Here is a 72,089-nt window from a genome sequence, read left to right as displayed (position 1 = left end):
ATGAAATTGACCATTATATTATGACTGTAATAACTAAAATATTGTAGCATTATTATAAAGCCAGATCTTCAATGAGTGAGAATAAAAAGTATAAAAAAACAAATAAGAGTTTACTATGTGGTAGATGAATTGTTTTGACTAACAATGTGCAGAATAAAACAAGATACATCATTTAACTTATATTCCATAATAACATTAATTTTAAGTATTTTGCATATTTTATTGTAAAGATGAGAGAAACCCACCAAAAAGAAAGCTGAAAAAGTCATTTAAATTAGCAAATAGTGTCAGAAAGAAAAAAAAAAAAGAAAAAAAGAGAAAAGAAAAACACCAGTGTTAAAAAGTATGGAAAGCAAACAGTGTCAGAAAACTGTACCTGGAACAAGTAAAAATGCCAGTGGGCACTTTTATAAATAAAAGACTCCTAAAAATAATATCTGGAGAGGTCAACCTGCGGATACATAAAAACAGAAGGAAGGCATTTATAGGTCATTACTTTCATGAAAATTCATCTCAGGTCTCTGCTTCTGTTGGCCTGATACCAGCTACCCCTAGAACAGCCAGCCTAGACATAAGCCTCTTCCCCCTCTCATACCACATCAAAGGAGAACTGAGAAAATCACTTTGATCCTTTGTTTTCCGGAAGTAAATGAGACTCATACAAAATTCATCTGTAAACCATAATGTGTTTTTCTCAAGAACACTGGTGATAAAAATCTCTGAACTTTTTGGATAACTAAAAGTATTTTTTAAAGTTGCTTTTAAAGGGTTTATTTAATCGTGTGTGTGTGTGTGTGTGTGTGTGTGTGTGTGTGTGTGTGTGTATCTATATAAGTTTATGTGTACAGATGCCTGTGGTATTGGTGTTACGGGCATGGAGAGGGTGTCACATTCACTGGTACTGGAATTATAAGTGGTTGTGAGTTACTACATAAGGGCTGGGAAATAGATCTTGTTCTGCAACAAATGTTCTTAACTATATTCCTGTTTTCACACTGTGTGTGTGTCTATGTGTCTGCGTGTATTTGTGTATATCTGTGTGTGTCTGTACATGTGTATGTTTCTGTATGTGTGTGTGTGTGTGTGTGTGTCTGTGACTGAGTTTAACTATGATTGTTTGCATGAATTTGGTAGGAGACTACTTACTAGATCAAAAGCAGCTTAGCTGTGAACACTGAACAAAACGATACCTTCTTTCCCAGCAACCATAACTGTCAGTAGTTACTTGGAGATGTGTGGTGTCATCATCCTTTCCCTCATGTATTATGAAATGATGACTGGGTCAACCTTGTGCTTATCCTGTGCAGGTCATCATAGCTTCTCTAAGTTTGCGAGTGTAATCATTGTGCCATGGCCAAAAGCTGGCTTTCATGAGAACTCATTCCATCACTCTTGTAAGATTCTTCCAGAGTCCCCATCTATGTGTCACTGACCATGACAAAAGATGAAATCCTCACTATGCTATAGATATACTGTGCCTAAAGGACAGGCTCTGTTGAAAAACTTTGAAGGGAGAGTGCCTGATTACCTTTTTACCTCTTAGAGAAGCGTGTTAACATACTATAGTATGTTAGTTCATGTGTAATTGCCCACAGTGAAGCTGACTTTGAAGTTGAGTGTCTAGTCATGAACTTCGTCTTAATTTTATGAGGGATTTAACTTTCTCATCTCGGAGCCCATCTATTTGGCAAGATTAACCTGCCAGGAAACTTCCAAGATCTCCCTCCTCTACCTCCCAGGACTGGTATTACAAAGACTTGCCTCCAGCTTTGTGCCTCTGTGCTATTGATTTCAACACAGGCTCACATGCTTACAGAGCAGACACTTTGCCAACTGAGACATCTCTCTGGCTCCTCACTACTCCTGATTTTGACCTTGTTCAACATTCCCTATTTTCTATGGAGAGTACTCATCACTATGAGAATCAGTCATCAATGCATACATGTCCTCTCAACACAAAGTATGATACTGAAGGTACATCACTCAAATAGGATGACTCCCAAATACAGGGAAATATAGTCTTCAGAGGAGGATGGATAGTTGGAAAATGGGTGGGGATACAGGATAGACAATGTTTGGTAGAGGTAAACAAAACATGCAATAGTGTGTGTATGTGTGTGAGTGTGTGTATGTGTGTGTTTCACTGATCACATATGGACTAGAGGACAACTTACAGGACTCTGCTCTCTCCTTCTACTATGTGGGTCCTTGGGATCAAGGCCAAGTTCTCAGGCTTGGTGTCAAAACACGTTTACCCAGTGGACCATCTTGCTGGCCCTTCTTTATGCTTTAGTCTTATTTCCGATTCAAATCCTTGTTCCAATGGGTGGGGAATAAATCTAGGCACTTATAATACTCACCTTTTACACACATAGACATACACACAAGTTAATAAATAGATAGATGTATGTTTTAAAAGTGATTGGATTATCTACCTGGAACTGTAGAAAGAGGTGGCAGAACCGAGCTTAAGCTTCTCGCTGAACCATTTCCATCACAAGGATAGTGCCTAAGCTTTACACACTTGAGTGGACATGAAATTGAGCTTAGCATCATTTATACTTTTATTCAGTGTGTTCTCATAAAAACATAACAGCCTACTGTCATTTTTGACAAGTGTTTAGCATAAACAATATTTCAGTGTAATGGGAATAAGAGTAGGAACTAAATATGTCACCGAGGAAAGATTCCCTATGGAAAAATTTTAAAACTATTCAGTAGGAAGATGTTAGCCATAACTGATCAAAGAAGAAACATGTTGGGACTAGACTAGAAAAGGAAGTACAAAGCTCATATTGCTAATGAGAAATGAATTCACCCAAGTGAATACGTTTAATAAATATGGGGAAAAAAATCTAGGAACAATATTGGAAATATTGTCAAGAGAGAAATCTTTAGTCATATAGTAAAGAAACTGTGGTTGTATTTGGGTATAATATTTTTAACCTGAAAAGTGATGAACTTTAAGTAAGAATTTTCAGTATTTTTTAGGCCACAGGCAATAAGCAAAATCAATTGCAACAGCATTTTGAAATAATTTCATAAAAATATTGCATTGGAAATTGCATTGAATGATGAAATTTCATAGGTATCTTTTATCTAAGCATGTAAGCCACACCACAGTGTGTGTCTTTTCTGCACATTTGAGGGTTTGCTTGACACTAACTTTTTGTGGCATATTTCCTTGATGTGACACTGCTTGGTATATTAAAAGTTAATTAAACAAATTGAAGATGAGAACATGGATAGAGTCTGGTTTTATTTTTATATTATTAACGTCTTCTAGCATTTGAAGTAAAGTGAGATTGGAGGATTAAAATTGGAAAAGAAAACCCCATGAGGCAAAGAATTTTAATAAGCCTTCATTCAAGTCTATGGCACTTGGAGAATGGAAAATTTAAAATTTTGGGGCTGGGGCAAATATTAGCATGTTACGGGAAGTTTCTTAGTCTTTAACCAAGGACACCACAGTAAAATTGACGCTCCTAGGATTCTGTTTAGGTGAATGGCTGACTAGTTAAGGGCAGATACTGAGTTTCTTTTGATGGGAGAGATACAAGAATATTTCCCAGTTGTGTCATTTAGATCATGTCCTACTTCACCTAACTTTCTTACACACGTTAACCTCAGTTGCTAAGAAGAATTCTTACACATGACTCTGCTAGATGCCAGTCACACGGCCTAATTTATGTCTATGGTAAATTTCATAGCTAGAGGTATAGAAGATGATGTTAATGTGTTTAAAGATGCTACTATCTAATTATGAAAGAATGAATTTTATCTTGGCTATGATTCCAAATTGTCAAAATATCAGTTTAAAAGAAAAAAAATTATATTTTCATATTTGAATATTTAAGAATGTAAAAACCCAGTTCTATGCAGAGCAATTTAGGTTTTTATATCAATAAGCTTGTATTTGTCATAATCGCTACTTATATCCTCATTACCCAAGAGTAAAACTCAGTTATTGGTTGGTTAAAGATATTTTTATTCCTTAAATAAATAATATGTATGAAAGAGTAAGCAGCATGCAGTAGTCACACCCACGTGTGCCTTATTCCCTACTGAACTGAGTAGATAATTCACAATGGGTTTGCATGATCTTTTCAATTAGCTTTAATACATATATGATCGTCATCATTTTAGTTTATGGTAAGCTATTAAGTTAAACAAAAGTGTTGACATACACCATCCATTTGGTATGTTGTACATTTATCTTCTAAAATAAGTGAATCAAACGTATAGACTTGGACAATAGGCATTAAATATACGGTGCTGTGGCGGCGGCATCATTCCCTACGCTTGCCCATCACGGCAATTCGCACTGTCACTATGCCCTTTCCACCGCTGCTGAGGGAACTAGAGAGCAGATACTGACACCATCAAACAATAAATGTGATATATACAGATAATTATATCAAATAAGAATCACAGATAAAAGGGCATAACCACATAGTGCCTTTAAGCATCTGACATTGAGCCTATGACAGTTATCCTTCCTTTGGTGCCACAGTCATGGCCATAGGAATCAACCCTGCTAGTGATGCTCAGAGATATCACATTTAGGCATAAGTAAAGTGTCTGTGATAACAGGCACTCAAGCCTCCACGCTACATATTTACTAGAGCACACTGTTTTTAATTACTCCCATGAGTTCTGCCAGCACCCCCTCTGTGGCCAGCCCACCTGTGGTTGACAGCCTTCGGTGAGACTCTAGGGAGAGCGTAAAGCTCACCCCTCAAGGGCTTAGTGAGTGGACTTAGAATTTAATGAAATTCCATCCACGACACTAAAATATGATGAGGCAAAGTGTATTGACAATGGTCCAAAGGCAATCTTGTAAATACAAAAGCAGTACATTATATTATTGTTTAAAGGCTTTTATCATTGATGCGCACGAATAGCAAGCTGAATAGCAAATCACAGAGTCATATTTCAGTATGTTTCAAAACCGACAAGCTGGCCAAGAAATCGGTCATTTGGTGCAACAGATTTTTTTTTTTCCCAGAGAGGTTTGAGAGCAGTGCAGATACAGTTCTCTAGTGTCTTTTCTTCTTTTTATACTTGCGGCACTTTTGGCTACCTTCACTTCCTCTCTTGTCTTCAGAGCTACTGTCGCTGTCACTGTCGGGCCTTTGCCTCTTTCGTTTATTCCTAGGATACAGGTCAGAGTCGCTTGGTGGTTGGTGAGTCCATTCATGGGAGCTTGGTCCAGCCTCTAGGTCTGGAGCGTGATTTAAGGAGCAAGACCCAGGCGTGCTGTTGGGAAGGGGAGCCGACATCTCATAGAAAGGAGGTGGCAGCACTGGACTGTGGGCTGGCCACTGCTGGGAAGAGAAGATACTCATGAACACACACTCAAAATGCTAAGGGCCCTCACATGCTCTTTCAGGCAGCCATGGGTGAGCCGATCTGGGTATAACACAGCAAGTGGATTATACAGGGTTAGGGTCATTTCTTTGTCTGCTTAGCACGAAGCACAAAGACTAAAGATGGCATGTACTTTGCTGCTGCACTGGTTTAGGAATGTGAGTAGAAATATGCAAAACATATAGCTTGTAGACACACTATAAAAGTGAAAATAATCATAAAATAGTCTATTTATCCCAATATATATGTAGTCTATTGTCATTTAGAACCTGTTACCAATATAAATCATTGAGATTTTTCTCCCCCCAGAGCTGGAATATTAACCCCAGGACCTTGCTTTTGATAGGCAGGCACTCTACACCTAAGGTGAATCTACAGATGCTTTGTTTTTATTTTCATGATGAGTCTTGTCAAACAGTCTCAGTTTACCCTATATGGAAGGTAAATCATCATTGAAATTATTTGATTTAATACAGATTTACATAAAATCTTATAACAGAATAAAGTTTCCCACCATATTCTATTTGCTTCAGACATACATAAAACCTTCCCAGTATGTGATCCACGTCTGGATTTTAAGTGTTAATGAAAATTAGAACTTCATAGGTACAGATAAGCTAAGAACTCCCAAGCTGGTAAAAGGCACAGTTGTCACTTTTCAGATGGAGAGTTACTTCCTGTGTTTTATACCAAGGTATTTGAAATTCTGACTATTCTAATCAGATGACACAGGGAGCATGAGACAGTCTTGCAACGCTAGAGCAAAGGTAAGTGCTTCTGGGGAGACTATTGTGTCAGGTAAGAACCCCTTACTGGTACACATGTAGCTACAATTTAGAAAAAAATTCTCCAAGACCGAAAGCCTCATTTTTATAAGAAATTCCCTGACTCCTTACTAATTGAAAATAGCTATTTAAAAAGAAAAAAAATCTAAAGGTTACATACATATATGTTATTTACAACAAATCAGCCTTTGAATAAAAAAATATTAAATAAGAAACAGGTGTCACAACTGTCACCAACAAACTTATACTCTTGGCTTTGCTGAGCAGGACCATGGGACTTGCATTGTTTTACTAATAAGACAGAGTTGTGAGGGAATATTCTAAATTCAAATACCAGGATTAAGAATTCTAGGCTGCAGAGGAACTGTGGAGGACTTAAAAAAACGAGGTAGTTCCTTCTAGTAATTGAGAACTTTTCAAGTGGCTTTTTAAAAACAAAAATATGTGAGATAGATGAATATTGAAAATTTCAAATATTCATATACGAATATTGTAAAATGAGTAAAAAAATCGCTATGCCTCAGAGCGATTTTTTTGGAAATGGTCGCTTTGACGAGAATTGGGCACTCAGATTTAGCTAGATTACTTCCTTCGTTGCTATCACCTGCCCTTTACCACTGAGCACAGATGACTCACTGAAATCTTGTGTGACCCTGTGCAAGCACATGTCGGGGCAAATTCTGTATTGATGCCAGGTCAGATCATTTTTTTTTTTTTTAACACCGAATGTTAAGAATAGTGTTTTTGTTCTTATGCTTTAGTAAGTTATGTATTGAATCAAAAGCATTTCATACTTACCATTTTTTGAAAGAAAAAATACTCTTGAGGTAAGGCAGCACCCGTAATTGGGAAAAACGGCATGGGAAAGGAAGGCCTGACCACCATTTCATCGTTCCTGTGTAAAAGAAGAGAAGGAAGGACAGCTTAAAATGTTGAGGTACAAATGTCATTTTCTCCTTAGAAAAATTACTGACAACTTTATGTACATAAGTGGGAGACAAGACTTCCCTGGGAGCCTTTAAGATGAACTACTGTGAACACGTGAATAGTGAATTATTTCACTGACAATATAATGACACAGTATTGCATTAATTATTTAATTGTACAGTATTGATATCACAGTATTTATAATCACATTTGATTTTTATAAGGAATATGTCAGATCATGTTATAATTGAGGAAAGAAAGACTGATATGAACTCAACCCAGCAAGTGACTTGTGACCACCAAGAGAACACTGGTTTTCTGTAGATAGAAAAGCAGGGTAGAATTTTTGTTCCTTTAATTTTAAAGATATCTTTACAGCTTAATTAAAACACTGTGTGCTTTAACATACTTGTTGATGTCGAACAAATTAAGATAATGAGAGTCTATTTTATTAAAAACAAAAAACAAAAAACATGCATTTAGTTACCTGAAGCTGTGAGAGTTAATCTTAGCACAGCTCTCAAAACTTTGGATAGCTGGTTCAGAAGAGCGAGAACTCCCTTTAATGAGACAGAATGAAAGAAAAGAAAATTGAAAAAAAATGTTTTATAGTATAATTACTTGGAGTTTGAAAATTATAACATTAAGTACTAAAGCCATCCAAACCTCCAAATTTGGTGGTTTGGTCTATAGTTTAGCATTTGAGAGACTGAAGCAGGAGGATTCAGAATTTCTTGTTAACCTGGAGCTCATAGGGAGGAGCTATTTCATAAAAACCAAACCAAGACAAATGTAAAAATCTTACTCTTATAGCACATAGTATTGACTCAAAATTCTGTACTACGGCAAAATATCTATATCTAGAATCATATTAACATATTGTATACATGAGTATAAGTGCCTTTATGAAAACTGAACTTCTTCCAAAAGCCACGCACAGACATGAACATTATATAGGCTTTGGACTAAGTAAGTACAATGTTGTTTTCTTCCATATTTCTGTGAACTAGAAATGTCATATCATCGTTGTCATTTGCTCCTAGAATATAAGATATGAGTTCCCTAAACAACATAGACAAGAGCCAGCTCAACTTGTCATAGAATGTGTCAGAATATAACACACCCAAAAATCTATCCTGTTAATTGACAGAGAGGTTCAGCAAAGAGAAAGGCAGATACAGCTTTCCTCTTAGAAGAAGACATGGTTTTTGTTATTGTTGACTTTAGAAAGTCATGCCCCACCGATGATGATGATGATGATGATGATGATGATGATGATGATGATGATAAGCCAGCACCAACCTACGATACCTGAGAGGTACTTAGATGGCCTCTATCAGTCTGCAAAGCCTGCAAACTTTCTCTTAGCTTCTTGTTATAAATGCCTAGTTCATGGTGTGTGCAATGGATGTCCTTTGGGGCTCTATGTTTTAAATTCAGGCCCTAGCAATGTGCATAAGATGGTTTCTCATAAAAGACTAATTGAGAAGGACTTTCTTGCAGATGATAGGTATATGAGCAGTGCCAACAGGGTAAAACTGCCTTGCTATATAAAGTCTAGCGCTATTTGTTTCTAGTTCATGTAAATTTTCAAGTTGCTAGTAACTTTTTTAGGTACTTCTTGGTTGATTCTGAAAGAGAATTTTAAAAATTTTAATACAGAAGAGATGTGCTTGGTTTGCTAATATGGGTAGGCATTGTCAATTAATTATACATTAAACATTAGGTGTATACTTGGGAAAAAGTAATAACCTTGACAACAAAGGCACATTTTATTGTCCTATAGCAACCTGTGGGTGGTGAACACTGTAGGGGTTGCATATCAGATATCCTGCATATGTGATATTTATATTATGATTCATAAAACTAGCAAGATTACAGTCATGAAGTACCAACAAAAATAATTTTATGACGGGTTCACCAGAACATGAAGAACTGTATCAAAGAGTTTCATCATTATAAAGGTTGTGAGCCACTATCCTACACTATATAAAGAACAATAATACCCTTAAGCCTCTGAGAATAGGATTAGCAAACCACACTTTGAAGATCCATTGCTGAGAGAACTTACCAAACCGATACTGCACATTAATTGGTCTCCCATACAAACGAATTCCATTCAGCAAAGCTATGGCATAAGACACGGATTCAGGGTGCTTGAAGCAGACAAAGCCAAAGGACTTTGGTTTTCCATCTCTGTCTTTGCAAAGAGTCACTTTGGTTAGTGGCCCAGCCTGTAAGAAACTTGAATTATTTTCTTATAAATCCAAAGGTTTTGTTTCTACACTAAGACAAATCAAACATTCAAGTTTGACTAAAATAAAGAACAATCATAATTAGCTTCACAAATAATGCATCTTTCTAGAAAAAAATTCTAGCTTATCAAAAACAGTTATGGGAAAGTAACTTATAGATTATACTACCAATATTAAAAGGACAGACTATCCTTATTTTAGGGTATACATATCAATTTAGGGAGGGTTTGATACATTAAAATACTACTACCTCTTCACAAATATTAGCAGTATTTAACTAAAAAGTACATTGGAATGAGAAAAAAAAAAAACCCATGTGCTTGAGTTATGGCCAAAAAGGTTGCGACATGACATCATGGGCTCACTCCTGTTAAGAAACTGCAAAAGGGTCTCTGAAAAAAATAAATAACAGTGATGACAGAGATCCTTTTGATTGTCCTTCACTATATCAGAAACAAAATGCTTAAGCTCTCTGAGCAAAGATTCACTATGGTTCATGGCCACTGAGCTTAACGTGGGTGCAAGGGCTGCTAGGTGTGAGGTCTTCAGTTTGAATCATCAGAGTGCACATTGCTAGGAGCTAGAGGACCAGCTAGCTTGGGGTATACAACAACAACAACAACAGCAGCAACAACAACAAATGTCTCAAAGGGAAAAGTCAAGTGCAAGCATTGGAAGTGTTCTCTGACCTCCATAAGCATGTGGCAGAACTCACCCATGCATATGCATGCACACGAATGCATGTGTGCACATACACACGTGCATACCTGCATGCATGCCCGTGTATACTACCCAGTGTTTATAAGAGAAAATAAAATGCAATATGCATTTTGATCTAGTAACACTGCTTCATATATATACTGAAAGGAAATGTATTTTAATATGTTTAAGATCTGGTACAGTGGGTGAGCTATTCATAAAAATGAACAGCTGAAAAATGTAAAAACTAGAAATATTATTTCATGGTCAATTATTCAAACGGAATAAAGTATGACAAATTGTAAGTATTCAGAATAAATAGCTATGAAATTTATAATAGGGAATAAAGAGTGAAGAAGAAAAGGCAAATATTAGAGAACACGGTTAACCACGCCTGAGGAAAACATTCAATCAATTAATTTGTGTGATTGGAGACTATGTTCACAGAGAACAGAACTGACTCTGGCCTCGTACTAGGATGATTATTTTTCATGGTGGAGTTGCCTAAATATTTGTTTTTCCTCCATACAGCAGTAATGGAGCTTGCACATCAGTCAGTCTCTCTTCTCTGAATGCTTTGCCCAGGAACTAGCTCATAGTCCCTCTGTTTAAATAGGATGATTTAGCAAAATGATTTCCCTATTGCTGCCTCTTCTATGAAGACAGCCTCCTGGGGCTATGTCATGAGCTTCAAACTCAAGACATTTGAAACCACAACCACCATCTTCCCTTCCCATGTCTCTAGTCTAATTAATACTTCTTGGTTAAAAGGAATATATATATATATATATATATATATATGAATTATATGAATATATATATGAAATATATGAATATATATTCATAAATATATTCATATATATTTCATACATATATTCATATATTCATAAATATATTCATATATATTTCATATATATATGAAATATATATGAATATATATATTATATGAAATATATGAATATATATATATATATATGAATGTAAAAAGACTATTCAGAAAATTGAAATAAATTATAAAATTAATATAGTAAAAAAAGTAAAAGGACTTATTCTGCTTTCTAGGTTTTTTTCTTCTATTAACATTAAGTTAACAGTAGGATATACAGACAAGATTTACATTTATATACATATGCCAAAATTCTTATTTTCTGGGTGCTGGAGACTGGGCCTAGAATGTTATGAATGGGAAGCAAGTGCTGACCACTGAGCCACACTCCCAGTTTTGCTGTATCATTTTCAAAAGTAAAATCCTACAGACTCTTCTGGTATCAACAAGTATATCACGTAAGCTCCTTTAAAAGTCAGAATGACACATTTTCAGGCAGCTGTCAAGTCGTTTGGGGCTGGGGGGGTTGCTTTTGAAGCTGTTAAGTCTTTTAAATGATAATCTATGTTAGCAAATTCTCTCTGAGTAAAATGAAAACATAGGCTTACTGCTTGACCTGTTCAATGGGGGGGGGGGTGTTAAACTTTAATTAAGTGGGAAAAGGAAATTATGAAAATAAATAAAGAAATGCTGTATATTGTCTTCTGTGTGCACACTACTGATGAGGACCAAGGACCAATTAGTTACTGACTAGAGAGCTGAGGTCTTAGGGGATTTAAACTCCCACAAACCACCTTTCCTTACTGCCCCCCATGGAGATTCAGAAGAAATGTTTCCTGAAAAGGCTAAAATTACTCCACTTCTGAATAGTGAATTTCAACTCATATTAGGTCACAAAATAGATAATGTTGTTTTTAGAGGGGATACTCTAAAGTGGCAACGGATAAGATAAAAATTTTAATTTTTAAAATAAAAAAATAATAAAAATTAATGTTTAGGAAGAGAGATCTGCAGAGAATCCTTGCTAGGTACTAATCCTTTAGCATCTATGGGTACTAAAGACATTCTTTCCTTGAGTTTAGAGATAAAGGAAGTCCTTTAAAAATAAGAAAAAAAAATCATTACTGGTACCCACACTTCACTCTAAAAATGCATTTCTGTTACTGTGTCCCCGAGAATTTTCCCTTATTTTGAAAGCGGAAGTCACTCTTGATTTCTTTTATTTTAATAGCAATACTTTGCATTATCAGTAATAACAATAGCAGGTCCTATTAGCAGCAGCAGCAGTCAACAGCGCTGGCTGTAATAGGTGTTTCACAAAACAAAGTTTATTTCTGGCAACCACGTTATGATTACTCCCATTTTACGTTTAAGGAAGAGCCTCCCTGTAGACCGCTGTGTTCTTGCTTTCAACAGGTTTTTTTTTTTTTTTTTTCTTCCTCCATATTATTTACCTGTCTCTTGCAGATTAGCATAATCCGTGAGAAACAGTTTTGATTTCTCCCTCTAGGGTTCCTTCTCAACACTTTCAATTTGCTCTATAATTCTGAATCATTAACCAATTAGATGAGGGGCTGAAGACACCCCTGTCTGGCAAGTGGGACCCAGACGTGTGTTCTCCAGTTCTCAGAAAAAAAAAAGTCCCTGAAGGTCCGAGTATGAAATACAGGGTCATGACTAGGAAATCTATTAGTTAGTCATGGTCAATTGACTGCCTAGCATTTCAGAAATCACTTGTATGATTCTAGGATAAAAATGCTGTCCCCATCCAAAGGCTTGGGAAAGAGGGTGACAGCCAGGGAAAGGTTTTTCAAGAGAAGTATCCTTCTCTCAGGTGCCATTTTCCAGGTTGGACAGAAGGGTGCTTACTATTCCGTGAGGACCGTGACGGGGTTGTTTTGTGTCCCCGCAGCACATCCAGGGCCCGGAGAGGCTCGGGGAGCCCTCGCCTGGGGCTGCCAGGCTGGGGGTAGGGGTGGGAGGTCGTTGCCCACCCAGGGCTGCAGAGGATGGGGAGTACCGGCGGCTTCTCCCCGGCTGCACACTTGCTTGCCTAAGTGAGGGAAGGGAGACCCGAGCCCCGGTGGGGCGGGATCCCGGGGCTCCACAGCCGCCGCCCGGCCTTCCCCGCGGACGGTACCTGAAGGAACAGCTCGTAAAGAATCTCTTCCCGCACTCGGGCCTCTAAATTGCCCACAAACACGGTCCTGTCAGCCTCCTCCTGAGCCGGGAACATCCCTGCGGTCCGCAGCCAGGGATGGAGGAGGTGCCGAGGCCCCGCCCCTCGCTCCGCTTTACTGCGCGGCCCCGCCTGGGCAGCGAAGCCCCGAGGCGGGCGCGCGCCAGGGGCGGGGCGAGGCATGAAGCCACGCCCATAGCTCCTCGGGAACCGCCCACCGTCTGCAGCCCCGCCCTTCCTGGCTAGAGAGACCATGACTTACTGACCTGAGGGCTTCAGCAGTACACTCGGCACGATGCCTCCTCCGTCTCTTTCTGAACAAGATTAATTGTTGATTTTAGTTTGTGGGGTTTTGTTGTTGTTGTTTTTATGCAACATTTGAAATACAATGTCTAGGAAGTTTATTTCAGATAGACTAACTTTAGTATCAATGTGCCCAGGGGGGATACAAAATGTTAATTTGTTTCCCAAAGAGTTAAATGGTTAGATCAGTAACACTGTGAAGTTATAATACGTAAAGAAATGTCTCCATGCATGCTTATTGATACAAGAAAGGACTAAAATTAAAGTTTATTTAGCGGTTAAGTAATACTGAGATAGGTCTTTGAAATTTTTCTGTGGGCTCTGAAAGGTCACTGATCTCAAACAACAACAACAACAACAACAACAACAACAACAACAACAACCACCACAACAAAACCCCACTGTGTATCAATGAATCCTTGAAAAAATGTTCCCAGAGGACCCTGAAATCACCCTGAAAAAAATAATTCAGTAATGAGGATATGACTTTTACTCTTTGGTTGGTGTAGTAGTAGGAATTCATTTTGAATTCAGGAGATGTACTTCTGCTTGGTTGATTGATCAGAAAATTCCTTTCTAAAGAAAAGGAGGAAGTGGTTGAGAAACTCAGAGAAATGTTCAACATCCTTAGCCATGAGGAAATGCAAATTATAACTACTTCAAGATTTCATCTTACCCCTGTCAGAAGGGCCAAGATAAATAAGACAAGTAACAAAACATGGTGGCAAAGTTCTGGGTAAAGGAGAACACTTATCCATTGTTTGTGGGAGTGAAAACTTGTCCAGTTACTATAGAAATTGGTGTGTTGATTTCTTAGAAAGATCTACTTTACGATCCAGCTAGAGGACTCTTCAACACATAACCAAAGGATTCTACAGCCTACTACAGAGTCATCTATGTTCCTTGCTGCTCTATTCATGATAAACAGACATTGAAAACAGTCTAGATGTTCACGATTGGATGAACAGATAATAAAAATGTGACACAATTACATAATGGAATATTATTCAGCTGTTAAGAATGAAATTAGGCGAATTTCAGGTAAATAGATGTAACTAGAGGCAATCACCCTGAATGAGGTAACCCATACACAAAAGACAAATTATATATTGTGTGTTTTTTCTTACATGTGGAGGTTAGCTTTCAGGCTATCAATATGTATGTTACAACCTGAATGATCACAGAGTCTGATGCCTAGAAAGGGAACAGTGGAGAAGAAAGGATTTTACAAACAAGGGGGAATAGAATGTAGAGTTATCAAGAGATAAAGGAAAAACCAGAATAGGGAAAGGCAAGTGAGCAGGGTAAAGGAGGGGGTCTGGGAGGGGCAACTAACAGCAAAGACCATTTGAAAAACCTACTACTGTAGGACCTTACTAACCTTACCATTTCACATATATGAAATAAATTTAAATTGTCACCAATTAATAGGTAAGATAACGCTTCGCCTAGACATCTTATGTCACCAAGTAAAACCCCCAGTGCAGAGATGGATTGCAGGTTTTGGAGTCATTGAGCCTGGGGTCTCCTCATTTTTCTCTCCAAATCACAGGCTTTTGCCAAGTTTCTTGATTTTTCTCCACAACTTGATGATAAGGTCCTATGGCTGAAGATGTTTATATCACCAAATGGGAAGTTTAGGTGCTGCCCAGCTAGAAGCTTCACCCCTTCTGAACAGCAATTCACAGAACTAGAAGTTACTCTTTAGATTACCAGAGGAAAAACCGTTATCATCAATTTCACCCAGCTACAAACCCTGTGACCTACAGTAATGAACAGTCCACAAGATACACCAGTGCAATCATGGCAGAAACGTTATTGGAGTAACCAACCACTTCTTGGTTGGATTTAAGGACCACCTCATGGGATGGGACTCATACCTGACACTGTTAACGTAGTCAAGAACCCAAGACCATAGAGTTCTAGGGAGACGCATATTACTTTTTTTTTTTTTTTTGCTAAAGTAACATAGCAATAACATGATTAAAAATGACATGTTGTTGTACCCATCGATCAGTGCATCATTCAAACCTCATCAGAGAAGCCCTTTCTCTATAAGAAATGGGAATTAACCCAGAGGTCCACAACTGGGCAATGTGCAGAGAGTAAGAAGAGAATTGACAGCAGTAAGTTCTAAATTGGTATCTTCAAAACCCATCCACGAGGCTCACTGATCTGTGAGGGAGAGGAGGAAGAAAGAACTGTAAGAGCCACGGATGATGTATGACTCCAGAGAAACAGCGTCATCTATATACCATAGGGTTTACACATGTATGAAATCACAGAAACTGTAGCAGCATGCAAAGGACCTACACAGGCCCAAACTAAATAGGGCCCATCACTGAGAGGGGGAAGTTGACATGGTCGCATACCTAAACAAGAAAGCATTCGCACTTAAGAACTGCTAGCAAAGGGAAATTCATTTTTCTCTAGTGGATCATCACTGGGTGTATCAACCACACTGCAGGGCAGCCCTACACGCAAAGGTGATTGTCTAAAGCAAAACAAACTTCCTTAATGGAATTCTTTCTGGCATGTTTTTGTCTTTTTGGGTTTTTTTATTTTTTATTTTTTTTTGTATTTTTGTTGTTTTATAGGTTTATAGGTTTATAGGTTTTTTTTGTTGTTGTTGTTTTGTTTTTTGAGAAATAGAGTCAGAAGAGCAGGGAGGTGGAGAAGATGTGTGAGGAGGTAGGGAGAAGAAAACATCATCAAAATAAATGGTGTGAGAATATTTTAAAAAAAACATTTTAGGAAAATCTCATTTCTCTTTTAACTCTGGCATACTTAGTTGTGTGAGTTGGGAAAACAGCTTGACTATGGTATTCAGATGTGTGGGTTTTTTTTTTTTTTTTTTTAAACAGATTAGATCAAATAGAGCTATTTTATCTGATATTTATTTTTGAATTGCTTTTAGGAAGTCAGGAATTGTTTTTAGTCCTGGGAACAAACACCCAGTATAGAAATCTAGATAGTGGGAGAGACATGTTTATCTAGATCATGCAGGTGTCAGAAGTTTTAGTAGTTCCTTTTGGTTACCTTTGGTCATTGCTTCTCAGGTCTATGAATATTGTCTCTCTTTGCTTCATCATCCAAATACAGTGTAGTAAGAAGCAACGAAAGTAAGTACAAGATACACAGCAAAAATACATGTTGCTAAAATGAGTGGACACTTGGAACTTTTTATTCTGTGTACATCTTTTACATATTTGTACTTATATTTCAAAAATCTAAGCCAAACCAAGATCTTTTCTCTGTGGCATTTATACATATTCAGTGCTTACATATAACTGCAAATGTTGTTGTAAAACTTCATGTTTTCAAATAATTAAAGGTTGTATTATATTGTTATATGAAACGTATTCTATTCTTTGTACGTATTTGTGAATTGCTTTAGTGATTTAACACTACGCTATGCTCTCTTAGCTTTATATACATTTATGGACTTTAATTTTTAGATCTCTTATTCTCCATTTTGAAACTCAGCTCATACGCTTGAATATTTACTTAGACTTTGATCTCAACAGATAACTCTTTTTTACTTAAGTGCATTGTATTTTCTAATTCATATTGAACAAATGACTCTGGGAAATGCGAATAAAAAGTGTTTTTGTTTTCAGCATTTACTAGCCCATTAGTCCCATATAAAGCTTTAACGGAAGCATATGCAATACTCCATAAAGAATTGGGCTGTTTTGTATCAGAATGTTTTATACTTCTCCTTGTATGAACATACCAAAGTATAAAAATATACATGTGTATGAATTTGGTTTTGTGTGTATATTCAAGCCTGGAGTTGACAAACCAACTGCTAGTTATATAGCTAGATGTGCAGATTTCTAATTTCACTTCAGTGACTCATTCAGAAAGTGTATTCTGCTGGGATTTCCTCTACTGTGCAATCTAGAATCACTGGCTGCCTCCCATAGGTAGTAACATAATTCCCTAGCTATAGTTTTCAAGCCCTCTTTATTTTGAACTAGTGTTGCATAATTCAATATAAGCATCGAAGGCAGAGCCTGACACCTTTGTGACACTATAATAAATACCTGCTGAAATTATATCTCTGAAATAAATGAGCATCTCTAAGGTGTATCCCCAAAACTAAGTCTGGGGATCTCAAGAGTTGCTTAGTAAAAATTGTATAAATGAATTTACATATGAATGAATTAATGAATGGAAGAGCTTGGTAATGGAAGTTTTCTATAAGTAATGATATAAATGCATTATTAATCTTCACAGTACATACAATTAGAGAAATTCTGTCCTGTTAGACATTTGAGGCCATGGTAATGATGTTGAGATGAATTCTTTGGTTCCCATTTTTTTCTGTGCATTTGTGATTTTATTATGGCGTGGAAGGAGCTTGCCGTTCTGTAACAACGTCCTTTGGATGTAACTGCTGACTCAGAGGTTAACATTCTTGAACTCTTATGTTTTTAACAGTGTCTTGTCACTGTCTGGCTTCCATTTTTCCAGACTTCAGATTAGTGTCTGCTGACCATTGTTGTAAAAAAAAAATTCCAGATTTACTGTTTCATTGAAACATTTCCAAGATATGTATTTTCTAAAAACAAATTTTGTTTTGAACTTTTGCTCTGTGTATGAAGTTATTGCTTTTTCTTGCTTTCTCAACATTCTTGCTGGGAAAGAAAATAGGAGAAAAACTAAATAAGCATTAAAGAGAAAGCTAGTAATGCTTTTAAATGGGTTTATACTAAAACCAAAAATATTTTTTTCTTTTCAAATTCTAGCTCCAAGCTAGAATATAACTTTTATTTAAAAATTAGATGTTATTCCCCTCCAGGTCTGCCCTCTGACTGCACTTCCTCACCCCATTCCTCCTACCCTGTCTCCAAGAGGATGTTCCTACCTACCCCTTACTGCCTCCTCCCTCCCTGGAGCCTCAAGTATCTCCAGGGTTAGTTTCTTCTCTCACCGAGGCCAGATCAGGCAGTCCTCTGCTGTATTATATGTTTTGGGGGCCTCGTACCAGCTCGTGTATGCTGCCTGGTTGGTGGCTCAGTGTCTGAGAGATCTAAAATAGCTACTGTATTTTTGGATGCATAATGACATATGCACAAAAGCCTAGGCAGCTTCATGGGTGTGGATTTTGTTATTGATTTTAGGTCTGTGATGAACTCAGTTTATAATCAAGATGATCATAAAACAGAACTTACCCTGACTCTTTCCATTTCTGGGATTTCTAGTAAGAATTTTTTTCCCCTATGCTTTCCACAAACATATCCTCCCATGCCACTTCTAAAACTCGGAGGTTAAGGAATGAAGACATCTACAATTAGGTTTCTCATTCCTATCTGTGTGGCTGAACATTTGTGAGTTATTACAGAGTCTTTCACTTAGACATGCTCTCTTAGCACACGCCAGCAGGAGATGACAGACTCCCTCACCTTTTCCAGCCAGGGGAGGAGCAAGAGTCATTTTTATAGGAAAGCTTGCTGGACGGAGACAATTCTATCACACAAGAACCTTAATGAATTACAGAACTTTTTGGTGAATCCCAGTGTTTCTTTTACAGTTTCTGATTCCAAATGAGAATATACATTTTTCTGTGTTTGATATGCTGGGCAAGATTTGGTAAGATGTTTATTAATAACTTATCATTAAAATGTCTGTAAAATAATTAATATGGACTGTATTATCTTATGCCATCATAGTATGAAAATCTTGCTATGATTATGATATTTTATACCAGATGAGATTGCTATTATGAAGGTATGTGTATGCTCATATATGCATGTGTGTGTGTGTTTGCTAACTGGGAGCTTTATGATGTATTTATTTGTCAGAAGATTAATAGCTAGAAAACAAATATGCAAACAGAGAATGAGTAGAAACATTCAAGAAAAAAGTATTTAAGGAATAAGGCATTAGTTCAGTGTCTGAAAATTATGACTTATTATATAACTTGCTTCTGTTTCAGTTGTCTGAAAAGTCTGACATTTGAAGAAAATTATTGAGTAGGTAACATATCAGTTGCAAAGCAAGACAATTATCAATGCAGGAGGACTTCTATTTTTCTTCTTTCACATAATAAAATTCCCAAAGTGTCTAATGGTAGTTAGCAAAAACTGCAATTCTTCTCCTGCTTAATAATGGTAATAAAGCTTACTAATGTTAGTAATGTGACTTTCTACTTTATGGGTGAACTTCTTGTTCTAGCATGAAGGAGAATGAGTTGTTGGTCACGGTTGAGCAAACCATTCTAATTTATGTAAATAAAAACAGTAGCAAATTCACAAGTCAAGATGAATAGCTCTCTGGTGGAATTTTGTTAATGGTTATTTTTTTATGTCTTATATGTCTTTTATAAATTTGTGAGTATGCACTCAAATAACCACAATATACCAAGTAAAAATTAATATTTTGGCTTTTATTTTCAGTTGGTTATTTGATATACCCCTAGGTTTTGGAGGTGTTTGAGCTTCATATTGAAATAGATAATCTAGGCAATAGTGCACAGTTTATATTGTATATCTTACTCATTGAGATACCTTTTTAGGTTTGTGATACATGGTCTTAGCATCTTGACTGAAAAGCTAGAGAATCTTGAACTCTATGCTACCAGACTTCCCTTCTGATATGATAGTTTATAGTTATTTTGATAGCATAGTTTACACACTTCTGGTCCAGGCTTTCAGAGATTTTGGTTATGATTCTAACTAGGATTAGCCAATTTTCTATGTTTTCAACAGGAAAAATGGAGTTATAATTGGTACATATATTTTATTTCTGTTGAAAGTTTAGCTCGTTTCTAATGATGAATACAATAAAACAGCAAAATTAAAATTAGTTAAATGTTTAAAAAGTATTTATAGAATACAAAGCAAGCAGAAAGGTAGCTAAACAGATTGTATAAAGCTGTTTATTTACATGTTTATTCAAATTATATGCATATATATTCTTATTGCACTTGCTAACTGCTAAAGTTTCAGTTCTGTTGTTCCTTTTATTCTTGAGGCAAGAAGAGGAAAATATTTCTTTAAAGGGTTAGATAAAAAAATAGTTGAAAATTTGTGAATCAATGTTGTGTGTTTTTAGCTCTGCTATCTGACAGTGAAAGTAGTTTTAGATTCAGTGAAAACAGAGCATTGTGGGTCCGTTTACAAAGCTTTATTCGGGAATACTATTGGATTAGTTTTAGTTTTCAAATATCGCAAAGTATTGACATTTCTATTTTTTCACTCATTTAGAAATATGAAAGTTATTCTTTGGCTACTGTTCATTTTTTGACTTTCATGAAATTGTTTGTCAATTTCTATGTTCTACTCCTCTGATAGACATATTTAAGACAGATTAATTCAGCTCTCCTTTTTCATCTCGGAGGTGAAAAAATTGAAATGTAGAGAATTAGACTCATTTTTTTTCTAAAATTATACACCTTGTCCCGAGCTGTATAGTTCAGATAGTAATTTGTTTAAAATGAAAAAAAAATTCCCTTAGAGATTATTTTGAAGAGGTAGAGTTTGAGGTAGTATCAGAGGAAGATGTCTTGGTAATTTCTAGTATGTGTGTGCATTGTTCAGTTGTTTTCCTTGACTGATATGAGCATTCTGAATTTTTTAGCTTCTCCATCTCTGAATGGCACAAGGCAGATGATCTGTTCTCAGCATCTGCCAAGTGTAGGGATGAATTTGAAGTCCAAGATTCTACTAGTAGTAGATAGACACTCCTTCAATTCAGTGTCATCTCCTTCAATTCAGTGTTGAGAGAAATATCCTGTTAAGTGAAATACACAAGCGAAATTTGTCTCAAAGACGGTAACAATGGAGTCATGGTTGCATGAAACATTGAGGAATAATGGACCAGGGTGGAGGGGGTCCTCCCAAAGATACAACAGCACAGTAAAACAGAAAGAGTGAACTGTCTTATCCATTGCATATTATGTCAATATTACCTAACAAAAATGTTCTGTGTCTGACCAGATAAAAAGAAAGACAGGCTAAGTTATCATCACCAATGGATACCGTAAGTGGTAAATGAGAGGATGCATGTTTTCCCCTTTGATCTTTACACAATATAGATGTATTGAATCATCATACTCCATTACTTTTTTTAATGTATCATAGGTGTTCATTCTCATGGGTTTGATTTTGTTATGTGTAGCACAAAAATTATTTTAAGAAGTCCTCACTCTCTTCACTCTGTTATGACATTCATTTGTCTTTTGCATCAATTTCTCCTACTCATAGTACTAAAACCCTAACTTAGAATTGAACTGTACATAAATGAATTGCAGTAAAATTAATTCTATACTTGGACCAAAGTGTATGTTAGTGTTTAATCAGATCTTCTCTATTCTTATGTAGAATTCTTTTGCCTTTCAGTATTTATTTTATGTGAGTATATATTTTTAATCTCTTCTCTTTTCCCCCCAGTCTATAATTCATTCTCTGTGTCCTTTTTCTCCTATTCAGCCTTCTTCTTATTTAGTCTCCAACACCTCTTTAAACTAGATTAAACTAATTTATGATCTCCTGTCACTGAATCCAAGTACTTTATAAGTTATAACCAGATGTGTTCCTTTTAACTTGAGCTCCCGAAAGAATAAAGCTCCGTCGACAGTTACTCACTCCTGAAGTATCTGCTTGCATCACAAGTTCTGCATGTGGTCTCTTGCTAGGCATAGGTCAATTGAGCCCTAAAGAACCTTCATGGTTGTCTAGTCAAATGAACAGAACACCAAACGTAATAAACAACAAAAGCCACCTCCCCCATAAAATTCCAACCCCAAATCTCCAAAATTAACTAGTGTAGAAAAAAGCTTCCAAGAGAAACTAATGGAGAACTGGAAAATACAAATGTAGTTTATGGATATACTAATTGAAATATTAATTTATTTGCTTCTGGCTTTTTAAAAATTATAGTTCATAATTGCCATTGCTTATATAAGGCAGACCATTTATTTCTTATGTCAGTTATCCAAAATGCACTTATTTTTTTTTCCGTTATTATCCTCATATTTTTAAACTAGAACTAAATGCCACACACTTTAAAAAATAATGACTCATACTCATGATTGTTAAAAACAATTCATACTGTGGCAGATGACTTTATCCTTTCTTGCTTTTACTAGGATAATTACTACTAGGGTTTCATTATTTTAATAAGCCATACTTCTATTTTCATATGTGGGAGAGTATTCATTAAAATTATGTTCTCTTGGTCTTGTTTTATGGTATTTTTTTGTGAGCAGATTATCTAACAATTTTGATTTTTAGATTTTCTAACGATTTTTTATTTTTTTTGGCTGAGTAATGAATAATCTACATTTTATGTAGCTCATATGTGTGCATGTCAGTTTATATTTGATATTAGAGTTAGGTATTTTAGAGTTTTAAGATGACTTGAAGCTAATATAGTGGCATATACCTGTAATTCAAGCATTTAGGAGGCTGAATAACCATTGAGACTAGGAGTTCCTGGCCATCCCAGGAAAATAACTGAGACTCTTGTCTAAAATAAATAAATAAATATGTAGAAATACATACAGGTTTATTTTTGTATCTTTTACAAGTTATTAGATGATTGCTAATCATCTAAGATTAAATCTAAATTAGATGATTTTGTATCTTTTGAAAATTTACTTAATGTATACTTAAATGCAGCAAAATGTACAGATTTAACTGAACACATTGACACATGTTGAAAATTATATGTACCATATTTTACAAGATACCAAAAATTATATCAATTAGAATTTTAGGATTTTAAAAAAGATTTCCTACACCCTAATTGTCATATATCCTTTGCAATTAATTTATTTCCCACTCCTGATTCCATGTAATCCAGGCCTATTCTTTGATATTTTAGATTAAATATCCATTTTCTAGAATTTTACGTAAATGATTGTTTTTCATTTTTCTAAATGTTTCTATATCTTCTACTTGACATATTTTTACAATTGACCAAGTTTGTCTATGCAGCAGTAGACAATAAGAACTCAATTGTTCATGTGTTTCATGATTGACATAACGGTTCCTTCAAGAGTAAGACATTTTTGGGAAACATGCTGTATGAACTTGTCCATGCTTTTCTGAGGATACATTCTTAGTTGTCAATGACTAACATCTAGATATAAACTGTTATGGTTTAATAAGGTATATATTTTCACTATAAGAATTTATCAACCTGTTTCCAAATTTATCATTTTTTCCAATTTCTTCCACAGTTATGTACTCAATATGCTAGACTTACAGGTTGTAATACTTTCCCTTGTAGTCTTATAGATTTTTAGCATTTTAATGTGTGTATAATGGCATATTGGTTTGGTATCAATTAACATATTTTAGATGGCCAATGATATTGGGTATCATTTCTTGGGATTCTTGGTCATTATACCAGACTTCTACTAAATATCTTTAATTTTTTTGACATTTATATGTATAGTTCTTATGTGTTTAGACATTCATGCATGGCTTTTAAATATGTGTTTTTTTCTGGTGTACATACTGCTGTGTATTAATATTCTTGCTAATATTATTTAAGAAACACTCCTATTTTATTAGATAAATCACAAATCATTTATTTTTCTTTGATTATATGTTTGTAGCTATCCCACAGATCCTGGTGATCTCATCAGTGTGTATAGAAGTAAAGGATATGTCTGCCACTATCCAGGAATCATTCAGTAGGGAATGGTATGATCCTCTAACCCATGATGGGCCCAGTCTAGTATAGGGTCACTGCAGGCTGAATCATCTGTGAAGATATCATGATTACATTGAATATGACATGCCCAAAAGACAATATTTTACAGTTCTTATCCCTGTCTTCTGGTCTTAAATATTTTCCATCTGCTTTCTCTTCATATTTCTTGAATATTAAGAAGATGGCATAAATGCCCTGCTTAGGACCAAGCATCACTTTTCTAAGTACTGTGAACAACCATGCATCCCTGTATTTGTCACCACTTATTGTAAAGAGAAGGCTTTTTTGATTGAGGTGAGAAGTATCATTAGCCTCTGAGTTTTGTGAAGCCGTTGTTATTAATAGCTGAGTAATCCACTGTGTAAATGTACCACATTTTCTGTGTCCATTCCTCTATTGAGGGACATCTGGGTTCTTTCCAGCTTCTGGCTATTATAAATAAGGCTGCTATGAACATAGTGGAGTGTGTGTCCTTAGTACACGTTGGAGCATCTTCTGGGTATATGCCCAGAAGTGGTATAGGTGGGTCCTCAGGTAGTAGTATGTCCAATTTTCTGAGGAACCGCCAGACTGATTTCTAGAGTGGTTGTACCAGCTTGCAATCACCAACAATGGAGGAGTGTTCCTCTTTCTCCACATCTTTGCCAGCATCTGCTGTCACCTGCATTTTTGATCTTAGCCATTCTGACTGCTGTGAGGTGGAATCTCAGGGTTCTTTTGATGTGCGTTTCCCTGATGACTAAGGATGTTGAACATTTCTTTAGGTACTTGTCTGCCATTTGAGTTTCCTTGGTTGACAATTCTCTGTTTAGCTCTGTTCCCCATTTTTTACTAGGGTTATTTGTTTTTCTGGAGTCTAACTTCTTGAGCTCTTTGTATATATTGGATATTAGCCCTCTATCAGATGTAGGATTGGTAAAGATCTTTTCCCCATCTGTTGGTTGCTGTTTTGTCCTATTGACAGTGTCCTTTGCCTTACAGAAGCTTTGCAATTTTGTGAGGTCCCATTTGTCAATTCTTGATCTTAGAGCCTAAGCCATTGATGATCTGTTCAGGAAAATTTCCCCTGTGGCCCTGTGTTCGAGGCTATTCCCCACTTTCTCTTCTATTATCATCCTGAGTGAGGTAACCCAATCACAAAAGAACACACATGGTATGCACTTGCTGATGAGTGGATATTAGCCCAAAAGTTCAAAATACCCAAGATACAATTCACAGACCATATGAAGCTCAAAAGGGAAGACCAAAGTGTAGATGCTTCAGTTCTTCTTAGAAGGGGGGACAAAATACTCACAGGAGGAAATATGGAGATAAAGTATGGAGCAGAGAAAGAAGGAAAAGCCATCCAGAGACTGCCCCACCTGAGAATCCATCCCATATACAGTTGCCAAGCCTGGATACTATTGTGGATGCTGGGAAGTGCTTGCTGACAGGAGCCTATGATATGGCTGTCTCCTGAGAGGCTTTGTGAGAGCCTGAAAAAAAAAAAAAAAAAAAAAAAACAAAAAAAAAAAACCGAGTTGGCTCATAGCCAACTATTGAACTGAGTGCTGGGTCCCCGATGGAGGAATTGTAGAAGGGACTGAAGTAGCTGAGGGGGTTTGCAGTCCCATCGGGGAAGCAACAGTGTCAACTGGCAAGACCCCCCACACCCCGGAGCTCCTGGAAACTGGACCACCAACCAGAGTACATAGAGGGACTTATGGCTCTGGCTGCATATGAGGCAGAGGATGGCCTTGTTGGACATAAGTGGGAAGAGTAGCCCTTTGGCTTGAGGGGGTTTGATGCCCCAGTTTAGGGGAACAATAGGGGGAAAAGAGGGAGTGGGTGGTGGAGAGACAGGGGGAGAAGGATTGGATAGGGGTTTCTGGAGGGAAGACCTGAAAGGAGATAACATTTGAAATGTAAATTAAAAAAATGCCCAGTAAAAGAACAAAAAGAAGTATCATTAGCTTTTAGATATAAATACATGTCTTTAGAAGGCAGCTTGTCAAGTTAGCCAAACAGTGGTAGTAAGACTCCCTCTTGAGCCTAAGATCTCCTCTGTCATGGAGTTTTGGATGGGTTTATATTACCAGGCATGAGTTCCTTCATCTGTACTGGACTCCAAATTCATCCAGAAAGAGCAGGTATTTACCTCCATAACAGCTGTGCCACTATTGCACAAAGTGAGTACATTTTTCCTGGTGGATTGGTACTGGTGTTCCGAGAACTCACAGTGGAGTAAAGAATGTTGACACCTCTCTTTCCCAAGCAGATGCATAGCTAGTGAGGAAATTTCCACAGAACTAGCTTAAATTCTCTGTATCTTCTACCCACAGGCTATGTTGTCTTTTACAACAGCATCTTATCAGCTAGGTCTGTTGGACAGCCAAGAAAAAATGACAGTGCCCTGTGTTATTCTGGGATTCTCTGGGGCCTTCTTAGACAATAGTTTACAAGGAACTATGACATATTTGGGATTTGGAGAAGCACATTACCTAGCCTTACATGGTAACACTTTTCTTCCCCTAACCCCATGCCCTCAGTGATTTAAAGTATTTGTAGTCTTTGGAGATAAGAATGGGAATCTTATAATAACTTCAGTTGAGGATGTGTCTAATTTTATATATTCCTCATCTACATTCTTTGTATTAGTAAAAGTTGATGTGCAACAGCATATGGATGAATTGTGTGGTTAATTTTCTGTGTTATTCAGCTTTTTAACATTTTAAGTTAAATTAGTATCTGTTTCCACAACCACTCTCAGTACTTCAAATGAATTTCTACGAATCATGTCTCTATGAATCTAACATTTTTACTTAAGAATATCATCGGGGGGGATGGGATAGGAGGTTCCTGGGTGGGATAGAGGAAAGGGGATTACATCTGAAATGTAAATAAAATATCTAATAAAAAATTTTAAAAGAAAGAATATCATCAGGCTTTATTTTGAAAGCAAGAGGACCTGAGTTTGAATCCCCAGTACTCATGAAAAATATGGGTATAGCTGTGAGTGACAATAACACCAGCAATAAGGGTCAGAGACAAGTGGGCCTTTTAGGGTTCCCTTGACTGTCAATTTAGCTAAAATCTAGTAGCTTTTGGGTCAGTGAGGTATCCTGTCCCAAGGAAGTCAAGTTGAGAGTGATAGAAGCAGACACTTGCTGTTTCTAAATGGTCTTCTCACAGGTGCATACACACATAGGAGTATGCACCCATAGATTGATGGGTATCACACCTGTGCATGTGCACAAACACACGCATCACCATAGCAATAAATGTAACATAAACATTTGTGAGTAGTATGTTTTTAGGAAAGGCAAAAAGATTATTAGTCTTCATGTATTTCCGTTGAAGGTCTCACTCTCTACACTTTAATCTCTTTGATGAATTGTGTCAAAAGGAGAAAAATTGGAGTTACCAGTACTCTGTTTGTAATCAGAATATTCTGTCTTCACCTTTTTAGGGCTTTTAGCTTTTTCATCAAAAGTCAATGGAGGTTCTAAAAATTCCGGTGAGTCTGATTCAGTGATTGTTCTCTACATCGTGGTGAGTTTGTTGAGTTTGCAAACAATGCCATCCAAAGATGTCCTTAGCTGATGAAGCAGCCCTCTTCTATTCTTCCAACAAGTGAACCCCCCCACCCCCACCCAACAGCAGCAAGTTTTAATGTTCACCGTTTGTCTCCATATTATCTCTACTCTTCATAATCTTAACTCTGCCTTCTTCCGTGTATTCCTGCAAGGAGAGATTTCATAGTTTATATGATTTTATAATTCCAACGTTTATTATGCAGCTGTATATTTTCCTTAATTGGAGTTTTAATCGTCCTGTTCTTGATCTGATTCTGTTTTTTATAACTTCTAAAATTTGCCTATATAGCTTTTTTTTCTTTTAAAATGACATTATTTTCTTCTATTCTGAATGGCAACACTATAGAGATTCAGCAATTAATGCTATGACTGGTAGTAAACAGGACATATTTCTGATGACTATTTGGATGTAGGTGTTTGTTCCTTACTGTCTTCTTTTTCTCTGATACTTATTACACATACAGGATCAAAGCTCTTTTAGTTACACACCCATTGTTAACCTGGGACTACTGTGCAGGTGTTACAGCCACATAACTAGCTTCTTTCCTCTAAGTAAGTGTAGTAATAATGCATTTGTACTTTCAAAGTTAGATATCATAAGTATTGTACACTACATTCAATGTTAAAATAATATTTGTTAGTTCTTGTCTTTTGATCTTGTCTTGTGATCAATTTAAAATTTAAATCACTGAGGTATTTACTAATGCTTTTATAAATATTTGACAAGTACTGAAAATTTTACTTCCTAACTAATGCTCTAGAAGTAGCACAATACAATGAATGCACTGATAAAAATATTTTATGCTCATGTTTATTTAATAATTTACAATTCTGGAAAACTACAAAAATCTAAATATAAAGGGGTTATGATTTTACTGCCTACAATGACCACTGCTATTGAACATTTTTAATTATTTCACTTTCTGGCCTTTATTCTTCTAGGATGGGTAGATGAATAGATGACTAGATAGGTAGATGATAGACAGATGATAACAGATAGATAAGGGTATTTTATACTTTATGCCTTTATACAAAAAACTTGTGATTAATATCTTCAGTATTAATATAATTGCTTATTTCAACTCAAATGTAAAATAAGTTTAATAATTGTGTCTAATATATGCACACTGCACACATACATATAAAACTTCCAAACAGTATTTTATTGCTGGCCTGGTTCTGCTTTTACCCTCGGGATATCAAGGCACCATTGCAAACCTGCTCAGAATGGAAGAAATGAAGCATACCTGTGGGGCAGGGTGGTTGGTTCCCAGGATCTCGGCTCAGTGTGGGCAGAAAAAGCTTTCTCAGAGAGATTTTCAATGAAACAACTTTCTTTTATTGGGGGCAAAAGGGGCTATATAAACCTTGGGGAGTGGGTAGGGGGTTTTCAGGGTTAGAGTACATTATTGGTTGGTACACAGGTGCTGGGAATGCTTCATTTACATGTAAAGGAATTCCAGGTGATTACTGGACATGGCCTTGTAGGCAGGTAGAGGGGATATTAAACCTGTAATTTGAGCACAAGACTACTTGACTGTCTTAAGGCCAGCAGAGGTGAGGGTCATAGAGACGGTTTGCATCAGAGCTTGCAGACCCAGAGCAAGTAGGGCACCCTTCTAATTCCCGCCATCTTAGGAAGAGATTTTCAGGATTTGGATACATCTCAAACTTGCTCTTGCTCTTGCCTGGCTCCCCTAGTCTCTCGACTTGCAGGCCCCACATCTTATCTTTCTGTCCTCTCAGCATTTGTTTATATCTATTTTGTTTATCTACACTACCAATCTTATTGGAATGATTTTTTTTTATCTCTTTCCCTGTCTTCTTTTCCTCTCCTCCTTTTCTTTGTCTTGTCAAGATCTTGCTAATTTGTTGAGGCTAACCTTGAACTGGAGTTATTTCTGCCTCACACTTTTCAAGTGCTTGCATTATGTGCCATAGAAGAAATTTTATTCTACTCTAAGTTTATGAGAAAAGTGGTACTGTATTATTTTTGTTTGTTTTAATATGGTTAATGGTGAGATAATTTTTTTATGTATGTAAGCACACTTCTGTAAAGCTTTTTTGAAAATTCACAATCAATGTATCTAGCTTTCCTGCCATCCTTCCCACTTGATTACTAATAGCAATGATTTATGTCAGAGCCATTTTATTTTATTTTAAAAGAATGTCTATAACTTTTAACCTATCACATTTGTTCATATTTGTCATTATTATTTTTTATTACTTCTAGTTCAGGAAGTCTTTTTGCCTGATCCATTGGCAGCTTTAACATTAGAGTTGCTCAGTCAAACATGTTACTGTGCAAATAAAACAGAATTCTCTTATTCAGTTGTATAACCTTATACCAACAAAACTGGTGTTATCCTAATGTTCAGACTGACCTTTTTATCTTTACAGAGACTAATAGAACATGTCTTGAATTCTCACGGTTAAATGCAATGAATTCCTTGAAAGATTTATTTTATCCCCAAGTAAAGATAAATCTGCTGATGTACTCAAGGAACAATGTCAAGTGTGCAGAACCTCTCTTCGAGTCCAATAACTCACTTAATACCCATTTCAACCCATTGAAGAAAACTGTCTGGATTATTCATGGGTACAGGCCGATTGGTTCCACCCCAGTGTGGCTGCATAAGTTTACTAAGCTCTTTTTGAAAGAGGAAGATGTGAATCTCATTGTCGTCGACTGGAACCAGGGCGCTACAACTTTCATTTATAGTAGAGCAGTTAGAAATACCAGAAGAGTTGCAGAGAGTTTGAGAGAGTCCATTGAAAATCTTTTGGTAAGTTGGAAAAGTTTAAGGTAGACACATGATATGCAATATATGCTTTGTTACGTGATACCATGAAATTAATACTTTTTCCATAATCAGTTGAAACTTTAACTTAGATATAGTAATTTTAAGCCATATTTTGTCTACTCTAAATAATAATTTCATATTTTATTTTTATATATTTTTAAATATGAGAAACCTTTTATTTTAAGTCATTAAAATTTAAAGCTCTTTCAAACTCCGAATTCAGACTGAATTAGTGATCTTATTTGGGGAGTGGACATTACTCTAATGTTCATATATTTTTAGTTATCTTTTAAAAGATCTGGCTAATATGTGTGTTGTTGGTAAATATAAGAGGGAAAGAGCCTAGGAAATAGTTTATTCTGACATCTCTGAATATAGATCTCAGTTTCCATTAGGTCTGTTCAGGGTTGGCATGGATCTATTAAATTCAAGGTTTCTTATAGGTCTTTTGTTTTTGAATAATTATTGTTTACTAGTCCAACCTTTATGGCATAGTAAACACTTTATGGTAGCTCATATCTTTTCTGAGAATTGGTGGTGACAGTAAATATTTCAAAAAGAGATAGGTCATATTCTATTTCTTAGGGTGTTCTTGGTTTTAAAGTCTGAAATTTAGTTGAAATGAACTTCCAAACTTATGCTAAGTTGAACAGGCATAACATCAAAGCATCCATACCAGGATTCAAACTAGAAGGGGATCAAAGCTCCTGCCTGCCTCCTCTCATCCACGTCATCGTGAACAGCCACTTCACATCTCTGCCAAATTTTGTTGTTTATATATTAAAATAATAAAACTTATTGTATGTTGCATGAACATTAAATTGATATAGAAACATATGGAATTATATAAGCAGATGTGTATATGCTTAATTGACACCTGGCATATACTAACAAGTGAGTAAAATAATTTTTTTTTAAATCTCCAATTTTAAAGACATTGTAACCCAGGTCATAAGTTGAGATAAGAGGCACCTCATACTGTGAAAAGTGTGAGTTAAATAGAGAATTTTAGGAATAAATCATAACATTTTGCTTGCAAAGGATTTACAGGAGCTGGGAGAAAAGTAACCATAGCTTTGTGGTTTGGAGAGCTACTCCTTCCTTGTTTGAAACATTACTTTGAGGAATTTGAAGAGGAGATTTTTTTGGGGGGGGGCGGTGGGAAAGTCCCTGTCTTGCTCTGCAATAGTGGTGAAAAGTGTCCATCATTATATGCGCTTTAAACATCACTGTGTAATGTGGATCATCACTATTAGCTCTTGGGAGTCTGATGGAAAACATACACTGAGAGAGCTCTCAAAACTGCCTACCTGAGGTAAACCAGATGTCCACATCTTGTCCATCAATTGGTTTTGCTGTACTGCTTAATCTGTGGTCTCATAACCTACCTTACATCTATATATCTCATCTTAGCATTTCAAAAGTAAGAGTGACTTTTATACTTTTACCAGATCTGTTAGGGTATTTGATATATCCTGAAGGGAAGACAGAAGAATACTAACATATATTTTGTAATCAAAGAGCTCCAGGTTTGAGTCTTAGTCCATTTGAGACCACTGAGTAACAAACACTTTAAACTGACCTTATATTCAAACACATTCATGTCTCACAGTTCTGCAAGGACCCAGTGAAGTCTGTGTCTGATGAGGACCATGTCCTGGTTCATAGTTTCACAGAATTCTCATATCATGGAAGATTCAAATGAGCTTCTTTAGGTTTCCTATGTCAGGAACTTAGCTCCATTCTTGAATGCCCCAACTTTGTGATATCATTCATTACTATGTTTATGCCATACTCCTTGTAGAGGCCATAACATTAAGGCTTAGAGTTACAGCATATTATTTTTCAGAGGCACAAAATTCAGATTTCAGTGACTTAGAATGCATCTTTTTTTTTATATGTAGCTTTGTATATGTCTTTGACTTCTGTTTTCTTAGTAAAATGGATATTCAATGGTGTGTTGTTTAGTTAATACTTAATTTTAGCATAGGCTTAGTTTTAAATAATAGGATTGATATGACTAACTCACATGGCAAACATGGATATTAAATATAGAGCATAAAGCACATGTTAAGGTACTTGGTACAAATAAGCACCCAATCACGCCCATTATTACTATTTGGTCATTAAATGTCTCAGTAATTAAATGTTATTTTTACATATCTCATTATATATTATGGGTGATTAAAACTTTAAATTTTTATTAAATTTGAATTTACTTTAAAATTTCAAGAAAGTTTAATGGCATTGCTGTAAATGAATAGAGAAAGATCAGCTACTTTTTTGGTGTAAGCTGAACATATCCATATCTTTTCACAGTTGTAAGTCCTCTTCCTTATGTTTTAAAAATATATGAAGCCAAAATCAGTAATGGATTTCAGAATGTTAGTATACTAGGGATTATGTTTGTTTATCCAAAATTAAAGTTATTACATTATATTTTTATTTATAGATCCATGGGGCATCACTTGACAATTTTCATTTCATAGGCGTGAGCTTAGGGGCTCATATTAGTGGCTTTGTAGGAAAAATATTTAACGGTCAACTTGGAAGAATTACAGGTAAAACAATCTTTTTCTTTTCTAAAATTATCTTTTTAATTTCCCAGAGTTGATCCTATTTAAGACATATCAGGCACAGATATAAACTATATTTGAATACTACTTTGTAATTGTAGATTGTGAATACTTTCTTAGTGATTATGATGGTCATGAAAAGCAAGTACTGAGTTTTGTAGCTTTATTTAAATACCAAAGATTACATGGCAAAATCTGTTCTATTCAGTTAAAATATCATTTATTCATTAGCTAAAAATTTTAGCTCTGTAGTTTATATTCATAAGCACTATGGTATTTTCATTCTTTTAAGCATGCATTTGAGTACTAGACCAATCTGGAGTTGCTATTCAAGTTTGAAGCATAGGATTATTATGGTAATCTCCATGATTTATAAAGGATATTGTCATAATAAAGTTCCATAAAAGAAGGAAAGGAGAGGTGAAATCACTTATATAGATGCTTGCTTATCTATTGTTTTACTGCCACAGGTTTCTTACCTCAGAAAAATTTAGAAAAAGAGTTAGGTGGGCACTCAGTCAAACAAGCTAAATAAAATAGGGACAATAGAAGGGTGTGAGGTGAGCAATACATAAAATAATTTATTTATCTATAACTTAAATCAGTAAATTAAAGGACAACATTCTGGAGTCATTTTTTTCCCTTCTGCAATATGGGTCTTGGAAAATGGCCTCTTCCACAATGAACTGAATTTTATTCCCACCCTCTTGCTATGCTTCAGAAAGTCATGATCTTGGGATTTAATTTTAGAATTCATTCTACAGAATAACATTTATATTTCATTGAATTTGAAACATTTTTCCCTAAGGATATATAAGAAACTCTTGGGAGGTATGAATGTTAAGAAAATAGAAATTTTTTTTACCTGAATAGTATTGATATCTGAGGAGCATTTTTTTATCTGTAGACAAATATCAGATGAGGTTGGTAAGGTAAATTATTGAAGAGAGGTCTAGAAGACCTTTATTAAGGCGTTTCCTCCACCACAAGAGGTCATAGTTCCCATTAAATACACAGTTACACAGCTTACTCTGTCTACTCCTTAGATAAATTTGCTAAAATATCACCAATATCTTGTTGAAACATCTTTCCTGTGATTGGAACACTTTTGAAAGGGTGCTGGTAAATTTTCATCATTCACATAATGAAAGTACTTGCTGTTTGTCAAACTTAATTTAACTTTAAATATGTTGGGACAGGTTTAAACTAAAATTGCAAGAGTTTATGTTTATAGTTGAAAATTGGGCAAGTGTAAAATAGATCAAGCTAGTAAAATATAACTCAACTGATAGTTTTTGTTTTGTGCTTCAGGTCTTGACCCAGCTGGTCCAAAATTTTCTGGAAAGCCGTCGAATAGCAGATTAGATTACACGGATGCTAAGTTTGTGGATGTCATCCACTCTGATTCCCAAGGTAAAATAATAAGTATCTATGAGGTTTGTGTTTAAAAGCAAAATGTGAAATGTAGATCCCAAAGGAAGAGGTTGTAAGATGAAGAGTTGAGGATAAAATATTTGGGGTTTAATTCTTCATTCTGACTTTATAATACTTCTTTGCCATATTCAATGCTGCTATTTAGGTTTCTTTCTTTTTTAATTTCTTTTTTCTTTATTTTTTTATTGGATATTTTCTTTATTTACATTTCAAATGTTAACACCTTTCCTGGTTCCCCTCCTCATAAGCCCCCATCCCATCACCCCACTTCCTGCTTCTATGAGGGTGTTCAATTCCTTCACCTGTTTGATTGTGTTTTCCTGTAATTCCTTAAGGGATTTTTGTGTTTCCTTCTTAAGGGCTTCTACCTGTTTATCTGTGTTCTCCTATATATCATTAAGAGAGTTATTTATGTCCTTGAAGTTCTCTATCATCATCATGAGATGTGATTTTAAATCCAAGTCTTGCTTTTCTGGTGTGATAGAGATATCACACCAGATATCCAGGACTTGCTATGGTGGGAGAACTGGGTTCTGATGATGCCAAGTAACCTTGGTTTCTGTTGCTTATGTTCTTATGCTTGCCTCTCACCATCTGGTTATCTCTTGTGCTACCTGCCCCTCGCTATCTCTGATTGGAGCCTGTCCCTCCTGTGATTCTGGTTGTGTCAGAACTCCTCAGAGTCCAGCTGTCTCTGTGATTCTGAGATCCTGAGTGTGTCAGTGCTCCTGGGAGTCAAGCTGCTTCTGGGATCCTAAAATCTTGGTGTCGGGACCGCTCTGCCAGATGTTGGAACCCGCACTGCCCCAAGCTTTGGGGGCTACATTGTTCTGGCTCATACTGCTGCTCTGGTCCTCCGGAGAGAGAGAGTGAGGGCGGAGTCGAAGAATAGAGACCAGACAGAATGTTGTTCAGTCCTGTTTATTCTCAAGTTTCTCTTCTTCTCTCTTTCCAAGTTTCTTGTTCCTAGTCCAAGTCCCAAGTCTCGAGTTCCTAGTTCCTAGTGTTTAGTCCCTAGTGCCTCCAAGTTCCAAGTTTCCCAGACCTTCTTCTGTCTGTCTCTCGCATTTTATAAGTCTGACTTCTCCAGTCATGCCTTTAAGTCATGCCTTTAAGTCTCACACACCCAAGGGAAAATCCTGGGTATATAAAACAAGATGTTATCAGAGTGTGCTCAGCTGTTGTAGACTGTTGAAAACAAGTCTCTTGTCAGGGTGTATGGCTCAAGATGGTTGCAAGGATGATAGCCGCCTTCTGTCTGCTCCCAACAACCAAGCTCCTGAGATCCTGTGGTGCTAGGCATGTTAGAGCACCTTGGAGCTATCTCTTGGTGTTGTGGGACTGGTTGTAGAGCTAGCTTCCTATGTCTACTCAGGCCACCAGCTCAGACTGGAAGGAACCAGTGCCACTGGCTGGCTGGGGGTTCCTGGATCCTGTGGGTCCCAGTCTAGATGCCCAAGAATAGAAAAACACATATGAAAACTTACATAGCCATAAAGAAAGATAAAATCCCAACATTTTCAGGGAAATGGGTGAAACTTGGAATCACTATGTTAAGCAAGACAAGCCAAATGCAGACAAATATCCCCTCTCTTATTGTTTTCATAATCTAGACTTAGAATAATGTTTGTATGGTGCTGCCGAGAGGGCTCTGTGGTTCAGATCATGCACTGCCCTTGGCAGAGATATAGAGTTTGATTCTCATCACTGATACCAGGTGACTCACAACTACCCATAAGTCCAGATCCAAGGAGTATCAAATGGTTCTGGCCTCTACAGACACCCGCACCCACATACAACTCATTAAAAACAATAAAAAAAAATCTATAAAGTTATGTTTTTATTTATATGTACATATGGCAGACTTGCCTCAAGAATCCTTTACGAATTCACAATAAATAACTGCTGTTTCATCCTGATGGCTAAGTAACCCTGTTGATTTTTTCCTTCCTCATTGGCAGGTGGGAGATCTCAGCTGGTGCTTCTTGCATTTTAGCTATCATGTTGAACTGAGACATGCAGAGGTTTCAGGGATTGCTCCAAACAGCTGACTTTCTTCTAGGGCAATGGTTCTCAACCTTCCTAATTCTGGGACTCTTTAACCCAGTTCCTCATGTTGCAGTGACCCATAGTCAAAAATTTATTTTCATTACTACTTCATAACTGCAATTTTCCTACTGTTGTGAATTCTAGTGTAAACATCTGTGTTTTCTGATGGTCTTAGGTGACAATTGTGAAAAGATCATTTGACCCTCATAGGGATGGTGACATATCGCCTGAGAACCACTGTTCTAGGGTCTTATTTAAAATTGTGGCATTCTTTGCCTAAATTCAACTAAGTGAGTAGATTATAATCCTAAGCAAGGGATTCTCCATTGCTTCATTGATGGCTTCTATGGAGTCTTAGGACTCGTAGTGATTTAAACTGTCTTTCATCTTTTTTACATTGAACACCCTTTCATCTGCTCCTCATGCTATGTATGCCCAGCATTTTATGGCTCTCTATGATATATCATGACACATTGCTGGGTTCTGTTGTATGCTCTACCTAAATCAAGTTGCTGCATCCTGATCCATACCTAGACACTAATATTTATCCCAAGAATTCAGTAACATGAAATCGCTTATACCCTCAGCTAAAGTATTTCAATCTTATCTGGCAATGAGATTTCACATGTAAGCATAGTTCCAAGTCTTTTGAGATTGATATACCTTTCATGCTCCCTTTGGTTATAGACTGAAATATTGGTAATAGATTCAGAATGTGAACCTTCTCCAGAGCCCTGGAAATCTACAAGCAAAAACAACCACATAAATCATAGCCACATGGTTCATGCCACCCTAGCACAAGTTGTAACCAGTGGGGGCAGCAAGCTTTGTAGATTTTGCTACTGGGTAAAGCTAGTATCATCATCCAGTGAGGGAGAAAAGCATCACACCACCCTGACAGCTGTATGCAACTTAATAGTATTTCGTCTTGTGCAGATCCTTGCCCAATGTATCTTAGCTAGTTGCTTTGTGGACCCTAGTCTGTTCACACATATACCACTTACTCACTGCCTCCAAGTCTGCACACGTCCATTTAAGTTGTCAAACTGCCGAGTGAGAAATTCTCTAGCCAAGCTACATTAAAAAGCTCTCCAGTCTTAACTTCCACTTTAAAAGGTATTCAAGGACCATCCTCGCTTTTATTGCCAGGTGTCTTTTAGTTTGATTTGTTTCCTCCACTACATTGATTACCATCTGACAAATTGTTCTTTCAGTTTTTTTTTTTATATTTTCTCTATCACACAACATTTCCACTACAAAGATTTTCCTCTCCCCTTTACCTCAGAGTATAAGGATTGACTTGTAGTAAACAGATGAATAATAAGTATGCAAAATTATTGACACATAATTTTTATGAGAATCAATTTGAAAAGGAGGTATCAGAAAACTGCTAATTTTAAAAAGAGCATCCATTTATTGTAACTTATACATGTAGTCTTAGAATTTAGGAGGTAGAAAAAAAGAGGATTTTTCTGTGTTTAGGGTCAGGCTTCAGTTACATAGTGAGTTCTAGGGTATTTTGAGCTGTTGTTTATATGAGTATGGATATGTGGATATATAGATATATATTTTGTATGGATATATGTCTGAAAAGGGAAAAACGTGATGGGGGAAAGAATGAGGGAGTGGGGAGAAGAAGAGATGGTGGGAACGGTTGCTGGAAAGAGAAGAAACTAACAAAGACAGAACAACATTTATCTTTATTTCAAACTTCTGAAGAATAAGTTTAATAAATTTTAGCAAATGTTTTGTTATATACAATTGCTCAAAACATTTTAAAAGCTTTATGATTTCATGAGTGTTTTCTTCCTAGGTTTGGGTATTCAAGACCCATCAGGACACATTGATTTTTATCCAAATGGAGGAAAAAAACAGCCAGGTTGTCCTACATCAGTTTTTTCAGGTATATTAAAAGTATTTTCATTCTTTTTTATTTTATTGAAACTATATTTTTTGTACAATATATTCTGATTACAGTTATATTGACTTAGGAAAGTTATTGGCAAGAAATAATTTAAATTGATACCACTTAATATACAAAGGTTACTAGTATATACAACTGGTCATGGATGAAACCTTGTTTTGTGTGGTTTCAACAATTTTAGTTCAGTATTGTAACAATGAAGAACAACTTTCAGTCATTTAAAAAAATCTCTATAGCTAAAGTATCCTAGAATATCCTAGAAATTGAGTTTGATCCCAGGGTTTAGCACTTATGATCAATTTATTTCCACATATACATCTATTTGACAACTCTGGTCACTTCTGTGTCCCACACATGGGGTTATGCATGCTTTCTGATGTGGAATGGGGCTCCCTAAAGCATTATGGCAGCTAAGCGTATGACCAAATGCCATTGTGACTAAAGATGAGTGAACCAAAGAAAGAACATATGAAAAATTTGGAAAGGGAGGTGACATAAGTATTTTTTATTGGATATTTTATTTATTTACATTTCAAAAGTTATGCCCTTTCCAAGTTTCCCCTCTGCAAACCACCTATCCCATCCTCCCTCTCCCTGCTTCTATGAGGGTGCTCCTCCTCCCTCCCACTCACTCCCACTCACTCCCACCTTCCCGCTCTGCCATTCCCCGTTCACTGGGGCATCAAGCTTTCACAGGACCAAGGACCTCTCCTCCCATTGATACCCAACAAAGCCATCCTCTGCTACATATGAATCTGGAGCCATGGGTCACTCCATGTATGTTTTAGTCCCTGGGAGCTCTTAAGGGTCTGGCTGGTTGATACTGTTGTTCTTCCTATGGGGTTGCAACCCCCTTCATCTGCTTCAGTCTTTTCTCTAACTCCCCTATTGGAGACCCAGTGTTCAGTCCAATGATTGGCTATGACTAGCAGCTTCTGTATTTATCAGGCTCTGGAAGAGACTTTCAGGAGACAGCTCTATCATGCTCCTGTCAGAATGCACTTCCTGGCATCTGAAATAGTGTCTGGGTTTGGCGTTTGTATATGGGATGGATCCTCAGGTGGGGCAGTCTCTGGAGGGCCTTTTTCAGTCTCTGCTCCACACTTTGACATAAGTGAATTTTAACTCCCTTTTTCTCCATAGACATATTTGACATTGCATCAATATTTTAGCTATATACAATTAGAAGGGAGAACTATTATAGCAGTAAATATTGTTGCAGTATGTTAGTGTAGCCTGTTAAATTGAAACAGTTATTCTTTTGGGATTATTATTACTTTATGAAAATGTTTTATTGATTTCATGAAAAAGTCATGCTCAATTTAAAATTTTGATGGGACTTTTTGATAGGTTGAACTATAACTGTATTTTCAATGCTTTGTATACATAAGAAATAGAATTTAGTATGATTAACGGTCAGTTTTTCTTTATTTCACTTGTCCTTGCTTTCATGCATTCACCTTTATTTTTGCATGTTTTTCTCACCTAAGGAATGAGTTACTTTAAATGTGGCCATCAGCGAGCAGTTTACTTGTTCCTCGCAGCTTTTGAAACAAATTGCCACTTTGTTTCATTTCCTTGTCGTTCCTACAAAGACTACAAGAGTGGTTTGTGTATGGACTGTGGGAACCTTTACAAAGAGTCCTGCCCAAGACTTGGTGAGAGAAGCTGTTGTGTTTATTACATTTCCTTTTGAAGATGAGTTATACCATCAAGGCAGTATTTTAGGCTGGATACTAAAGTGCACTTTTTATTAAAAAAATATGCTAGTATATTATGATTTGGGGAAATTTTATCAACAATGCAATGGTAGATTCAGTGTATACATTCTCTATGAATTTTTGTCTAAGGCATTTGCCCTCCTCTCTTCCTATGTTTAGAGGCAAAATGTGCACTGGAAACATTTCTTTATTTCTTTTAGTAGGAAGTCTTAGGTACAGTGAAGTGAAAAGGTGTCCCTCATAGCTAGCTAGCTTCATATCTGCTCTCAGCAAGTAGTCACGAATTCTGTGTAGTTCATGCCTTCCACATTAGTAAAACTTATCAAAGGCAGACATGTTGGCAGCTTTTGAAAATGAAAACCTGCCAATAAAAAAAAAGATGAATAACCCACAAAAGATGGGACTCTACCCCTCATTATCCTCTTCATCACCTCCCTCTTCATCCCATCTTTTGGTTGCTGTGAGGAGACACAAGGACCCCAGTAACTCCCAACCCCCTCAAAAAAAGAATTAAAGTGGGGCTTGCTTACTGTTTAGAGATTTAGTGAATTATTGTCATGGTGCAGAGCGTGGCGACACACAGGCAGATGCAGTGCTGGAGAAGTAGCTGAGAGTTCTCCATCTGGATCAGCAGGCAGCAGAGACTGACCTTGGGCCTGGTATGAGCATCTTCAAACCCCACTCCCAGGAACACACTCCCTCCAACAAGGCCACAGCTCCTAACATTGCCCCTCCCTATGACTCTATGAGGCCCCTTTTCATCCAAACCACCAAATTCATATTATCTACATAGATGAAATTGTGAAGGAGTAAATAAGTAAATAAAAGGTGTTCGAAAGCAAAAAGTTAAAAAAATATGACTTAAAACAATTTCAGAGACTGTTCGGTATTTTTTCAAAGACAACTCCAGGGCTCATCATATCTGGTTAGTATCATGGAAAAGTATTCCAGAAATGCTTGCAAAGTCAAAGGTGCTCTAGGTGTAGTAGGAGTTAATTAACAAGACTGAACCCAGGGCACTCAGATTATTTAGCCTCACTGACCACACATGGGGCCATCTCTACATAAAGCAAGGCCTATCCAGAATTTGGCCAATCCACATTTCCATTCCATAGATTTCTTCTGTCTTCTAATTAGGTTATTTATTTACTTTACATCTACAGAGAAGGATTGCTTTTCTAGTAGTATTTTTTTTCTGTCTGTGCTTCAAGTTAACTATAGAGATTGTTTAAGAATGTAAGGTTGAAGTAGAGTTAAAAAATTCTAAAATATCAATTAAGTATTATGGCTACCTTATTAAATATAAAAATTTTGAGGTAGTCAGAAAGATGTATCTGGATATATTTAATATATTACTAATTTAATACTTTGTGCATAGATATGTATATATAAGAAATATATTCAGTACATAAGATTTATATTATTTATGTTTATGTATATTATGGTACACATAATATACACACACACACACATATATATGATATATACTATATATAGTATATAAATGATAATTTGAGGCTTTATTTTCAGAGTTAAATTGCATGTTAAAATTTTATGTAGTGCATTAATTCTAGTGAATTTACTAAAAAATTGTAAATAAACTTCCAAATTTATAATATGATGTAAAAACTGATCCAAATGAATCCTAGTCATTCATATTATGTCAAGTTCTAATAAGTAGGATAGTTCTGTAAATCTTGAATATAAGAGTTACTTTTAAAATTAATGTAAAGTATCTTGCATATTTTAAGGCACCATTTAATCTATAGTTGATCGTGCATGCTGTTTCAGAACTTTAGTGATTTGAAGAGTTTGTGTGCTCTTTGATAGAAATTCAATTCCTATGTTATTTTTCTCAAATCTTAGGTAATCAAGCTAAGCTATGGAAAGAAGAGTTGAAGAACAAAACAGAAGAATGGCCTCTTAGGACCACTGCATTTTTGGATACTAGTAGCCAAAATCCATTCTGTAGTAAGTTGTTTGCATTTTTTTTTAAATTGAGCCATCATAGACAAGCAAATGTTATCTGAGAATAATCGTGAGCATGGTTATAAGTAATCATTAAGTATGACTTTTTCACCATTTTTAAACCTGCAAATTGAAGAATCTCATTACTCACTTCTAAATACAAGCGTTAGATAAGTATTATAGTAAATATAAGAAACAAGACAATGGCAATCATGGGAGAGAAGAGGAGGAAGACAATGGAGTCACCACCCCCATGCAATGTTTAAATCAACCACACTAGTTTCCTTTGTCTTCAAGCCCTGGTTGAATATGCTTCCTGTACTCACACATACTTCTGGCGTTCACATGTATTTCCTACACCCACATGTACTTTCTGCAGTCATATGTACTTCTGCATACACATGTAGTTCCTGCACTCACATGTAGTTCCTGCACTCATATGTACTTCCTACACACATATGTAATTCTGCTCATATATGTACTTCCTGTATTCACATCTTCATGTTTTCAATGTTCTTTCCTTCTTCCTCCTTCTCTTCTTCATCTTTTTTCTTTTTCCTAATGTTGAATATTCTCTTCTGTTTCCTATTTTCAGCTTTCTACATATGTTTCTTGACTTCACCCTTCTTTTCATTGTTAAATTTTTCTGATTGCTTAATTCTTTATTGTTAAATATATCCTACTGATGATTTTTCAGTACTGAATCATTTGGGCAATGATATTTTATAGTTTTAATTATTTATTAATTATTTTTATGCATCAAAAGACAATGTTTTATGTTTTAAAAGTATGTGTGCACATGTAGAATATTAGCTTTTTTATTATATATTAGCATATCTAGCTGAAGTATAATAGCGCCAATGAACTTACACTATATACAGGTTCACTGCCATTCCTCAGTGTCCAAAGCCATTGATAAAGTTATTAAGCACATTTAGCTGTATCTATTATCAGGTAATTAGGAGACCTCATAATGAATACTTAAATATGTTCCTTAACAACATAACATTGTTTAATTGGCTCATATAATCTTTCTTTTTGATTTTATGTTTTCAGAAAGGTTATAATTTAGCATTGATTTAGCCAAATTATCACCATACTCAAAAATTTCTGGCAGGTTCTTGTTCTTCAAAAACCTAATTCTTTTTTTTTTTTTTTTTTATTAAATTTTCTATAAAAATGTGAGCCCTAGTATATTGACCACCATTCAGGGCAGGTCCCACTTCCAAGAACAGTTGGGCAACATAATCTGTACTCAGTGAGGAGGAGTTTTGGAAAACTCAGAGTTCACTGGGTTAGAAAGTAAGGATGAGGATGGTGGGTATGGAAATTTGTGAACGAGGATAAATATGATCAGGATAAAGTTTTTGAAATTCTCACAGAATTAAGAATAGTATTTTGTGTATGCTGCCTGGTTGGGGGTCCAGGGTCTGAAAGATCTCGGGTGTCCAGATTAATTGGGACTGCTGGTCCTCCTACAGGGTTGCCCTCCTCCTCAGCTTCTCTCAGCCTTTCCCTAATTCAAACACAGGGGTCAGCAGCTGCTGTCCATTGGTTGGGTGTAAATATCTGCATCTGACTCTTTCAGCTGCTTGTTGGGTCTTTTGGAGGGCAGTCATGATAGGTCCCTTTTTGTGAGCACACTATAGCATCAGTAACAGTGTCAGGCCTTGGGACCACCCCTTGAGCTGGATCCCACTTTGGGCCTGTCACTGGACCTCCTTTTCCTAAGGTTCTTCTCCACTTTTGTCCCTGCAGTTCTTTCAGACAGGAACAATTATGGGTCAGAGTTTTGATTGTGGGATGGCAACCTCCTCCCTCACTTGATGCTCTGTCTTTCTGCTGGAGGTGGGCTCTACAAGTTCCCTCGCCCCACTGTAGGACATTTCATCTAGGATTTCTCCCTCTGAGTCCTGAGGGTCTCTCACCTCACAGGTCTCTGGTGTATCCTGGAGGGTCCCCCCAACCTCCTACCTCCCTAGGTTGAGGTTTCCTGTTTCGATTCTTTCTGCTGGCCCTCAGGTCGTCAGCCCATTTCCCCTACCCAACACCTGATCATATTTTCCTCTTCCCTTCCCCGTCCCCTTTACCACCTAGGTCCCTCCCTCCTCCTGTGATTGTTTTCTCCTTCCCAAGTGGGTTTGAGGCATCCTCACTTGTGCCTGTTGGCTTGTTAACCTTTTTGAGTTCTGTGGACTGTATTTTAGATATTCTGTCCTTTTTGTTTTTTGGCTAATATCCACTTATTAGGGAGTACATACTATGCATGTTTTTGGGTCTGAGTAACCTCACTTAGGATGATGTTTTCTAGTTCCATCCGTTTGCCTTCAAAACTCAGGATGTCTTTGTTCTTAATAGTTGAGTAGTATCCCAACTGTGTAAATGAACCACATTTTCTGTATTCGTTCTTCTGTCGTGGGACATCTGAGTTGTTTCTAGCTTTTGGGTAACACAAACAAGGTCACTATGAACATAGTGGAACACGTGCCCTTGTGGCCTGGTGGGGCATCTTTTGGGTATATTCCCAAGAGTGGTCCTCAGGTAGATTTATTTCTATATTTTTCTGAGGAACTTCCAGATTGATTTTCAGAGTGGTTGTATCAGTTTTCAAGCCCACCAGAAATGGAGGAGTGTTCCTCTTGAGGCCCCCAACACATATACTGCAGAGGACTGCTGGATCTGTGTTCAGTCAGAGAAGAAGCACCTACCTCTCAAGAGACAGGAAGCCACAGGGAGTGGAGAGGTCTGGGGGTAGAAGTAAGGCGGTGGGGACATCATGGAAGCAAAGGAGGGGAGGAGGTATGAGATGTGGAACAGTCAGAGGATGGACTGGGAAGGGGATAAAATCTGGAGTGTAAAAAAAGATTAGATAAATTTAAAAAATAGTATTTTGTAAAGAACTTGACACTTGACAAGAAAGAGTATGAATTACTCATTGGTAAAATTATTTTATCTGAATATATATATATATATATATATATATATATATATATATATATATCATGAGAGCTTGTGTGTCTATTTCCATGTGTAGTAAAACAAAGTTTGAAATATATAATGTGAATAACATTCTATGTTTTTATTTTGTAGCCTATTATTTTGCTCTCAGTATAGTCGCTTTGAGTGAAACTATGAGAAATGGCACGATTTCCTTTAGTTTATTAAATGACCTTGGAGTATTGGAATACCCGAAGCTGTATGAGTAAGTACTATTTATTATTTATTTCTGTGACAGATCAAACATTTGCCTATCTGCATATTTGTGAATGGCTTAGTAGATAATTTGTAATAAAATTTCTAAATGAAGAGGCTTAAATATTAGTAACATTTTACATATCATGTTCTACCTTCTCATGCTATAGGACAAAATTAAATTTGAAATAGATAGCACATGGTTTATAGCTCATGGCCACAAATGTTAGAGGAATAGGTAAAGCCATTTTTTTATTGTGTCTTTGACTCTTAATTCTAGTGTTCCTTCTAAACAACTTGTTTGCTTACTTTTACAAGCTTTTAAACAATATCATAAATATCATTTATGGTGTCATAAATAAAAACCTCGTGCCATCAGTCAATGATAGTTTGACACAAATTTAACATTCAGAGATCCCTGAGTTCTCAAGCTTATATGGTCTGTTTTGGAGAAGGTACCAGAGGTGCTGAGATATTTAGTAAAATTTCTTTTATGTACGTGGGTGCCCTTGCATTTGGGGCATAGATATTCAGAATTGAGAGTTCATCTTGGTACATTTTTCTTTTGATGTGTATGAAGTGTCTTTCCTTATCTTTTTTTATTACTTTTGGTTGAAAATCTATTTTATTTGATATTAAAATCGCTACTGCGGCTTGTTTCTTGGGACCATTTGCTTAGAAGATTGTTTTCCATCTTTTTACTGTGAGGTAGTGTCTGTCTTTTTCACAGAGGTGTGCTTCCTGTATGCAGCAAAATTCTGGGTCCTGTTTATGTATCCAGTCTGATAGTCTATGTCTTTTTATTGGAGAATTGAGTCCATTGATATTAAGAGATATTAAGGAAAAGCGATTGTTGTTTTCCGTTACTTTTGTTATTAGATGTGGAATTATGTTTGTGTAAGTATCTTCTTTTGGCATTGTTGGAAGACTACTTTCTTGCTTTATCTAGGTTGTAGTTTCCTTCCTTGTGTTGGAGTTTTCCATCAATTATCCTTTGAAGTGCTGGATTTGTGGTAAGTATTGTGTAAGTTTGGTTTTGTCATGGAATATCTTGGTTTCTCCATCTATAGTGATTGAGAGTTTTCCTGGGTATAGTAGTCTGGGCTGGCATTTGTGTTCTCTTAGGGTCTGTATGACATCAGTCCAGGATCTTTTGGCTTTTACAGTCTCTGGTGAGAAGTCTGGTGTAATTCTTGTAGGTGGGCCTTTATATGTTGCTTTACATTTTTTCCTTACTGCTTTTAGTATTTTTTCTTTGTTTTGTACATTTGGTGTTTTGATTATTATGTGATGGGAGGTTTTTTTTTTTTCTGGTCTAGTCTATTTGGGGTTCTGTAGGCTTCTTGTATATTTATGGACATATATTTCTTTAGTTTAGGGAAGTTTTTCTCTACAATTTTGTTGAAGATATTTACTGGACCTTTAAGTTGGGAATCTTTATCTTCATCTATACCTATTATCTTTAGGTTTGACCTTCTCATTGTGTCCTGGATTTCTTGGATGTTTTGGGTTAGGATCTTTTTGCATTTTGCATTTTTGCATTTGACAGTTGTGTCAATGTTTTCCATGATATCTTCTGCACATGAGATTCTCTCTTCTATCAATTATATTCTGTTGGTGATGCGTGAGTCTATGACTCCTGATCTCTTTCCTAGGTTTTCTATCTTCATTGTAGTTTCCCTTTGTGATTTCTTTATTGTTTCTACTTCCATTTTTAGGTCATGGATGGTTTTGTGTAATTTCTTCACCTGTTTGGTTCTGTTTTCTTACAATTCTTTAAGGGATTTTTGTGTTTCCTCTTTAAGGGCTTCTACCTGTTTACCTGTGTTCTCCTCAAATTCTTTGAGAGTGTTATGTCCTTCTTAAAGTCTTCTATCATCACTCTGAGAAGTTATTTTAATTCTGAATTCTGCTTTTCCCGTGTAATGGGTGTTCAGGGCTTGCTATGATGGAAGAACTGGTTTCTGATGATGACAAGTAACTTAAGTTTCTGTTGCTTATGTTCCTGAGCTTGCCTTTTGCCATCTGGTTAACTCTAGTGCAACCTGTACTCACTGTCTCTGACTGGTGCCTGCCTTTCCAGTTATCTTGCTTGTGTCAGAACTCCTCAGGTTCCAGATGTCTCTGTGATCCTGTGATCCTGAGCTCCAGCTGCTCTGAGCACAGTGGCTCCTATAGGATGTCTCAGGATATGGTATCTCCATGGTAGCAGACCAGGTAGGTGTCTGCTGCTCTGGGTGCAGTGTCTCCTCTAGGATGTTTCAGGATAAGGTGTCTTCACGGAAGCAGACCATCTAGGTGTCTGCTGCTTTGAGTGTAGTGGCTCTTCTAGGATGTCTCAGGATATGGTGTCTGCTGCTCTGAGTTTTGTGGCTTCTCTAGGATGTCTCAGGATATGGTTTCTTCATGGGAGCAGACCAGCTAGGTGTCTGGCCCAGCCACGAGGACCAGGTGAGGGGTGGAAGGGGAATGGTATTCCACAGGAGCAGGGTTTGGGTGCCTGGTGGATCCTGTGAGCCCCCTGCTCCCAGTTGTAGCTCTGGGGCATAGGGCAGTGGGTGACTGTTCTTACCTGTTTCTCTGAGTTCAGTGACCTCTCTAGGATGTCTCAGGATATGGTGTTCACACAGGAGCAGATCAGCTAAGTGTCTGCCCCAGCCCCAAGGACCAGGCAAGGGGCAGAAGGCCCCATATTTTCTTTTTTTCCTTCTTTCCCTTTCTCCTTTTCATTATTTTCTTCTTTTTTCTCTTTCTTCTGACCCAAATCCTGTGGTTCTTCTGGCCTACCTCGTTTATATCCTTAATTTTATCCACTGAGAGGTGACAGTAGAGAGCACTCAGTTTTGTTTGGAGTTGGCCAAGACTATAATGCTGGGAATTATCTTATGGACTCATATTTCTGGTACACAGAGATGAAGAATTTGTGACAGAGTAATAAACAGAATTTACAAGTTTTTCTGTTATAGCACATGATTAACAGATGGGTGAATTCTAGAGAGCAATTTGTATTTTTTGTTTTTGTTTCTTGTTTTTGTTTTTTTTATATTTAAAATAGCCATTTTCCCTATTTTTATTTTTATTGTATATTTTATTTTTTTACAATACAGATGTCATCCCCTTTCCCCATTTCCCCTCCCTAGAACCCCCTTTCCCATCCCCCATCCTCCTTTATGCTTTTATACCATTTTGATTACATGCATGTATTAAGGTCAGTTCTAGGTTGAGGGTCTATCAATACAATAGATGCAAATAGTCAAGGAACAAGCAAGACAATAAACACAAATGTCAAAGAAAAAGCAAGGCATTAAACCCAATTACATGAATACTCCCATGATCAGTGTTTCTAAGTGATTATCAGGATGACCAAAGTATCTGAGCCTGCTTTCCTGTCCCAGCCCTAGGTCATTTCAATGTCTGAACCTTACTTCCTTGTTCTAGCCTAAAATTTAGATTCCTAAATTATTTCTTTGTTCTAGCCTAATGTCAGATTCTTGCCTGAAGCCTACTTTCTTGTCCTTGACCAATGTCATATTCTTATCAAGTACCCCATTTCCTTGTCCTTGGCCTATGTCAGATTCTTGTAAAATGGCCATTCTTATAATAGTCTAAAAAGGAAGTTTCTGGCTAAGTGAGGTCCAAGCATATGCTTGACACATGGATACTGTCCTGATACATTGAGAGTGGTCATGAAATTATGCTTATAGAATCTTACTTTTCATTTTAAATCTCAGTATTTTACTGACAATTTCTTTAAGAAAAATTAATCTAAAGAATGTTAGATAGGATTGTTTTTCACTTGAACTCTTTGTCAATTGAAGGAACTGTGATGTTTGAAGAAGGATCTATAAAGTCAAATACAGATAAACCAGTGTTAAACACAAGTGTACACTGCATGTGTCTATATGGGAATGCACTGATTCTTATTTTTGTTCTATTCAGTTTTGTCTAACCTCCTCCCTATAAAATTGTCCTCTGTGTTCTGCTTCATTATTATTATACTGATTTAAAAATATTTAATTTATTAATATATTGAACATATAATTTTTTTCTACTTAGGCAGAGCAAGCCATTTGCTAATCTTCAAGAAGTCAAGATTCTTGCTCAGTTTCTAAATGATATTGTGAACATTTCAAGCATTTGCCTGACATATTTTCAGTATAAAAATCCTTACTGTTCCACGTGCCAGTACAGAATACAAAGCCTCATGTTAAAATCACTCACACATCCAGAAAGGTAGGAAATGGAAATTTTGATTACAATATTTTTGTCTTAATTTTAAAAGTTCTCTGTATGTTTTGGTTAATAACTTATGGGTACAAACTTTGGTTAATTTTATTATACTAAATCCTAGACTGTTAAAAATGTATTATAAATATTATAAAATGTTATACAATGTATTTATTTTGTCTTGAGTGATACTTAGGACTATTTAGAATCACATTATCTAAGCAAGAGAGAAAACACACAAACACACATAATTTCACAAGGTATTACAAGGGTGGGGAATTTGCAAGTGAAAGATTCCAGAGAGGAGAGTCCCTCACTCAAGTCTTGGGATGTCATGGCCACTCAATAATTCACAAGACACCGATCTAGATGCAATCAGCAAGAGGTATATTTCGGGATCAACCAGTTAATGGTCAATCCATAACTCATGCAGGAGCAGAGGGAATGACCCAGTGGCCTCAGGGGAGGGGGACTTTTAAAGGGTAAAACCACAAACCAGTAGGGTAAGGGGGTAACCAAGGGAACATCAAGAATGCAATCTTCTTCAACCATTTATCTTGTGATCAGCTAGTTTCTGGAACCACCCAGATGATTTGCATCTTTCTTTGTACCATTCACCTTGTGGATTGTGTCTCCATGCTTTGGGTCTTCCCCACCTGCAGGTGGGTTCTCTTCCCTGAGGTCTGAGGAATGTTAATCAACCTCTCCCTTCCTCTCCTAAATGTATGAGTGCATTCAGGAATGTACATGTGTGTGTGCTAATATTTTAGATATCATTCTTTAAGCTTCATTCACATTTTGTTGAAGACTAGGGTATCTCCCTGGTCTCATAACAATGGGCCCCAGGAATCCATTGAACTTATAAGAATGCCATTGTGCCAGCCTTTTTATGTGAGTGCAAGAGATCAACTTCAGGTCCTCATCTTGTGTTACCTCATTTTTAAAATCGTGTTATTTGGTTTTTTGCTGTCTAGTTTTCTGAGTTCTTTAAATAGTTTGGATATCAATCCTCTGTGAAATATGGATTTGAGAAAAATTTTTTCCCATTTTATAGGCTGCCATTTTGTCCCTTTGATAGTGTCCTTGCCTTACAGAAATTTGTCAGTTTCATGAAGTTTAATTTATGAATTGTTGATTTTGATTCATATGTAATGTTTCAACCAAGACATAATTATTATTTTTATTTTTGCACCACTATTTTATCAGCTGATGTTTATGCAGATACATGCTCTATAATACTCATTCATAACTTAAGAAAGAAATAAGATACAGTCTTTAGTATGGACAGCAGTGCATAAAACACTTGCATATAAAACTTGCATGTCATTCCTTTGACTCCAAAAATAAAAATCTAAAGTACACTCTGTATATATTTAGTGAGGCTCTTAATATCTTCTGACTAGAGATAGCAATGCTAGCAGATATTGGATGAAAGTATGCTATGTTTCATTAACTAAAGAATAGATATAACTATTTAGTAGCCTTTTCTCTTTAGATATGTCTATACAGATAATACATGGTTTTATGAGAATTCAGACTGCCAAACTATGGAATGTGTGAGTTACAAAGGATGTGATACCTTATGACCCACCATAATTTGCACACCCTTGATAAGCAATTATATCTCCAGGTACAGTTTGTTAGAAACCACACAGCATTTCCTCCCAACAACTTCTAATAAATAAGATTGTAGACTCCAGGAACTAAGGAACATATATGATTTCCAGAAAACTCTTTGACTAAACCCCTGTTTTAAAGATTAATACTATTTCTTAGTGGTATGTGTTTGTATGGCTTTTAGTACGTGTAGGATTTCAGTTACAACTAGAAAAAAATTAGACTATTTTCTTCACTAGAGTTTATTACTGATAACTGATCTTTGGTTTTCAGCTCCACTTCCAACCCCTACCTGCTGTGACTGGCTCATACTTTTCCAGAGAATATAAACACAGGATTATAGGTCATTGTAAATGTGGCATTTGCATGTAGCTGCTCTCTATATCACTGACAACTGATATCCTATTCTACAAACAGGATGCAGGGATTTGTTTCAGGATGGGGATGAAGGGAGACTTCAGAAACAGGAAGCCAATTCCAGTCTAGCTCCTCCCAAAGGCCACACCTCCTAATCCTTTCTGAACTACCCCCAACTGGGGACCAAATATGGGGGACAGCTCATTCAAACCACCACAACTAGGTTACTTTTTGGTTTTATTTTGTGACTGCTACTTGATGGTTGCTTGTTTTTTTAGTTTTTTAATAGCTATGCAAATATAGCTTGTTGTTAACTAGCATTTTTTTCAAATTTGTACTCTTGCATTTGGGCATTAACACATGTAGCTAAATGAGATCAATAATAGTGTGTATGTGTGTGTGTGTGTGTGTGTGCATAACATATAACTTCAAGTATGAATTCATGTGTTTGTTCTGGCATACATACATACATATGTGAGGGAATGTGTCTTGTAACGGCTAGAGATTAAAGTCAGCAATTTTCTTTACTCAACTTTGATTTTTTTTTTTGAACCTAGCGTTCTATTGAATCTGACTAATGGATTCTGTTTCATAGACATAACAGCAAGTTCTAAGGGATTGGGATCTTTCCTTGCCCCATCTGAGTCCTGGTTTACATGGGTGCTGGGGCTTCTAACTTCTGTCCTCCTGTTTGCATGGGAAGAACTTTACCAAACAGAGCTTCTCAGTCCCTTCCTTAGGTGCTTTTGCTGATAGGGGCATGTTCTCACCTGGTTTAACTTTCTTTCTAAAGCAGTTTTCACAACAGTGTTCTGTATTGTGGGTGCATTATTAAGGAAGTACAGCACAATATCTTTGAAAAGGTCCTCATGTTTTCTTTGTCCTGAAACAAATTTTACTTTCCGTACTTTTACAGGTTGCTATGGTATCTGTTGCCTTGATTGTATTAAAAAATCTATCGGTATATTTTCTTTGAATAATCAATTTTTTTTCTGAATTGGAACAGTTAGATTATAATATACCTGATAGATTTGTTCATATATCTTAGCTTTCTATAAGAAATTAATTATATATTATATAATATACATTATATAATACTGTACTACAATAACTTCAAAGCATAAAACATAAAAAAAAATCATATTTTCTTCTATGAAGGAGTTTGATAAATTAACTCTTGCCTTTGAATCCCATTGTCCTGGCCCTGCAGATTTTGTTCTTTTTCTTTTTTGTAAGAATCTATCTAAAGTTTCACCCACGTCTTGAATTTATTTCTGTTTCTGTATCACTTATCTACATTCTTTGGGGATTACTATTTCTTTTCACCTCCCATGTCCTTCAGATCCTCTCCTTTTCCATTTTTCTTCAGAAAAGAGCAGGCCTCCCTGGGATATCAACTGAACATAGAACAGGCTGCAATAAAACTAGGCATGTGTCTTCATATCAAGTCTAGGTGAGACAGCCCAGTTGGAGGTAGAGCATCCCAAGAACAGATGAAAGAACCAGAGACAATCCTTTGCCTCCACTGTTAGGAGTCCCACAAGAACACCATGCTACACAGCCAGAACATACATGCAGACGATGTAAATCAGACCCATACAGGCTACCTGGCTGTCACTTTGGACTCTGTGAGCCCCTATGAGTCTTGATTAGTTGATTCTGGGGGCTGTGTTCTCTTGGTGCTATGAACATGTCTGGCTTCTACAGTCCTTCTTTCTCTTCCTCTTTTTCCCGTTTCCATGACTGCCTACTATTTGACTTTGGGTCTCTGTATCTTCTTTTATCAGTTATGGGATGAAGCCTCTCTTTTTGGCCTAGGTACCAATTTGTTCTTCTGTTGGGTGTGGCCTGCACTTGAGCAGGGTTATAAATATATTTTATAAATGGAGAATTTCTACACATATCTTTTAGGTTGATTTCCAAGAAGCTATTAAATTACTTTTGGATAAATGTTCTTTAGAAGGCCTGATTTCATGCTATACTAGGCAGACTTGGGGAAGTATTTAACCTAAGGTAATTTACTTCTACCCTTTCAGCACATTTAAAGCACACTTTAGCTAGCTAGTGACCTGTGTGTTGTGAAATTACTCCTGTCTAGCAGTTAAGACAAGGTCTATTTCTGTCTCTGTATTGATGCTTACAATCTTTCTCTAAGTCGTTTGGCAAAGGAATATTAGAAAAGTAAATTTGATAAGTCATGCAAAGCTCTGAGAAAGATTTTTTTAAAAAAACAAAAATGTATTTTTTATTATTTGTTTTGTTATTTATAGATTGCAATAAAAACTAAATTGGATTTAATTTCAGATATTATCTTAGAATTACTTCCAGTGTTATTAAAGTGTATGTTATATCAATGAAATATTTTTCTATTGTATTAATATGTAATAAGTAAAATATTAGAAGTGTAATATTTAATGTGTATGCTAAAATAAAAAAATATAAAACATTTTTCCTCTTGGGTCTTGTAATATGTAAACATTTTCTTTGAAACAGTGTTTTCATGAGAAAGCAGGACATATCCATTGTATAAAATAAAACACTGAAAGTCAGGGGGTGAAAATAGATGGCTTTTCATGATGTAAATAGAAAGAAAACTGAACTCTTGCATACACACTGGCAAAATTTAAGGTTGGTAGGTATGCACATCTGCTTATACTGGTCTCATAATTTTTCACATGACTTATGAAGTGAGGGTTATTTAGTATGACATATTGTACATGCCAATAATCTAAATTCATGGTGATTAGTTTGTGAGCTTCTTTCTATTTAAAAAAAATGAAAGAAGACAACCTTGCCTTGTTCATATATCTTAGATATGCAGTCTGGAAAGGCACTGAACAGCTTAAGTAACTTGTTCATTTGTAGGTCTGATACATTTTTAATATAAAAAATAGTATAAAAGTGTGGCACAGGAAATTCAAGTATTGAAGCCATATTCATGCATAAGTACAACAGAATAGAGTAAGAATTAGTATAAGTTTGTGAGGGACTAGAAATCTTCCCTCCACATTTTTAAAATTTATTTTTGAAATTGTATTTATTTCATGTGCATGTGTATTTTACCTGTGTAGGCAACCTTGCACTCCTTGCATGTAGTGCCTCCATATTCCAGAAGAGGGAATCCAATCCCCTGGAACTGTCTATAGCTGCTTTTTGGTTGCTGAAAATAACACGCCCCCCCTCCCCCCCATAATCCTTTGCAAGAGCAAGAAGTGCCTTCAATTTCTGAGTCATTTCCAGTTCCTAGAAGCACACACTATAACATAATAAAAGCTGCTTCTGCCAATATCTGAAACTTTTTTCTGTATTTGAATAGTGTCATTCTATAATTCTAGTACCACCATGTGAAAATGAAAGTTGTAACCAGTCTTTACTACTTCATATGTGAAGTATACTCTGTTAATTTTTATATTATATATGCAAACTTAAAATGGATTTCTTATAAAAGTCAAGGATTTTAAACAAAATTTGCTCTTGAGTGTTTTATAACATTGATAGCTGTAATGATTTATGCCTGCAGTCTCTGCATATACAGGATAGAGCAGAAGGTTTAAAGTGAACTCAAGACCAACCTGAGCTATGTAACAAGACAAACAAACAATAAACAACAACAAAACACCCAATAGAATTTCCACCAGCTAGGAGGTTGATAAAAGTAAGATAACCTGTATGGTTGTCTTGACTTCTTTTGACATAGCTACTATTGATGATTAAATAAATAAATAAATAAATAAATAAATAAATAAAGTCTATTTTTATCACTTGTTCATTTTCTCCTTCCATAAATTTTTATGAAACTTTTTCTATTTAATTTAATTTCTTGTGGTTTTTATGTTTGTTTTTTGCTTCTGTTTGTAAGTTTCTTCAAAGATTAACAGGAAAATAAGCATCTGGACAAGAGTTTTAATTAACCACAGTTGTTTGACATATTAATCATCTCAAATACTGTATGTACAGTCTAATAAAATGTATAATATGTTACATGATGTTATTTTCATTCTAAAAAATGGCAAAAAGGTTGAAGAAATGCTTGTAGATAAACATGTTTCATATGTCTCTCTCCTTGGAGGTAGTCATGATGGAAAGAGTATTATAGCTACTTACTAATTTCAGTAGCACTGTTTATTGTCCTATACAATTATTCTATACAATGTGAACACCCTGAGATAGAAGTGATACTGGTAATTATTTTTCTTCTCTTAAGTATGAGCTCTATGATATCCTTACACAGAGAAGACAGATGAATTCAGTTGTACGGCATTGTTACAATTCCCTTCTTTTGGAAAACTAGTTAGTTACAGAATAGACTATTCTTACATTACATTAATACATTAAGAGGAAATAAAATTTGCTACCTTACTAATAGTTGTTTCCCTTTTTTGTTCTCTTTCACAGACCACCAATTTGTAAGTATAATTTTGTACTTAAAGAAAGAGTACAGACAGAACTTGAACCAGATGCATGCGACACACATCCAGTTTAAAATTATGGACTAACAAATTTGTCAACTGCATCAACGTAACAAGCCACTGCTTTAGAATGCATTACTCAATCTGTAATTCAGGTATATCTATTTTAATACATTTTGGGGAATCAAAAATTAAAAAACAAAGTATGCACATGACAAAACACATTCTGACTATATTCTAAAGCTCTTTGTTTCTCCTTACCTGCTTCCTAAGTGAATTTTAGCGATGAATGTTTGCATTTGCTACTTAATAATAAGTGAATATGTTAAAAGCTCAGTTCCTAGGGGAAATGGGAAGTTTAGTGCTTTGCAGTGGAGCAGATTCAACATTATTGTACATCTCTATTATGGAAAAATACCTTTTAAAAATTTTTGAGAATGCATTGTTTAGTGAAATAAGTTGGGTTCGTGTGAACCTTGTGAATATGAAGAACTTGTTACACACTGCAAATAAGGGTGTTGTGCTATCGTGCTCAATAAACTAATAATTTATGGACCTACATTGTTCAAGATGAAATCCTAAGTCCTTGATTTAATGATAGAATTTTTGAGTCTATTAATTTGACATTTTTCCCCAGTCCTCTAAGAAATGTTTGTGAAATTTACTCAACAAATTTATGAATAGTGTCTGTCCCCCATGATGATAAAAATAAACATGATTCTATTTAATAGTCACAAGAATAATTATTACTTTTGGAACACATTAACCTTGAATTTTATAAAACCTCATGAAACAAGTCTTGTTATATAACTGATAAGGAGACCCAGCATAAAGATGCTGAAGATTGGGTGCATAACTCAAATTCAATGGGAGATGTCTGGATTCATGGCAGTCATTGTGTAAATGTACTCTCATTAACTTGTGCTTGTAATGTGAGGAGTTAGATTAATTAACACTATTATTTAAAATAAAATCCATATTTCCTTGACATTTTGTTGTCAAATTAAACCTGTTTAATTGAGGCAATTCTATGCCACAGATCTTTCTTACTTTTGTTTCAACCTCTCTATAGTTTGTCCTATAAATTTTCAAAGCAAAATATCAAGTATAGTGATTGCCCATGTTCTTCATTGCCTTTTGTTACTGGTGTTTTAGTGATGATTGTCTTCTTGCTTTGTATGTCAAGCAAGACACATGGAGAAGACAGATTCTTCTATGTATGTGAGGGCTATCTGTTCCTTACTGTTTCCAGTATGTATACTTAGTATTCATATAAGTTTAGCAGCAAGGCTGAGTGTGACCCACTCCATGTATCTTATTTTAAAACCATCCCATTTTTAAATAAAATTGTATGTAATTATTTTAAAATTAAAACTTTATAAGCATATCTGTGTTTTACTATGTATGTTGGGGCATATGTCTACGTCCGTGCACACACAGAGTTGTGTGTGTTGAAGCCAGAGAACCAACTCAAGTGTCAGTGTCACAAGTGCTGTACATCACTTTTGAAATAGGAATTCTCATTGCCTGGGTCTTCCCAGTTAGTCTAGGCAGGTGAGTCAGCATGTCCTTGTAATTGTCCTATCTTTGCCTCCCCAGCATTGAGATTATTAACATACAACACCATGTCTGGCATTTTATTCAGAAGAGTATTGACTCACTCATACAGTGTTGTGTATGTATGTGTGTCTGTGTAGGGCTGTGTAAAAGTGAGTGTAGTTGCCTGCAGAGTAAAGAAGAGGGCATCAGACCACTGGGAGCTGGAGTTGTAAGTAGTTTTGAGCTTCCCAGACATCAGTACTGGGAACTGAATTCAGTTCCTCTGTAAGAACAGGACTTTTAATGACTGAGACATCTTGTCATCTCCATTTCTGTCATTTTTACACAGAATTGGACTCAGGAACAGACAAGTGATTAATTTTCTTGCCAAAATTATTTATCTAACTGAATACATTACTCTTTGTCATATTCATCTGATTTTGTGAAGTTTTTGCTGATATATCAAAAGCTCCAAGTAGTAAAGACTTCTAAAACCTCTCAGTACCACTACCAGCTGGGACCTTCAGCATATAATCCTTCATCCAGATGACACTTAAAATGATATTAGACAGCACTTGGGAGGCAGAGGCAGGCGGGTTTCTGAGTTCAAGGCCAGCCTGGTTTACAGAATGAGTTCCAGGACAGCAAGGGCTACCCAGAGAAACCCCGTCTCAACCCCCCACCCCGCAAAAGATGATATTAGAGCACTATTAAGTCAATCTATGTATTGAAATCTTTACTTGAAATATCTCATGTACCTTTACAAATTTTCTGTAAGGATGCACATTGAAAATCCTCAGGAACTGGATTAAGAATCAAGAAATAATAACTGAATGATGGAAAATAATGAAAAGACTTTTTGGGTCATGATATGATTGTTCTATAATGAGTGGTTAGTCAGCATTCTGTAAATCTATGAATGAATAAGTGAGTGAAAAGTCAAATCCTTCACAGAAGCATAGATCAATAGAGGGAGCTTGGCTCCCTGAAAGTGTGATGTGATTGGGGAATATTGAGCCAAATGACACAGAATTTGCTGAATGTGACCATCTTGTCAAGCTCACAGAAACACATGCTGTTCTTCTGGGGTGTGTTTTTAGATTTTTCAGATGAAGACATTGCTAAACATTCCTAAACAGCCCCTCAGCAATATATATATATATATATATATATATATATATATATATATATATATATATATATAATTTTGTTTCTCAGGTGGCATAAATAACATGGATGAAAAACAATGGAGGAGGTAATTTTGAGATGTTAGACTTTGAAACACAAAGAGAATTTTCTTTAATATTTTATTGTCTTGTAAATGTAGGATACATGAAAAATAGAAAAAGTGAAAGGTGAACAGCTGGTAATACAGATGGTGTTGATGAATTGAATTTGGATTTCTGTAGCATGGCTTACATTTCTGGAATGCTAGGCTCTTGGCTCAGGGAAGAATTTTGTCTCCTAGGGACACGGAAGTTTGTTTTTGCATGCAAGCTAAAAGTGGTTTAAATGGAACACAAGATTACAGAAAGTGTTTGAAGATTAAATTTAAAGCCACCATTCATCCAGGCTCATTGTCCCAAATTGCATACACTTCAAGTTTTCTTTCCTTGATCCTTATCAATAGGAAAACAGTATTTAGCTCAGACTCACCCACATACCATTTTACCCTTGGGTCTTTTCTTGGCTGTTCCCATGGTTAATTTATTTGCCCAAGTACACCTCCCACCTTTGCCTGTGTCTCCACTGTTAACCAGAAATACTGTCCCATATGTGTGTGATAGCATAGACCTTATTAATCTCTGTATACTTGTCTTTCATCCTGAGAATGCAATTGGAAATGTATATATCTTTATTTTAGAGTCTCAATGAATGTCTGGATTATTTCAATTGTTCAGTGGTCTATGTCAAATTAAATAAAAGAAGCAGTAACATTTTCAAATTTCTTTCTTTTAAGTAGGGAGGTGGGCAGTGTGGGCAGCAATCATTAATATCAGACTGTCTGGAACAAAATGTTACAGGTATGTCTGCTTGAAGATCAGAGCATTCTTAGAGATAATTTGGTATTCTGTAGGTTTTAAGTCTTTCCAAAATAAGACTTTGGTATGACAAGATTTTGACCAAGACAGAGTATATAATAAGTTTAATTGGAAATAAATTGAAAAGTATTCTCCTAGATATATGAGTATTAAAACATTCATTGACATCTGAACAGATAAACTAGAGATCATTTTAATGCCGTCCATTAATAACATTTTAGGAAAATTAAACATTGCTGGCAAGCAAACTGTCCACAGCTATACAGTTTCTAAAATCACTACACATTATCAGAAGAATGTATCATTAGGTTCAAGAGTGTTTTGTTATAGATATAAAAATATGTATAAATGTTATTTACTTCCCAGAACTTTGGTTTAAGTATATAATCAATTTTCACATGCAATAAAAAAGCATTAAAGAAAAATTAATTAGAAGCTCTATCAGGGTTGAGATGGTGCAGTGTATAGGTGTTATCTTGCCTTAACATCTGTTTTCATTAAACAATCCAGAAGATAGATTTGAAGTTATTTTATTATATAGGAAAATCTAGAAAATTTAAATCTAGCAACAAGGCTGCCTTAGCAAGGGATCATAGCCAAAGACCTTCTAGGTCTATATGACCTAGCCAAAATGTAGAAACACCTTGGATTATAATATGATCTGGCTGGAATACAAACATGCCTTTAGTATACACGTTTAATCCCTCGCAATTAAGGTAAGGTTAGTTATTAGAGGGAAATAGCCATATTTGATAGTGATGTGTAATTGAGGGGCAGACAGAATGACAACTCAGAGAAACATTTGACAGAATGAGTCAGGGATAGGATATGTCTTCCCATGCTAGAAGAGCATGGGAATGATAGGAAAGGAAGGTTACTTAAGAGGGTGGGGAGGGAAAATAATGTGATGTGTGTGTATGGTAGTTTTACTAGAAATGCTTTACAGGGACAGGTTACAGAGAGAACAAGCTAGATACAGGTGAAGACAGAACAAACAAGAGAATGAGAACATGCCACAACATTTTACATGTCATCAAAGTTAGCATGATGCCAAACAAAACAATTTGTTCAGAAGCAGAGAGAAACCAGATTGAATCAGTCAGCTTGGAAGATTAGATAGCAAGGAGGCTAGAAGCTTCCAGGTCTAGGCCTAGGAACAGTTATATCAGAGAAAGAAACACTTTGGACTCAGCCCAAGCCATGTATTCACACAGCTTGGGTATGGCTCTCATCTTTTCCCTTCATCTGTGGATAAATCAAAGTGACATTTACAGAAAAGTTAATTGCAACATTCCAGATTCTAAAAAGAGATTTCAGAAACAAAGGCAACTCTTCCCTTATATATTCTATACAGTAACTATTATGAAGATATTACATTTTTCTTCCTTTTTTTCCAACTCTGGAGACTAACTCTTCACTACAAAAATGGTGTCCTGTTTGTCAGTTGCTCTTAATCCAGTTGCTGGGTGATGTAGTGGGTTGCCTGAGGCTGGTTGTATTCTAATGCTGATTTGGGCCTTCAAAACTGGGTGCTCCAGAAGAGAATCAGCACTTAGAAGCTAGCTGAGTGACCCTGCCCTCAGTTAATTGTGATTGGTATAGAAAGATGTCAACAGCCAATATCTGGGCAGAAGAGAAACATAGGTGAGGTTGAGGTTTCAAGGTATTGGGATAGAAAGGACCATGAGGAGGAAAGGGAGGAAGAAGAAGCTGCTATGGGATAAAAGCAGAAAGTGCAGGGGAGAAGAAGGGAGAAGTGGTCAGGGAGAGTGGTCAGGGAAGTGGTAAGCGAGAGGAGAGCATGGCCCTGAGGACTGCTCAATTGGAACTAAGAGCAGTTCAGATGAAACAGTAAGTACTAACTTGGAGTTATCGATAGGGAAATAAATTCTAACAACATGGAGGCTTGTGCTGATTAAGGATTATTGTAAATGTAAAGGCTGTTGGTTTTGTTGTTATTTTTTTGTTTGTTTGTCTGTTTTGTTTTATCCAGGAACTCAGTGATCAAGGCAGGGAAGCAGTCCCCAGGCCAGGAATTTTTAATAGTTATTACAACAAGGTGAGTTGGGGCAGGATAAAAAATACTGGTCTAATTTATCTCTTCTTCATGTAGCTATCCAGTTTGATCAGCACAATTTGAAAAAGATTCTGTCTTTTATCTGGTATGTATTTCTGGACTTTATCAGAAATTTGGTGACTGTAGAAACTATTGTCTGCATCCTTAAATCCATTGACAACTGTGTCTATATTTATGAGACTATCATGCTGCTTTTGTTACTTTAGCTCAGTAATTTAAGTTTCAGTGAAGAATGCCAAAGGTATATTGATGGGGATTGCATTGAATACGTAGACTGATTTTGGTAGGATGATTATTTTTAGATTTCAATCCATCTAATTCATGAACCTTGGACATCTTTCTATTGCTAACATCTTTTATTTCTATCTTCAGCCTCTTGACATTTTTATTGTACTTGTCTTTCACCTTCTTCACTAGATTTATTCAAGAATTAGCTTTGAAGACTTTTACATGCAGGATTGCTTCCTTAGTTGCTTTCTAAGTATGTTGTCACCCTTAGGAACCAAATAAGTGCAAACTTAAATTACACTGAGATTATATCTTTCTTTAGTCAGAATGACCAGGATTAAAAAAGAATACAACTAAATAATTCTGACATAAATGTGGAGAAAGAGAAGCACTGATTTACTTTTAGTGGGCATTCAAACTGCACAGCAACTATGGAAATCAGTGTAGAGATTCTTTAAAAATCTAGAATATAGGTCTACTGCCTGATCCAATTATATCACTCTCAGTCATTTCTAAAGGACAAAATATACTACTATATTATACTTGCTCATTCATGTTCATTGCTGCTTTTATTAGAATAGTCAGAAAATATAAACAACAAGAATGTCTATGAATTGATGGGTAGACAATGAAATGTGGTACATACCCACAATATAATATTATTCTGCTATAAATAAAAATGAAATTATGAAATTCATAGGTAAGTAGATGGAGCATGAAATATTCATCCTAAAAAAGGTATCCCAGACCTAAACAAGGGGACAAAGACATATACCACATCTTCTCTATTATATTTGGATTCTAGATTTAAAACATTGCATATGTGTGCTTTAACCGGAGTGTCCAAAAAATGTAAGAAAATTACATAAGGGTGGATTTCAAGGGAATTTGGATATAACATGGTTGGTATGAAGAAGGAAAGAGGAATTGTGGTGTAACAGGGTTAAATGGAGTAAAGAATAGAAAAGCTGGGTAGAAGAGTGAGTGTGTGGAGGGAGTCTTAGCAATAATGACCTTTGAAACTTCTATTTGAAATTCTACTACTGTAGATAGTGTCTTTCTTTCTTTGTCGGTTTATTAATTTATTTATTCACTTTACATCCTCGTCCCAGCATCCCTTCCTCTCCTCCCAGCACCACTCTCCCAAATCCTTACCCCCATTACATGCCCTTCTTTTCCCCAGAGAAGGGAAGCCTCCTTGGGTACCAGCTCACCCTGGGCTATCAACTCTACAGCAACAATAAGCACATCCTCTCCCACTGAGGCCCAGCCAGGCAGCACAACTAGGGAAAAGGGATTCAATGGCAAGGCAACAGAATCAGAGACAGCCTCCATTCCAATTGTTGTGGGGGAACCACATGAAGACCCAGATTTACATGTACATATATAAAGAGGAGTTAAACCAAGTTATTCTATAATAGGGAACAGTGTCTCTCCCAAATACCATGGGCTATTAAATAAAAAGTTCAGTGCCTAGTACAGAATTAAAGTTGTTGGTCGGTGGGATCTCTAAACTCTCAGACAATATGGTCCATTGCCGTTGATCTTGGTTCCATTTTAGAACTTAGTGGTAAGATCCTCTTGCTGAAGAAGCCAAACACATGAGTCATAGGACATGGAGAGACAGACTCGCACTGATCTGGAGCTTCATCCCTATATGGTAGCTGTATTAGTACTAGAAAGTTCTGTTTATGTGACCACGAGAGAGAAGTGCTCAGTGATCTTGTCCAGATGTGAACAATGTGAGCTGCAGCAGTGACTGGCTTGATACAGTTTGTCCATTGGTGCAATAGTGGCATAGATAGTATAGGAATAACCAACCTTTTGGTTATTGGTGGTGGTGGTAGTGTTTAAGATCTGCTCCACAAGATGAAAATAATATCTAGTACCATTAACTGGGCCCCAAACCCATGATTGCTATGTCATAGGATTAAATAGAAAATATAATGTTATTATTCTGTTAATATTTAAATAATTTTAAGCTGTTCTATAGGCTATCTTTAAATGTATATTAGTGCATCTCTCACTTGTCACCAGGGAAGCCACTTTATATCTTCTGGATTTCTATTTAAAACCACATCCACTTGTCTCAGCATATAAGTTTCCCTCTGTTTGTGTTCCATTGCCCATTTCTGGATTGTGTTATAGGTACAGACATGTTACCACCGGGTTTTCCAGAATCAGGCTCTAAACATTCATAGTGAGATATTCCCAATACTTGTATAAGAGGAAAGGCTCTAGGACCACACAGAACAATATATTGCCTGAAATCACCAGAATGACATCATTCCAACCAATGGAAATTTCTCATTCATCCATTTACTCATTCAATATATATTTATTATTTTTAGTTTTGGTATAGGATCTCATTTTGGAGTCTAGAATTTTTGCATTTTTTGTATTTAAACTTGCATGCGCCCTCCAGAGTCTTAGCATATTAACAGCTAGAATCTGAGGGTTTTACTCACTGTATCCAGGTTCCCCATGGGAATTTCAATAACTACACAGAAAGCATCTCAAATTGAGGTATAGTAGATACTATGTGTTTTTCCCCCATATTGACTATATGATGTCCTTGTAGATATGGAGATGTGTTATCCCTGTAGGGCTGTTGATTTATGTGACAGGGCATCCCTCAGGTGGGAGATTCATTGCCAAAGTCATCAGCCAATACTTGTAGGAACTGGGGCTAATATTTCAGTCACTAAAGACACATCTAGTGGCAGACCATAGTCCCACTGAGCCTGGACAATACTTCGGGAGCTTCACCATCTGGCTATCTGCTACTGGCCTCTCCCTTGTCCTTTTCTGCTTCATCTATTTTAATAGAGTCTTCAATGTTACCTTTCTCTGGTCACTTTCCTTGGTTTTAATTCATGCCTTTAGATGTGATAAATATGTCTGTGTCATAACACACGTGTGATGCTGCTTTGTTTCCATGTGTCACCTCAAGCCTTAGACCAAAAGCTGTTTAAAGCCTGAGGCTGTGTTCTATCTGTCATTAGATAAGCGAGACTGGCTAATGAATACATACTTCTGTCCTGCAGTGACATATCTATCAACAGTAATGTAAGCTATGACCTTCTATGACGTGACACTTGAATATGAAGTTATTTTTAATTTCTCTAAAGATGGAGATGAGTTGTGTCTTAGGGTTTGTATTCCTTTATAAACATCATGACCAAGAAGCAAGTTGGGGAGGAAAGGGTTTATTGAGCTTACATTTCCACATTGCTGTTCATCACCAAAGGAAGTCAGGACAGGAGCTCAATCTGGTCAGGAAGCAGGAGCTGATGCAGAGGCCATGGAGGGATGTTACTTACTGGCTTGCTTCCCCTGGCTTGCTCAGCTTGCTTTCTTCTAGAACCCAGTACTACCAGTTCAGGAATGGCACCACCCACAATGAGCCCTCCCTACTTGGTTACTAATTGAGAAAATGCTTTACAGCTGGATCTCATGGCAGCCTATCCTCAAGGGAGGCTCCTTTCTCTTTCTCTGTGATAACTTCAGGCTGTGTCAAATTGACACACAAAACCAGCCAGTACAAGTTGTATATTCTACCAAATCTAAACACCAAACTACCTAAATAATGAGATTTAGGTTTCTTGAATTATCTACTGAAAATGAGATGCCGATCAAAAAAGAAGAGCCCCAGGTATTTTTTTTTTTAATTCTAAACTATCCTATGTTTTAAGATAGTCTAAGTTGGATTGTGAAGGAATCACAGATCTTTCCTAGTAAAATATAACACATTGTCACAAGAGGGCAGCCTTTTAACAGAAATTTCTTCAGAACCTCGGAGCTTGAGCAGGTTTCTGTTGTTCCTGCTATTTGTTCTGTGTTTGAAATTTCCAGGTAGTTAATTTAAAACAAAATGCTGACACGACAATCCATGGTTGTTGAGCAAGTACTTTGCACTCTTGCAAAGTTTATCTTTATATCACCGCTTAATCTAAATGATTGATACATTGGCTAAACCAGGGATGGAAGGCCTCAATCCTCTCTTTAGGTTGTGGTTTTGAAATATCTTGGGAGAAAGTCATGCTCAGTACACTGAGTGAACTGTGAAATTCAGGAGTGAACCCGCACTTCCTGAATTTGGAAATTGCAAGGCTGGTACCCAGCATTATGTGGCATCAGGGGCCTCCATTTGTTTCTGTTGCAAGGTATTGCTGGCAGAGCTTGGACAAGGCCCAGATCCTTCTCACAGTTTACACATTTATTGCATTGTCTAATCTGCAGTTAGGTTCACTGGGAAGCTGATGATGCTTAAAGGGTTTTTTTTAACCCAAGGCAGACAAATCATCCATGTTTTTCTTTTCTTTTATTTTCCAACAGGATCTCACATTTGTAGTACAGGCTAGTTTCATAGCAGCCGTCTTGTCTCTCAGCCTTTCACATGATTAGAGTTATGAGCTGTCATGGACAGCAAGGCAGAAGGCAGGTAAGAGGTACTCCTCTCTGTCATTCCTGACAGACTTACCCTAAGTGCAATCTTGGGGCTAGCCCCTTTGCTTCTAGCCCTGTCATCTATCTCCACACAACTTTCAACTTTGAAATGACTTCAATCTTCTTGTAGGTAAGTGCCTTCTTCCAGTTACTTTTGTGTTTCTGACTCGGTGTTCTGGTAAGTGGCTTAATATTTCAGTACTACTTACTGAAGTATTGCCTTCAGTGTATTGCCTGCATCCTTCTGTTTTGGTTTCCTCTGAGTTTCGAATCATAAAGCCAATATTTTTTTCCAGAACTTTGAGTTGTAAGGCCTACATCAAAATTAAGACATTTTCAAAATAAGTATAAAGTTGAGATTTTCTTTGATTTTCTCAGTTAAATAGAAGAGGAAGAAAATAAAACTATAGAGCATAAACCACTATAACTAACATGGAAACTGATGGTTGATACCTGTCTTTATTTCTCAGTGAGCCCGAGGGATGCAGCAATGTTGAAAAACAACAGTTATCTTTCAGCTAGGGATTTGAAAAGACAGCAGTTATGAAAATCGAGACCTTAGGATAAAAATGTTTTCCATAACCAAGTTATGAAGTAGAAATGATTGACCTGATGTAAGTATTCTGGCCAAAGGTAAAGACTTTGTGGACCCAGACTGAGACACAGTAACATCATAACCCTGTGGACTTGTAGCTAGCAAAATGTTCATTGTAGACCAGGAATAACTGAAGAAGCCTTGTGATTGTGGGTCTAGAACAGAACTTTGTATAAACTAATAATCAAAAAACAATAATGTTACCTATGCCTGCCTTATTTGTTAATATGTGTTGATGCATCCCAGCTGTTACAGATGTCTTGTTCAATAATCTGTCTTTAGCTCCTAGAATTTAGACCAATACTGGAAAAAGGGATGAAAGAAATTGGATTGATAATTTCATTCTGCTACCCAATGGCTATTGCACATGCCTCACAAATGCACTGGCCATGCACATTTTATATTGTTTTCTTCAACTTGACAAAAACTTGCGTCATCTGGGAAGAAGGCATCTCAGGTGATAAAATTGGCTTGTGGGCTGTGGGGTACATTCATAATTGATGATTGACTAGCCTACTGTAGGTTGTTTTCTCTCTGAGCAGGTGATCTTGGGAGTAGAAGAGAGGCAGCTAAATGTGAGCCTGGAGACCAAGCCAGAAAGGCAGAAAGCTGCATTCCTCCATGGCCTGTTTCAGTTTCTGCCCTCATTTCCCTTCAGAATGAGCCATGAGTTGAATGTTGCTATTAAACCCTTTCTGCTAGAAGTTGCTTTTGGTCATGGTCTTTATGGCAGTAATGAAATGCAAGTTGGACACCAATTGATATCTAATTACCAGCCACTCTCAGTTCTCAGTCCTAAAAGTAGAAGAAAAAAGTAGGATTTGCCTTTATTAACTTACCTACACCAGAGCCATTGAATAGGAAGTAAATATTTACCACATTATGTCTTTGCTGCTAAGATTGTTGCCACAGAGATGGCTAATCTCCATGTAAGGTAGTTTTGAATTTATTAAACTGTTAAAGATTGAAAACCACATTCTACCTCCTGATGATAAAATCATAATACTTATCATTTCTATTCTAAAATAGAAATATTTCCATGTATTCTTTGAGCTTCATTATAATTGACTTTGTGCCAGGGAAGGATCCATTAAATTCCTCATCACTGCAAGCTCTGAAAGCAGAAGGTTAAAACATAAATTAGTAGTAAACTCTGGAAAGTATGTCAGCATGATAGCATAAATTGGTACTGAAAGAAATAATTTAGAACTGGTCACTGTGGGCAATTCTGAATTCAAACTAGAAAAAAAGAATTGATTAATGCTCTAAGGGATGATAATAATAGCTGTTCATATTATATATACAACTCTAAAATATATATATATATATTATTCTGTACAATAATGTAAAGCATGTATCACTAGCTACTATTTCAGGAATTGAAATTAATTTGAAAGTAATTATATAAAATTTTCAGTTTATGGCTGGAGAATTTTTTAAGAGAACAAGCTCAAAAAGAAATATTTTTGAACCAAATTGAAAAACATTCATAGCTTCTAATAGTTGAGCAGTGCTCACCTAAAAAATAATGTGACTAAGTATTCTCAGTCCTGTGTTGTAGTTACAGATTTGGTTTTAAGTGGAGGAAGTAGTTGGGAGTTTGTGAGTTCATATAATCTAAGTGTTGAGGCTCTGTTTCCTTTTAGACCTGGATGAGTAAACCTCATCCCTTATATTTCAGTTACGGGAAAAACCCAGCTGTAGCTGTTACTCAGATGATAGAGTAATGGTCATTGTTGCTGTAAATCCAATTCCAGCCCAATACAGAAAAACATATGTTTTAGATTTGGGAATTGTTGGCTAGTCAATTGGGAATTGTTGGCTAGTCAAATGGGCTTCTTGTGTCCACATAGCAACTATAGGTTAACTCTGCAGTCAAGATTGACTCTCACATAGAAAAAATGTAAAAATGTGAAGCAACTGGATATGAGCCAAAATACAGAGAAAAGTTCAAATTTAAAACTCTGACTCAACCTATCGTGAATTCACAATAAAATGTCAGGGTTTGAGTGTGGCTATCCGTGTGAGTGACATGTACGTGTGTGTTTTGATTACGAAGAAATCTGCAGTTTAGAAATCACTAGATTGAAAAATGAAAGGGGTAAATGATGTGGTAATAATTATTTTAGCTTCTTTATAACTTCCAGCTCCCAGTAGCTGTTATACATGTTAGAAGACAGGAAAGACAGGAAACTTTTGAAGCTGCTATCCACATTACCTCCACAGTTAGGCAAGGAGAGCAATGAATGCATTCATTCTGGTGCTTAACTTGCAGTTCTCTAATTCTGTACAGTCCCTCTAAACCCAGGAAATGGTGCTCCCCAAGGTGTGTAAGGCTCCACACATCAATTCACTTCAGACAATGTCTGCATTAATTAGTCTTTTGTCGACCTGACACAAGCTAGGGTCACCTGAAAAGAGGGAAATGAGCTGAGAAAATGACTGTGTAAGCAAGCTGTAGAAAAATTCCTTTCTGGACAGGTTTTGCTAGGTTATATAAGAAAGCAAGCTGAGTAAGCTGAGGTTAAGCTAGCATTCATCATTCTTCCATGGCCTGTGCTTCAGTTCCTGGCCCCAGCTTCTTTCCTTGAGTTCCTGCATTGATTTCCCCCTCCTGGTGGCCTGTGACTGGGACATTTAAGACAAATTAACCCTTTCAACTCCAAGCTGCTTTAGGTCAGAATGTTTTATCTCAGTATTATCAAGCAAACTAAGACAATCCTACAGGGGGACTCTCAGAGATCAGTTTCTAGTTTATTTTACATGGCATCTTCAACAAATTATGCTGTGCAAACTAAGTAGGTACATGCAAAGGAATGAAACTCAAGACTTCACTCTCACCCTGCACAAAATTTTATCCAGACTGGGTCAAGGACCTAACATAACACTTGACCCTCTGAGTCTGCTATAAGAGAAAGTAGGAAATATGTTTGGACTTATTGGCACAGAAAGGTCTTTGTGAGAAGGACACGGGGGCTTTAAGTCCAAGAATTGGAGGTTGGGGAGTTGCCTCAGCAGCTAATAGCACATGTTACTCTCCCGGAGGACCAGTGTCTGATTTTCAGTAGCAGCATGGTGACTCTAAAACTGTTTGCCTCTCCAGTTTCAGGGGATCTGATGCTCACCCTCATGGGCATTGTGCAAGCATGTGGTAAACATATATGCGTGCAGCCTAAACCCCAATTAACATAAAATAGCAAAATAAATATGAAAATAAACAAAAATTGACATTAATATATGGGACCTCATGAAACTATAGGTTTCTGTAAAATAAAAGACATCAACACTTGAGTGAAGAGGCAGCTGACAGAATGATACAAAGTCTACTAACTGTATACTATTTTCAAAATTTTAATTTTGTACACTGTATTTTTCAACTCAATCTTTTTCTTCTTATTCCTGTTGTGCCTCTCTCTTACTCTCAAATCCATGGCTTCTTTTTCCTTAATTGTTATTACACACACACACAGACACAGACACACACACACACACACCTATAAATACAAATGCCTGAGTCCATTCCATGCTGCTTGATGAATTTTTATGACTGACCCTTTATATTGGATGATCAACCAACTTTTTCCTGAGAAAGACTGGTTTTCCCTTACTTGGGAGTCATTGATTGATGGTAACTCTTTATATAGATATAGCTCTTTGTAAGATTTTCTTCATTTACGTTAGCATGTCCACTAGGGTTGCCATTATTCACATCATGTTTAGGCAACAACTGTTGAGGTTTCATAGTTAAAGCTTCCCTGTCGCAATATAAAAGAGACAATCTTGAATTAGATATCCTGGTGATGTTGCTGCAACAGTATTCTGCCCCCCCCCTTTTGCAGTGTTCTTTGAGGTGTAGAACTTAAGTAATGACTGTATCAGTTGGGGCTGGGTACCCTGCATTCAGCTGGGGCTGCATTTTGACCAGCTATGGCTTTCTGCAATCTCTATTTGTTGCAAAAGTTTCTTTGATAAGGAATGTAGGCTATACTTACCTGTGGTACTAAGGAAAAGCATTGATAATGCAGTTAAAGATTATACTGGTTTGGAAAAGGCAGAGTAGGGGGGGTTTATGATCCTATCTGCTAGGTTTAGAGAACCAGACATGAATTAATTACCTCATTTTGAGTGGGCCTTAAGTTCTGTTAGACAGTTACAGTCTACTGCCAAGGTGTGATGACCACTGTTGCAGCTTTGAGGATATTTTGCTACACTGGCCATTGCTTTGCTTTGTAGACATCATAGCTGTATAGGACTATTGATTGCTTTTCTCTATTGGCAACTTACACAGCAACTTCTAGTACTATGAAAGTTGGTTCTCATGTTCAACAGGAATCTTTAAAGTTCAACTTCTGGTTATATGGTGTTTTCTGAGATAGGTAATTACCTTAAATTTCTGCAAGGTGACCAAAGACAACACCAACAGTTTATTGTTTTTGGAGTTGCTTAGACTCCCCAGACCATATCTCTTATTAAATCAACCTAAGCACAACACATTCATAACATTTCTTCTATGGAAGATGTTCCGTGTTCTGTAGACTTATATCTATATGTTGGATACTTTTATCATCATTTGTATTGAACAAACATTGTTACAGAAGTTTTTTTTTTTTTATTCACATCCAATAGAGAAATATGTTTATTAAGACCTCTTAACTCTGTTTATCTTTAGAAGTCGGTGATAATTTCTTTGAAACACTAATATAGATATATTGTCATTAGTCTTTAGATATTCCATTCCTCTTTTGCTGAAACTTGACTCTGAGATTTTAGCTGATACAATATAAGCTACAAAACTAAAAGCACGCCCAAAAACATTGGCTCATATTGGTGGTGTGCCTCTCCTTGCCATTAACCTAATTCATCTGACAGTAATACGTCTTCAGCAGTAAAGTAAGAGGAGTGATTTAGGGGAATGCCAAACAAGGAAATTCCTCCACTTAAAACTCCCTGAGAGATTTATTCCAAAATATTTTAAATGTAAACATGACAGTTTCTTTTTCTTAAAGCTTTTAGTTTTTTATTTGTCTTTTATTTATCCTGTTTCTTCTTCTCCTTCATCTGCATCTTCTCCTTCTCCTTCTCTTCCTCCTCCTCCTCTTCATTTTTTTCTTTATTACCTTTAATTATTCTTTACAGTCCAGTTGTTATTCCCCTCCTGGTCCACTCTCCCACAGTTTCTCATCCCATTCCTCTTCCCCCCGTCTAAAGGGGATGTCCCCAATCCATCTCCACTGCCACTCCACTAGACCTTCCCACTCCCTGGGGCCTCGAGTCTCTTCAAATGTTAGGTG

At 36.4% G+C, this 72,089-nt stretch overlaps 2 protein-coding genes across 4 annotated transcripts; one reads left to right on the top strand and one right to left on the bottom strand.

Moving 5' to 3' along the window:
- Positions 1 to 2,570: 2,570 nt before the first annotated feature.
- Rbm11 (RNA binding motif protein 11) lies at positions 2,571 to 13,195 on the bottom strand. 3 transcript variants are annotated; one of them, XM_034515309.2, is made up of 5 exons: positions 13,003 to 13,195; positions 9,154 to 9,316; positions 7,570 to 7,642; positions 6,954 to 7,050; positions 2,571 to 5,327 (listed from the first exon to the last, which is right to left on the bottom strand). In XM_034515309.2, exons 1-5 carry the CDS (start codon positions 13,096 to 13,098, stop codon positions 5,040 to 5,042), a joined length of 717 nt encoding a protein of 238 aa, XP_034371200.1. In that variant the 5' UTR covers positions 13,099 to 13,195; the 3' UTR covers positions 2,571 to 5,039. The 3 variants fall into 3 exon arrangements, with proteins under 3 accessions (XP_034371200.1, XP_034371201.1, XP_076799202.1); XM_034515310.2 differs by having other exon boundaries at positions 2,571 to 5,324; positions 13,003 to 13,171; XM_076943087.1 differs by lacking the exon at positions 7,570 to 7,642 and having other exon boundaries at positions 5,086 to 5,327; positions 13,003 to 13,172.
- A 5,600-nt stretch (positions 13,196 to 18,795) lies between these two features.
- On the top strand, positions 18,796 to 58,104 carry Lipi (lipase I). The gene is made up of 11 exons (XM_076911193.1): positions 18,796 to 18,942; positions 27,464 to 27,511; positions 29,991 to 30,376; positions 32,847 to 32,955; positions 34,282 to 34,383; positions 38,267 to 38,356; positions 39,868 to 40,035; positions 41,965 to 42,069; positions 45,157 to 45,268; positions 49,315 to 49,491; positions 55,855 to 58,104. The coding sequence occupies exons 1-11, from the start codon at positions 18,897 to 18,899 to the stop codon at positions 55,940 to 55,942; spliced, it is 1,431 nt and encodes a 476-aa protein (XP_076767308.1). The 5' UTR covers positions 18,796 to 18,896; the 3' UTR covers positions 55,943 to 58,104.
- The last annotated feature ends 13,985 nt before the right edge of the window (positions 58,105 to 72,089 follow it).

Source organism: Arvicanthis niloticus, chromosome 12, assembly GCF_011762505.2.
Source record: "Arvicanthis niloticus isolate mArvNil1 chromosome 12, mArvNil1.pat.X, whole genome shotgun sequence".
Classification (NCBI taxonomy): domain Eukaryota; kingdom Metazoa; phylum Chordata; class Mammalia; order Rodentia; family Muridae; genus Arvicanthis; species Arvicanthis niloticus.
The sequence above is the reverse complement of the archived record's forward strand: the minus strand, read 5'-3'. Positions and strand labels throughout refer to the sequence as shown.

What these genes read in the sequence shown, in the direction of transcription:
- Rbm11 (XM_034515309.2), bottom strand. Translation starts at nt 13,098, where the DNA reads ATGTTCCCGGCTCAGGAGGAGGCTGACAGGACCGTGTTTGTGGGCAAT. An exon ending in TAATGTGCAGTATCGGTTTG is followed by an intron (nt 7,643 to 9,153) that starts GTAAGTTCTCTC and finishes GTCTCATTAAAG; the next exon opens with GGAGTTCTCGCTCTTCTGAA. An exon ending in ATTTTTTCTTTCAAAAAATG is followed by an intron (nt 5,328 to 6,953) that starts GTAAGTATGAAA and finishes TTCTCTTCCCAG; the next exon opens with CAGTGGCCAGCCCACAGTCC.
- Lipi (XM_076911193.1), top strand. Translation starts at nt 18,897, where the DNA reads ATGAGAATATACATTTTTCTGTGTTTGATATGCTGGGCAAGATTTG. An exon ending in AGAGTCCTGCCCAAGACTTG is followed by an intron (nt 40,036 to 41,964) that starts GTGAGAGAAGCT and finishes CTCAAATCTTAG; the next exon opens with GTAATCAAGCTAAGCTATGG. An exon ending in TAGCCAAAATCCATTCTGTA is followed by an intron (nt 42,070 to 45,156) that starts GTAAGTTGTTTG and finishes TTTATTTTGTAG; the next exon opens with CCTATTATTTTGCTCTCAGT.